Below are 72,089 nucleotides of genomic sequence, written 5' to 3' on the forward strand. Positions count from 1 at the left end.
TCAAATTTTCAAATTGGAAGAATAACCATCAACTAGGATTTCATAGAATAGATTTTCATACAACCATATAAATGAACAACGATTTAACTAATGTCCAAATACAAAACGAAAGTTTTGTAAAATTTTTAGCACAAAAGTTTTTCATTGAGAGAAACAACCAATACCGAACAGAACGACCACCAAACCCACCTAGAAATAAGGATTTCATGCAATTGGTTCATGTTAAAAACAATAAATTTATTTGTGTCTAACTTTGAACACTAATTGCTTGAATTACCACCAACTTTTTGATGCGAGAGCAAACATTTGTGATGAATGCACCCGGTTACTCAGCTGGTCACAGATTCAAGTAGTTATTACCACTACTCATGGTCATTTGGCTTGAATTGTCACTAACCTTTTGATGCGAGGAAAAATATTTGTGATGAACACATCCGGTTAATCAGCTAGTCAAAAATTCAAGTGACTAAAGGAGAAGATTATTTGTGCCTTTTTTTATTTCTCTCTGGATTTTTTATGCATGAACCGTATAATTCTAGACATACAGATCTAGATGGGTTATAGTGAGGTTCTTCTTAGGAATTGAAATTCACTTAAAAGCAAGAGAAAATCATATTTTTGTTGCTGACAAGTCATGTTTAGGATATATGATTAAAAATGATTGTTCTTTGTGTGAAAGGATGAAAGACCAGTTATGATTCCAAGAAAATATTTATAAATTGTAATTTGATTTTTGAGATATCACTTTTGAATTGTTTTTGAAGTAATAGAAATAGTTATGAAGAAGGTTGGAGTAAGAATCACTGAAAGTGTCAAGGTATATGATTTGGGCACAATTAAAGATGTAGGGTAGTGTCAAACTATGGCTAACCTAAAATCTGAAGGTGCAACATGTACCTAAACTCATACCTAAGCTCCCCACACTTAAATGACACATTGTCCCCTATGTGATGTAATGCATGCGGTAAATAAGTGAGAAAATAGATAGAATGAAAATGTAATAAAAAATAAGAGAGAAAAAAAAGGAAAAAATGAAAAGAAATAGGACAGAATACTCCCCTAGAGGTTCATTTAGTGCTAGGTTGCTTGGTTGGTCACCCTGTTTGGGCGGGTAGCTTGATCATTGCATCAACCTTTGCAGGCAATTCTTGAGTTGATTGCTAGAGAAGGGTCATACGGTCACCCAACTTACAGAATTGGGGGAGGGCGCAGTCCATGAATTCTTGGAGTTCGAGTTATGGAGGAGGGTTAATTAGAGGATCTCATGGCTTTTTTTTTTTTTTTGCTAGATATGCATTGGTCTTTTGCTACAGGTGGGCCTGTAGGTGGAAAGCAGAGGATGCCATCTTTGAGCAGCAACAAACCCATCGCATTGAGAGAACCTAAGTCCGGGGTGTTTGCAGGCAGGTGATATGCAAGTCATTATCTGTGGTGTCAAAACTAGTGAGGCTAATAGCAAACTTGGTGATAACCTAAGGTTAGTGCTCACTGGAAGGTGATGACATTTAAGAACTGTGTGGCCATCCAGAAGCCTAAGTTCACCCGTCTCGTGTGCACCATGCACCATAGGAAATAGAGCTCCGTTTTGGATAGAATGCTCGGTGCGTCCTTGCGGCATGAAAAGGAATAGGCTAGAAAGAGATGGATGCCCTTCATGCTTGGTGCCTGTAAATAGAGATTTTTGGATTTTCTGGGATCGTAGGTGTCTGGTAAGTTCTCATAAAACCCCTCATAAACCGAGGCTAGGTTGAAATGCTCATCAAAATCACAAAAGGGGTGTTTGAGAAAATGGTCAGAGAATCCCAAGGAGTTTTAGAACTGAGTGAGCGAAAAGTTGAAGCGTTGCCCCATCAGTTGGAAGGAGACCACATTGGGTGTTATCTGTGGCATCCTAAATACTAATTAAAATATAAGGGTACGAGATATAAAAACAGATACGAGTGCATTTAAGATAATTATATGTAGTAAAATAAAATATTATAATCCCTTATAAAATAATAATAGAGATCTAAATGTTACAATATTGAGGTGAAATAAAATTAAATACAAGCCTCGACATAAGTTGGACTCATCAGAGTATAAAACGAAATATGCACTCGAAACGGTTCATGGATCCACGGGATCCTCAAAGGCTTCAATAGGTAGGTCAATGATCAATTCCTCACTATCGTCCTTATCTGAGGGGGGAGGTCATGGAAAAAGGTGACTTCCACATACTCAATAAGGAAAATAGTATTTAAATAACATAATTAAAATTTTAAAAGCAATTAAACTCAAAAATGGTACCTTATTTACTTACTATCATAATTTGTGTCAGAGGTCCATTTCAATAATTCTGAAAATAGTTTACTTTATTTAAAGAAAACACTAATATCAAGTCAATCATGTCATATTCAAATAAAATTATATCAATCATATTATTCATGTCAATCATGTTAATCATGTCATGATTAAATAGAGAAAATCAAACAAATCGTGTCATGCTTTTGTCTTATTTTATTCTTCATGCAAAATCGTTCTGACTTTTATCTACTGAGGACAATACGGATTCTCGACTACCCATGTGGAATGACTAATTCATTTCATATCATTTCAGTAATTTACAGCTTGTGACTCTACAGCACATCTATGGCTTGCCAAACTATGACACAATCTATGACCACGGTCGTGCCAACCATAGTGTTACTATATGTAAACTATAGTCATAGTCGTACGTCGCCAAATATGACCCCTACAATCACATCGCGCCACTCTCGTCAGAAGGTACGTCGTCATACATAGGGAGCTCTCGTCTCACATCTTTTCAAACTAGATATAGGAGAAGCAAAACCCCTCAGAGGTAAAAAGTCTAACAAATTATGTCATTTAAATACCATGCATGCTAACATCAACAACTATTTATCATGTTTATGATATAATATTAAATTATAACAATAATTAAGCAAGTTGTAACCCTTTAGTGAATATTCCATTAATTAGTTCTAGAAATGCCCCTTAAAATGTAAAGATAAATATTAAATTCCTTACCGAAAGTTACAATTTTTCATACATCCTTCTTTTTCTATTCCTTCCTCTTCTCACTCTAGCTCTCTCTTTCTCTCTCTAGAATTTCTTGATGAATAGAAGAATGAAGAAATGGTGGAAAAAGGGTCCTTATTCATAGAAAATAGGGACCGTTAGATTTTCGATAAGTGGTGAAATCCTGTGAGGAGAGAGGGAGGGAAAAAAGTGACTTAATGTGACATGACAATTGAAAGACACGATTGATGGATGGTTGATGCGAAGATAACAATGTAATGACATTACAAAAAATGAAAACACATCAGACGAGGGACGGGCACACCCTTAAACGATAATGGCATGCCATCTGTATAGCAGCACACGCCCCCTAAGGGGCGATGTACACCGCCCAAGGGGCAGCACGCCCTGCCTGAGGGTAGTGTGTGCAGCCCAAGCCTGCCATGTGTGCAAGTCGGCTTCGTGCAGGCGCGCGCACAGAGCACGCAGAGCCACGCGTCTATCTGCGCTCGATGTGATGCGCACAGATTGCATGCCTCACGCCTATCTGCAAGCGATGTACGTGCGCATACTACGCGCCTCACGCCCCACGTAGATGGGACGTGCGCACTAGCACACATCCTGTGTTGGTCGTGTGCATGCACGTGCGCGGCTCGCTGGGCCTGCACGGACATGAAAATTTTCTCGCAGATTTTTCCATCGCTTTCCTTCTCCACCTTTCCTGAAATTTTTAAAATTAATAAAACAATTAAAATAAATAAACATTTATTTAATTTAATAAATAACAAATATGTTAGTTTACAAAAATATGAAAATTAATTTAAATGTGATTTTATGCAAAAATCAAAACATAAAAATTCAAGAGTTAATGGTCTTAGAGCCCGAATAATTAGAGGTTTTACACAACAATTAAGTGTAAAGATTTTTAGGGTGTTGCATTCCTCCCCACCTTTAAAAAATTTTGTCCTTCAAATTTGTTACAAATAAATGAGGAAACTTCTCTCAGATTTCACTTCTCAGCTCCCACGTCACCTCTTTCGGAGTGTGATGTTGCCACTGCACCTTCACCATTGGGATCCTCTTGTTGAGCAGAACTTCATCGATCTAATCAAGGATTTTTGCAGAAAACTCCTCGTAAGTCATGTCGGCTTGGACTTGCATCTCTTGGTGAGGAATAATGTGATAACATGGAGACATTAAAAACATCATTCGGACCCGCAAACTCTGGAGGTAGAGCGAGACAGTACGCCATGGGTTGATACGTCCCACGATAAAAAAGGTTCTCATATATCGAGAGCTTTCCCTTCTTATCAAACTGCATTTTACCCTTGTAAAGGAAGATCTTATGGAAAACATGGTCGTCAACAGCAAATTCCAGTGGCCTTCTACGGTTGTCAGTATATCTCTTATGACGGCTCTGAGCGATGGTGAGGTTCTAGTGAATAATGGCATCTTTCTTAGTGATCTCCTTAATGTAGTTCGGTCTTAACTAACGTTGGTTTCTGACTTTATTCTAGTAAGTGGGGATATGATAGGGCATACTATACAAGGCTTCATATGGAGCCATGTTGATGTTAGAATGAGAATTGTTATTATAAGAAAATTCACAGAAAGTGCACAACATATCCTTAATCATTTGGATAGTACGTTAAGACTGACCATCGGTTTGAGGGTGATAGGCAGTACTAAAATACAATCTCAAACCAAAGGCTCCCTAATATCCCAAAAATGGGAGGTGAATCGGGGGTCTCTATCTGAAACAATAAAAGAGGGAACGATGTGGAGTCGGATAATCTCCTCGACATAGAGACTAGCTAACACGTTGGTAAAATCTGTTGTTCTGATAGGCAGGAAATGGGCGATCTTGGCCAACCTGTCAAGAATGACCCATATTGCGTTACGACCAAAACAGATTCTAGGTAAACGGGTGACAAAGTCCATGGTCACATGCTCTCACTTCTATTCTAGAATAGGGAGGCCTTGTAACAAATTGTCGAGTCTCTGGTGTTCAACCTTAATTCATTGACAAGTAACACATCGGGAGACATAATCAACAATGTCTTGCTTCATTCGAGACCACCAGTATTGGTGCCTCAAATCTCGATATATTTTAGTCCTTCGAGTGTGAATGGATAACTTAGAGGCATTGGTAGCCTTGAAAACATCTGTTCTGAATATGGTAGGGACCGAAATACGATCCCAGATTCGACACAAACCATCATCGATGAACCTGAAATTAAGAAATTCATCAGAAGTAAACTTACCTAGATTATGGACTAAGTTTCTCAAATATTTATAAAAAGATCAAACAAGGCCAAAATCTGGGCAAGGTAGGCACCATTGCTATAGTGAGTAAGGCACAATACCTGCATTACATCAACTACCTTCCAACTAGAGGCCATCATCTGGACTAATAAAGCGGACTCCTTTCGGCTTAAAGTGTCACCAACCACATTACCTTTACTAGGGTGGTAGAGGATCTTGTAGTTATAATCTTTTAGGAGATCCATCCACCGCTCTACCTCATGTTCAGTTCTTTCTGAGAAAATATATATTTCAAACTTTTATGGTCAGTGTAAATTTTAAACATCTGACCATACAGATAATGGTGACATATCTTCATGATAAATACAATGGTAGCCAACTGTAGGTCGTGCATGGGCTAGTTACGCTAATGGGCTTTCAGCTGTTTGGATCCATAAGTGACTATTTGACCATGCTGCATTAAGACACATCCCAAACATATATGAGATGGATCATAGAAAACCTGAAATCACTCAGTATTGTCGAAAAAGATCAACACTGGGGCAGAGGTGAGACGAAACTTCAACTCAGCAAAACTTTCTTCACATTCATCATCCCATATAAATGTTATATCTTTCCTGGTGAGGTGGGTCAATAGAGTTGCAATATTGGAGAATTCATCAATCAATCGTCAATAGTAACTGACCAAACTAAAAAAACTACCTCAACGATGTTTGTTGGTCGGCTCTAATTAATCACAATTTCAACCTTGGAAAGATCAACAAATATTTGCTAAATTTTGCATACAAGTAATTTCAGTGGAGGGTCCCCAACACTTAGGATAAATGGTTCGCATGTTCTTCAGGGCTCATCTGAGTACACCAAGATGTCATCAATGAATACGATAATGTATTGATCTAGTGCATGCTGGAAAATCCTATTCATAAGATCCATGAAAGTAGTAGAGGCATTAGTCAATCCAAATGGCATAACTTTGAACCCGTACTGACCGTATCAGCATCGAAAGGTTATCTTGGGGATATCTTCTTCCTTTACTCTCAACTAATAGTACCTTGATTTGAGATCAATCTTTGAGAAAACCTTAGCACCTTACAATTAATCAAAAAGATCATTAATACGGGGTAAATAATACTTAATTTTTTTCGTCAATCGATTGAGCTCTCTGCAGTCAATACACAATCAGAGGGAACTGTCTTCTTCTTTACAAATAACATTAGGGCACCCTAAGGAGAATGGCTGGGGCAAATGAATCTTTGCCTAAGAAGTTCGGAGAGTTAGCGCTCAAGTTTGGCGAGTTTGGGGTGACTCATGCGATAAACAGGCTTTAAGATTGGTTGAGTTCCTAGAAGTAGATCTATGGACAATTCTATCTCCTGTAGGGGAGGTAGACCAGGTAGTTCCTTCAGAAAGACATCCCAAATGTTACAAACCATACAGATTGTAAATACTATGGGATCGACATTTATATTCTTGTTTATTCAAAGAAAATAGCAAACAAACTCATACATAAAATTTTATTTCATTTTTTTATGAATGAAGAGTAATAATTTTACTTTCATAGTTAATAATTGCTCTATATTTCTCTAACCAATCAATACTTAAGATGATATCAAATTCTAAAAAATTTAAGAGTATAAGATCTACTAACAATTCTACTCCTAAGACTTTTATTTTATAATTTTTATACACACGGTGACTTCTAATAGACCTCTAGAGGGAGTCTCTACTGCTAATACCTCATTCAAAAATTCAGGCTTAATATCTAGCTTATAAGAAAAAAAATAAAAAATAAAAAAGATGGTAGTACCTGTATTAATCAGAGCTCAAGTTGTGGTGTCATGGACAGAAAACATACCCTAAATGATGATAGGAGTAGTGAGAGCACCTGACTCATTAAGATGGTAAATACGCCCCTGGGCTACTGCTCTGACTATGTCCTCGGTCACTGGGGACAGTCTTTTACGAAGTGAAAGTGTTTCCACACTTGTAGCAGGCGTTGTTTAAATACCAACAAGGTTGATAACTACGAAAGCATCAACTATGCTGACATGGCTGGGTAGGTCAGGCAGAGTGTCCAATAGGTGGAGGCAAAGTAGGAGGGGCAACTCGGGGTCTCTTATCGGGATGGCTACTAACTGGTCAGGCAATCTTCTTCTTGGTTGTTGGGGTTGGTGCTGCTATTGTTTGCTATGAACTCAGACAATACATTGGTGTCGGGTCGAGATAAGATCTTCAACCAATTGAGCATGTTCTAACACCTCAGCATAAGAGCTAGGTCTCAACATCGTGACCTGGTCGTAAATATCAGCATAAAGGCCCTTTAAAAAATTTTTGGTCTTACGACTCTCAAGAGTGACCATTACAGGGGCAAACCTAGATAGTTAGATAAATCAAGCTACATATTGGGCAACCATTATATTTTTCTGGTGAAGGTCCTGAAATTCCTCTTCTTTCTTTTCTCGAACATAAATAGGGAAGAAATTTTCAAAGAAAGCATCCATGAAAACCTCCTAAGTGGTAGGGGTAGGTAAAACATCTTTCTTAAACTACCACTAGTGTTTACTTCTCTGGTTAGCATGAAGGATGCTAAGGGTACCTTTTATAGTTCTATCAAGTATAAGATAGAGAAATGTTTCTATATTTGTAGGATCCAAGCTTCTGCAGCTAAGAGGTTAGGCCTCCTTCGAAGTAAGGTGGGTTTAGTCTCCTAAACTTGGCTATGTTGTGGAAAATAGATCTCTCAGTTAGGCGATAGTCAAAGGCAAGAGGGTGTTGATAGTGGTTTGCTTGGTTTTGGCCTATAACTACGTTTAGACCCTGAATGGCTCAGAAAAACTCAATAAATTCGGCCCTAGTCAAAGTATAATAGGCCTTAGGTCTCTCAGTTCTTTCTATAGAAGGTCTCCTTCACGTCATTCTTACAAAAGAAAAGGAAGACACGAGTTGGTGGCCCAGTTTTCAAGAAAGGTAATATCCTAAGTATCTAGAGTGTTCTTTTAAACTATAGCCTCAATTGTAAGGGATTATTCTGCGTAACTACTCTGATACTATTTCTGATATCTCAAATACTAATTAAAATATAAGGATACCAGATACAGAAGCAGATACGAGTGAATTTAAGATAATTGTATGCAACAGAATAAAATATTACAATCCCTTACAAAATAATAATAGAGTTCCAACTCTTACAATATTGAGGCGAAATAAAATTAAATACAAGCCTCTATATAAGTTGAACTCATCAGAGTGCGGAACAAAACATGCACTCAAAACGGTACACAGATCCACGAGATCCGCAAAGGCTTCAATAAGTAGATCAACGATATGTTCCTCACTATCGTCCTCATCTAGGGGGAGTCATGGAAATAGGTGAGTTCTACATACTCAATAAAGAAAATAGTATTTAAATAAGAATACAAAAATTTTAAAAGTAATTAAACTAAAAAAGAATATCTTATTTACTTACCATCGAAATTCATGTCGAATGTTCATTTTAATAATTATGAAAATAGTTTACTTTATTTAAAAAAATGTCAATATCAAGTCAATCATGTCAAATCATGTCATATTTAAATCAAATCATATCAATCATATCATTTATGTAAGTCATGTCAATCATGTCATGATTAAATAGAGAAAATCAAAGACATCATGTCATGTTTTTGTTTTATTTTATTCTTCGCACAAAGTTGTTCCGACTTCCATTTACTAAGGGCAATACCGATTCTCAACTACCAGTGTAGAATGAGCAATTCATTTTATATCATTTTAGCAATTTGTGGCTTCCTAAACTACAACATATTTACAGCTTGCCAAACCATATCACGGTCTATGATCACAACCGTACCAACCACAGTGGTCCAATATGTAAACTATAGTCACAGTCGTACGTTGTCAAAGATGACCCAACAATCACATTGCATAACCACTCTCGTCATTGGGTACGATGTCATCCACAAGGAGTGGTCCTCTCATGTACTTTCAGACTAGATGGGAGAGAAATAGAATCCCTCATACATAAAAAGCCTAACGAATCATATCATTTAAATACCATGCATGCCAATATAAAATACTATTTCTCATGTTTACAATACAATATCATGCCTTATTACTGTGACATTCCAAATGCTAATTAAAACATAAGGGTACCAGATATAGAAACAGATTATGAGTGCATAATAATTAAGTATATGCAGCGGAGCAATTTATTACAAATCTCTTACAAAATATATAAGTTCCCAATTGCACATATAATTGAGACTAGAAGCGGCAACAAAATACAAAGTATTAAAATACAAAAAGGGCCGCTTCTATAATTATGTAAAAGGACTCATCAGAATAGGGGACAAGTCAAGCACTCATAAAAGTTTATGGATCCACGAAATCCTCAAAAACTTTAAGGGATAGGTCAGTGATCAGTTCTTCACTATCTTCCTCATCTAGACGGGACATGAAAAGGGGTGACTTTCATATACTCAGTAAGAAAAATATTATTTAAATAATATCATAAGATTTTGAAGTAAATTTAAAGTATCATCATTCTTTACAATCAAGAGTCATGTCAGAGTCCTTTATTAAATTATTAAAATAATTTTTTTGTTAAAGAAATTATTGAACCCATCATATCAGTCATATTATGTCAATCAAATATATCATGCTAAAAATAGAGAAAATAAAACAAATCACGATATGTATTGTTTTTCGTGTCATTAGTCAGGAAGTCATTCCGACTTTCATCTACAAAGAGTAATACAGATTTCTAACTACCCATGTGAAATGACTAATTCATTTAATTTATAACAGCAATTTACGGCTTACAAAACCAACAGCACACTTACAGCTTGCTAAGCCATGACACAATTTATGACCACGGCCGTACCAACTACAGTGGTCCTACATGTTAACTATGGCCATGACTGTACTTCGCCAAAGGTGACACCTACATAAGATTTTAAAGGTAATTTAAAGTATCATCATTTCTTACCATCAAAAATCATGTCAGGATCATTCATTAAATTATGAAACTAATTTATTTTATTAAAGAAATCATTGAACCCATCATATCATAGTCATATCATATCAATTAAATATATTCATTCTGAAAATAGAGAAAATCAAACAAATCATGATATGCACTGTTTTTCGTGTCATTCTTTGCAAATTTGTTCTGACTTCCATCTACTGAGGGTAATACGGATTCCTGACTACCCATGTGGAATGATCAATTCATTTCATTTATAACAGTAATTTATGGCTTGCCAAATCATGACACAATCTATTACCATGGTCGTGCCAATCACAGTGATCATACATATTAACTATCGCCATAGCCATACTTTACCAAAGGTGATTCCTACACTCTCGTCAGATGGTACACTGTCATCCATAGGGAGTAGTCCTCTCACGTCTTTTCATACCAGAATGGGCGAGAAACAAAAACCCTTCATAAATAAAAAACATCACAAAATAATTTATGAATTATGCATGCCAATAGGAATACATATTTCTCATGCCTATATATCATTTCATGTTTAATCATTTTTCCACCGTCAATTACATCACATATCAACATTTATTTCAAGCATTAAATTATTTAAATTTCACATACAAATTAATAAGTTCATATATGATCATAAAACATGCATTATCACGTAAAATTTATTTCGTTTAGACATAAACCATGAAATCAAAAATTTGAAGTTCATTAATTTTATTATAGAAATGCTCCTTATGATATTTAAAGTAAATACTAAATTTCTTACCAAAACCTCAATGCTCCTACGCCTTTTCTTCTTCTTCTCTTCTCTCTCTTTCTCTAGATCACTCTCTCTCTCTCTCTAAAAATAGAAGTGATGAGGAAATGGTGAAGGAGGGGTCCCTATTTATAAAAAATGGAGACCGTTGAATTTGAACCAAGTGGCAAAATCTGGTGAGGAAAAAGAAAGTCAATAGAAAAGATGAGATGTAATAACTGACAGATGTGACCGATGGATGGATGACACAACGTGACAGCGATGCAAAAATTAGAGGCACACCACCCAAACAATGGCGGCATGTCAGCCAAGCAATGGCGGTCTACCGCTCAAGTCAGCGGCAGCTTGCCACCCAAAGAGGCAACAAATAACACCCAAGGAAGCGGCGCACACTGCCCAAGGCAACGCTCGTCGCCCAAGCTAGCCGCTCGTTGCAAGCTTAGCCTGTTGTGCGCACCGACCTAACTTGCCATAAGCGCAGGCCCCACAGTGTGCAGGCCTACTGTGCGAACAGTGCACGCACAGGGCACACGGACCCGCACCCGTCTACGCACAATGGGACTAGCACGCAGACCACGCCTCGCGCCCCGTGCGGATGGGACCATGTCCTACACTGGCTGCATGGGCATGATCCTTCCTACGGAATTTTTCACTATTTTCTCTATTTTTCCTTAAATTTATTTAAATAAAAAATATAATATGATTTTTCTTACGACAAAATAAAATAATAAGTTTTAAGAATTATTTAATCAAATAAAATACAAAATTTAAAATATAAAATACGATATTCATACAAAACTTTAAAATTACGAAATATTAAGGAGTTTAAACGACCTCAGGGCCCGAATAAATAGGATATCACATTAGAAATTAAGCACAAAAGTTTTCGGGGTGTTACAATTACTTTATCATATCACATGTTCACTTTAATTATTTATTTATATGCATAATATAAACATGAATTAACATATAACATATGCATAAGTAATATTAAATATAACAACAATTAAGCATACAACAACCGTTTAGCATTCCATTAATTAATTCTAAAAATGCTCCTTAGAATGTAGATATAAATATCAAATTCCTTTTCAAAACTTGAAGTTTTTCCTAGGTCCTTTTTTTATTCCTTCCTCTTCTCACTCTAGCACTCTCTCTCTAGAATTTCTTAGTGAATGGAAGAATGAAGTTAGAGTGGTGAAAAAATGGTGGAAAAAAGGTCCATATTTATAGAAAATAAGGACTGTTGGATTTTCACCAAGTGGCAAAATCCTGTGAAGAGAGAGGGAGGGGAAAAAGTGACTTGATGTTATGCGACAACTAATGGACGTGACTGATGGATGGCCGAAACTACGATGGTGACGCTGTAACGGCCCTAGAGATTTAAATGAAATATATGTATTAAAAATCTCAAATGCGGAAGCGTAATAAAAATTTTGATTAACATCCCTTACACAATAACTAAAACGTACTCAAAACATGAAAGAACAAACTAACTAAAAGAGATACTCGAAATAAGAAATATAAATATAACTATGGAGTCTTTAGGCGTCCCCTTCGCCGTCTTCCTGCAGAACGGGCTCGGCAACATCTTTCTGATCTGAAATGGTTAAATAAGGAATGAGCTACATCAGCCCAGTAAAGACATCACACTATCTCACCGGCACAGAAGTAAAGGTGAGTAGAAAACAAAAATGACCAATGGAGCATAATTTATAACAAACTCGTTTATTAATATAAAAACCTTTACTGTCCACTTACCTCGGTGAGATCCATGAAAACAACATATGAAAACAATAACCTTATAATATCATGAAATCATACACACTTTATAACATAACACATATCATACCTTTACATTTCAATTATCAAAAACAGATTTCATCTTTTATCAGCCTACTAGTATCCCTGGGGATCCACAGGGAGTCCCTGCTACACGTGAATCATTAACATTTACAACCTGATCCCAGGGCCGTCCCCATACCCCGTCCAGTATGGGCGCCAAAAACCATGAACCTCAATACCCCGTCCGGTATGAGGGTAAAACGGGCCGTCCCCATACCCCGTCCGATATGGGCGTCAAAACACATAAGGTCTCCATACCCCGTCCGATATGAGAGACCACGTTCCCGGTAGGATTTCCTACAAACCCGGTCCGTCCACCATCTCCCATGATATCTAGTCAGACTGTCTACATTATCCACTCATCAATTCACATAACTTTTTTGCCTTTTTTCTTGATCTCAATCATTCAATCATACACAACATGTAAACCAGTAATTGACACCAAACAAGACAACACAGTATCGGGTTCACCATAATACAAACCATAATAAAAGAAACTATAGTTCATGCATACAAGACCATAACATAATTACATCAAACATCATACTGCATTTAATACTGAAAATTAGATCAAACCATAACAGACCAACACTGTATCAGACTCGGGCTCCATTGGCAACCTTAATCAATTATACATCTATAAATTCACAAAGTACAGTTTAATTATTTATTTATCTTTAATACCGTGATAGGAAACAGGGTGAGGGGTCCTTACATGTTTTGATGTCTGAATTCGACTCTACAGTATGCATACAGGCTGTCCCTAGTTTCCCTGAATTTTTTCCAGAAAACTGAAACGCACTACTAGTACCTGCACGTGTCCCAAAAAATCCAAAATCAGACCAAGGGCCCCTTTCGGCCAATATCAAAATTCCGGCACGGCGGCGTGCTCCGGCGACAGCGCCACCGCTTGCGGCAGCGATTCGCCTCGGGTTGGTCGTTTTCGGCCGTTTTTGGCTGAATTCGGCCACACTTGCATCGATCCCTGCGATAAAACAACCCTAGGGCCCTCGATGGGCCAAAAAATTACGAAAAACCGAAACTTATCGGCAGCGGTGCTCTCGGGTGCGGCGGCTCCTCCGACGTGAGTTGCGTTTTGATGTTTGGCTCCGATCAACCTGTAGAGAAAAGAACGGTGATCACAGTAGTATAAAATTTGCATCGAACGGAGGCAGGGAAGGGCATCATCGGAGGCAAAAACAGAGGGGGGCGCGGCGGCGCCGCTGGACTTCGGCTGGGTTTTCCGGCTGTTTGGCCAGTGGTTTGGCTTCGGTTTGGCCATAGGCGGACTCAGCATCGAAAAACGAGCCAGTGCGAGAAAATTTACCTCGATTGGTGGTCGAAAACTTCCCCGGTGCGGCGGCGGGTGGCGACGGCCGGCTTCTCTGGCGTCTGGTTCTTCTTCTACGGCGAGGCACTGGCGGCTAGGGTTTTGTGGTCAGGTGTGGGTGGGGTTATTTATACCCTTTGCCTTTTAATCTCAACCGTCCATCAAGATTAAATATGGACCGTCCGATCGCGATTTAATTGGGATTACATCTGGGCTGTCCATCGCGATGCAATCTGGGCCGTCCGTGCCTGATTGGATATGAGTTGTCCGTACACGTGAATCTGGACCGTCCGTGCGCACGTTTGATCTGGGTCGTCCGTGCGCACGGGAACGGATCTGGGCCGTCCGATCGCACGCACGCGGATCGCCCACGTGGCCCGTCCCCTGGTCAGCGTTTCCTTGCCACGCGGCGTGTCCTGATTGGCCGGGGCTGCTGACCGGGCCGCTGACGTGGCTGCTGACGTGGTACAACTTTTTTAAATTGCGTTTTGACCCCCCAGTTTTTGATTTTTTTTTTCAAAAACACCTTCAGAATCCAAATTTTCACCCTTTTTTTCCAAAATTAATTTAAATTAAATTCAAATAATATTTTTACCCAATTTTATCATTATTATTATTTTTATTTTCATTAAATTAAATTAAATTAAATCAAATTAAATTAATTAAAAATCTAAAAAATTCAAATAATTAAAAATAAAAATAGTAAGATAAAAATTAAATTACTTGGGTGTTACAGACGCGATGGTGTTTTCTGTTATGTGAACTCACCTAACAAGTGCACTAGTTCAAACACGTACTATAGTGATAAACGGATATCGTCCCACGAATGTGTACCCTGTGGATGATGTTGTACCTTCTGACGAAAGTGGTGACACAAATTATCTGTTAGGGGTCACCTTTGCCAAAGTACTGTCGTGGTTATAGACTATTTAATAGAACCATTGTGGTTAGTACGACTGTGGTCATAAATCGCGTCATAGTTTGGCAAGTCAAAAATGTGTTGTTGGTAAATTGTCGTCATATATTTGATCTGGTCATTCCACATGGGTAGTCGAAAATCCATATCTGCCCTCAGTAGATAGAAGTTGGAACGACTTCGCAAAGTATGACACGAAAATCTGAGCATCTTATGATTTATTTGATTTTTTCTATTATCAGCATGATTGAATTGATTATTATGACTATGACATGATGATCTGATGTTTTAAATAAATAAATAAATTATTTTCATAAATTTAAAAAAGACCTTGACTCACCCCTTGATGGTAAGTGTTGATGACATAATTATTCACTTTTAAAATTTTATGATGTTATTTAAATAATATTTTTCTTATTGAGTATATAGAATTCGCCCTTTTCATGCCCTCCCTAGATCAGGAAGATAATGATGAACCGATTGCTGACCTACCCCTTGAAGTCTATAAGGATCCCATGAATCCACAAACCTTGAGTGTATAACTTATTTTGTACCCTGATGAGTCCATTCACATAGTAAAAGAAGAGGTCTTCTTTGTATTTTGTTATTTTGTATTTTGTTGTCACTTCTGGTCTCAGTTATATATGTGTAATTAGAACTCATATATTTTGGTAAGGGATTTGTAATAACTTATTCCGCTGCATGTAATTATCTATCATGCACTCGTAATCTACTTCTGTATCTAGCACTCTTGTGCCTTAATTACCATTTAGGATGTCACAGATAGTATCAAAGTAGTTACACGAACCAAATCCCTTACAACTGATGCTGTAGGTAGAAAGCCCTTTTGGATAACTAGGAAAATGAGTCATCTTTCCAAAAATTAGACCACCAACTCATAAGAATGATTCGAGGAAGACCTTCTGTAGAACGTATCGAAAGACCCAAGGCTCAAGATTATCCGACCAAGGTCGAGTTTACTGAAATCTTCTAAACTATCCAAGGACTGACCGTAGCCGTAGGATAGAACTAAGCCAACCCTTGCCAACATCCTGCCTTAGAATACCGACTAGCCAAAAGGTCTATCTCTCACAACATAGCAGAGTTTAGAAAGCTTAACCTACCACACTTTAAAGGTGGCCCTGACCCTTTAGTAGCGGAAGCCTGGATCTTGTAGACAGAGAAACTTTTCTCTGTCCTAGACCTAACCTTATGCTGACCGGTGAAGCAGAACACTTGTGGCGACTCAAAAATGAAGTCCTACCTACCCCTACCCTTGAGAAGTTTTCATGGATACGTTCTCTGATAACTTTTTTCCAACCTATGTCCGAGAGAAAAAGGAGGAAGAATTTTAGGATCTCCACTAAAAAAATTTAATGGTTGCCCAATATGCAGCCCGATTTGTCCAGCTGTCTAAGTTTGTCCCTCTAATGGTCACCTTCAAAAGTCATAAGATTAGGAAGTTTCTAAAGGGACTTTGTGCCGATATCTACGATCGGATTGCGATGCTAAGACACAGCTCGTATGCCGAGGTGCTAAAATATGCCTAGTTAGTCGAAGACCTTATCTCGGTCAGGCACCAACACATTGCTCAAGTCTGTACCCAACAACAACAACACCAACCCCAACAACCCAAAAGAAGATTACCCGACCTAGTAAGTAGCCACCCTGATAAACGACTCTGAGTTGCCCCTCTCCCTACTCTACCTCCACCTACTGGACAACCTGCTCGACCTTCTCAACCATGCCAGTATTGTGGTCAGTTGTATGGTGATCTACCCTATCGACGTATTAATCATGCGTGCTATCGGTGCAAAGCACCCAATACCTTATAAAGGACTGTCCTCAGTGGCTGAAGGACGTGGCTAGACCTGTAGCCCAGGGTCATGTGTATTACCTTAATGAGCCCGATGCCCTCGTCAATCTTGTCCTTATTTAGGGTATGCTTTCTATCCATGACACTTCTGCCAGAGATCTGATTGATACAGGTGCTACCCACTCTTTTATCTCGTGCATTTACTTGTAAATTAGATATTAGGCCTGAACTTTTAAGAGAAATACTAGTTGTATAAACTCTCTCTAGGGGATTATTAGAGGCTCACTATGTATATAAAAATTATAAAATAAAAGCTTCAGAAATAAAAATATTTGTAGATCTAATACTCTTAGATTTCTCAGTATTCGGCATTATTCTAGGAATAGATTGATTAGAGAAATATAGGGCGATTATTACTTATGAGAGTAAAGTTGTAACCTTGGATTCCTGAAAATAAAATAAAAATCTACTTTTGTTATTATCTAACTATTGAATAAATAGGAATATGGATGTTGATCCGACTGTGTATTTCATTCCTACTGTTTATAACTTTTCAGAAGTCTTTCTAGAAGAACTACCCAGTCTACCTCTACCACGGGAGATAGAATTTTCTATCGACCTACTTCTTGGAACTCAACGAATCTCAAAACTTACCTATCGCATGAGTTGTTCTGAGCTCATAGAACTGAAAAATTAGCTTTTTGAACTTCTTGGTCAAAAATTCATCTGCCCTAGTCATTCCTCTTAGGACGCTCTGGTGCTATTTGTGAAGAAGAATGATGGCTCCCTCATATTATGCATAGACTACAGAGAACTCAACCGGGTAATAATAAAACAGAAATATCCTCTACCTCGTATCAACGATCTTTACGATTAGTTATAAGGAGTCGTGGTCTTCTCCAATATCGACCTCAGATCGGGGTACTACCAATTGAGAGTAAAAAAAATATTTTGAAGACCGTTTTTCGGTGTCGATACGGCCTATACAAGTTTAAAATTATGTTGTTTGGGTTAACTAATTCCCATGCTTCCTTCATAGATCTTATAAACAGGATTTTCTGGCATGCACTGGATCAATGTGTCATCATATTCATTGATGATATCCTAGTGTACTCTAAGAGCCCAGAAAAATATGCAGTCCACCTATCTCAGGTACAATAGGCACTTCATCAAAATCACTTGTTTGTTAAGCTCAGCAAATGCTCCTTTTGGTTGGATCGAGTCTCTTCCTTGGCCATGTAATTTTGAAAGGAGTTTTTATGGATTCGGCCAAGGTTGAAACAATGATCAATTAGAACCCGCCCACAAACATACTTGAGGTACATAGTTTCCTAGTCTTGGCAAGTTACTATCGATGATTAATCGATGGATTTTCTAAGATTATTGCTATGTTGACCTGTCTCACTAGGAATGGCGTACTTTTTATTTGGGATTATGAATCTAGTGAAAGCTTTATGGAATTAAAGCATCATGTTACCTCTGCTCCAATGTTGATCTTCTCCAACAATACTAGAAGATTTCAGGTTTACTGCAATGCATATCACATCAGTTTAGGATGCATTTTAATGTAGAATTGTAGAGTGATCACTTATGAATCCAAACAGTTGAAGCCCCATGAGTGTAACTACCCTAGTTACGACCTAAACTTTATGGCCATGATCTTTACCTTGAAGATATGGCAACATTACCTATTTGGTAAGACCTTTGAAATTTACACTGACCACAAAAGTTTAAAATATGTTTTTTTCACAGAGGGAGTTGAACATGAGACAGAGTGTTGGACGGACCTCTTGAATGACTATGACTGCAAAATCATCTACCATCTCAGTAGAGAAAATATAGTCGTAGATGCGCTGAGCCAGAAGGAGTCCGTTGTGTTTGCCCAAACCATGGCCTCCAGTTGGAAACTAGTTGATGCTATGCAGGCAATCCGCCTCAACCACTATGGCAATGGTGCCTATCTCGCTCATATCCATGTTTTGCCTGATCTTTCTATGAAGATTTGGGAAGCTCAGTCTACGAACCAGGAAATTACAAAAAATTTGAGTAAGTTCACTTCTGACGTGTTTCCTGATTTCAGGCTTACCGATGATGGGTTGTGCAGATTCTGGGACCGTATTTAGGTCTCTGTCTCTATAGGATGGATGTTCTTAAGGTTGCCCATGTCTCTTAAACTGTCCATCCACCCCGGGAGTACAAAGATATACCGGGACCTAAAGCATCAATATTAGTGACTGGGAACGAAAAAGGACATTGTCGACTATGTCTCCCGATGCCTTACTTACTGATGAGTTAAGGCAAAACACCAGAGAACCGACAGTTTGTTACAGGGCCTTTCGATTACAAAATAGAAGTGGGAGCATGTAACCATGGATTTTGTCACCGGTCTACCCAAGACATATTCTGGCCGTAATGCTATTTGGGTCATCATTAACAGACTAACCAAAACTGCCCACTTCTTACCCATCAGAACCACTGACTCCACCAGCAGATTAGCCCACCTGTATGTCTATAAAATTGTTCGACTACATGGTGTTCTCCCATATATTGTATTCGATCGAGATCCTTGATTCACCTCCCAATTTTGGGATAGTTTCTAAGAAGTGCTTAGGTCTGAATTATACTTTAGCACTGTTTATCATCTCCATACTGATAGTCAGTCTGAATGCACTATCCAAACATTAGAAGATATGTTGTATGCTTGCATCCTCGACTTAGCTGATAACTGGCATGAGTATCTTCCCCTGTATGAATTTACTTATAATAAAAGTTATCATTCCAACATTGGCATGTCTCCTTATGAAGTGTTGTGCAATAAGCCATGCCGTTCTCCCACTTATTGGAGCGAAGTCAGAAATCAGCGTCGTTTGGGACCTAACTTCATCAAGGAGACTATCGAGAAGGTTGCTATCATCCATAGGAATTTGGCCACCGCCCAAAGTTGGTAGAAGAGTTATACTGATAATCGTAAAAGACCCTTAGAATTCACCATTAGTGACCAAGTCTTCCTCAAACATTTTTCCTATAAGAAAAAATGTGATTCAGGAAAAGAGGAAAGTTGAGCCTCCATTATGTGGGATCTTTTCAAATTGTGGAGCGTATTGGACCCGTGGCGCATCGCCTTACTCTGCCCCGGGAGTTTGTAGGTCTACATGATGTTTTTCATGTCTCTATACTTAAAAGGTACCACCCTAACCTTTCTTATATCATTCCTCATGATGAGACGCAAGTACAAGCTGATATGATGTACGAGGAACTCCTTGCGAAAAGTCTTAGTTGGACCGACAAGGTTTTACACAACAAAAGGATCCCCATGGTGAAGGTGCAATGGCAGCACCACACTCGGGAAGAGGCAACGTGGAAGTTGGAGAGTGACATCAGAGAGAAGTTCCCAAACTTATTCATGAAAAATTTGGGGGACCAAATTTTCTAAGGTAGGAGGAATGTAATACCTACAAACCTTCGCCACCTTAAGTAGTGTGCGTCGCCTTAGGCAGTGTGCACCGCGGGTTAGGCGGTGTGCCATCACTGTCTTGGGTGATGTGCTACTGTCAGTTGGGAAGCGTGCCTCTATTTTTCGCACCGCTACCGCTTCGCATCACATCACTCATTTCCCATTTACTTCCTCTCTCTTCACCAGATTTTACCACTTGGCGTAAATTTAATGGACCCAATTTTTTATAAATAGGGACCATTCCCTTCCCATTTCCTCATCACTTCCATTTCATTCTTCCATCCTCCAAGAGCTCAGAAAAAAAGAGAGTGATCTAGAGAGAGAATGAGAGGAGAAGAAGAAGAAATGTGTATAAAAAACTTTAAGGTTTCGGTAAGGAATTTAGTACTTTTAAACATTTTAAAAAGTATTTCTAGAGTCAAAATCATGAAGCTTGAAATTATGATTTGTATGATTATGATTAAATGTCTTGATAAAGCATGTTATATGATCCTATATGCACTTGATGATTTGCATGTAATTTTAAATGATATAATTTTTGTGATCAATTTCTAAAATACGAAAAAGGAGATTAAGTATGAAATAGTATGAAAAATATGAATCTATATTGACATGCATAATACGTCAAGTGTTTTGTTAGGTTTTTTTATCTCTGAAGGATTTCTATTCCCTCTTCCCTATCTGGTCTGGAAAGACGTAAAAAAACTGCTTTATATGGATGATGACGTATCCTCTGATGAGAGTGGTGACATAAATTATCTGTTAAGGGTCACTTTTGACAAAGTACTGTCATGGCTATAGACTATCTGATAGGACCACTGTAGTTAGTATGGTCATAAATCATGTTATAGTTTAGCAAGCCGAAAATGTGTTGTTGGCAAATTGTTGTTATATATCTGATCTGGTCATTCCACATGAATAGTTGAAAATCTGTATCTGCCCTCAGTATATAGAAGTCGAAACGACTTCGCGATGCATGATACGAAAATATGAGTATCTCATAATTTATTTGATTTTCTCTATTATCAGCATGATTAAATTGATTGTTACGACTATGACATGATGGATCTGATGTTTTAAATAAATAAATAAATTATTTTTTAAATTAAGAAATGTCCCTGACGTCCCTAATGGTAAGTGTTGATGACATAATTATTCATTTTTAAAATCTTATGATATTATTTAAATATTATTTTCTTTACTAAGTATATGAAACTCATCTTTTCCATGCCCCCTCCCCCAGATGAGGAAGATAGTGAGGAACCGATCGCTAATCTATCCCTTGAAGTCTTTGAGGATCTCGTGGATCTACAAACTTTGAGTGCATGACTTGTTCCGCACTCTGATGAGTCCATTCGAATAGTAAAAGAAGTGATTTTTTTTGTATTTTGTTGTCACTTCTGGCCTCAATTATATATGTATAATTGGAACTCATATATTTTTATAAGGAATTTGTAATAATTTGCTCTACTGCATACAATTATCTATCATGCACTCATAATTTGTTTCTCTATTTGGTACCCTTATGTCTTACTTAGCATTTAGGATGTCACACAATCTCAATATGTTTCATCTGATAATGTTGAACTTGATTTTGACCAATACTTTGGCTACTTAATTATCACAAAATAATGATAGCCTTTCTTCTTTAAATAGTTTTAATTCCTTCATTAGTTTTTGCAAATATAATAATTCACATACCCCTTAGGTAATGCTCTATATTCTGTTTTAGTACTAGAATAGATAACTACACTCTATTTCTTACTTTTTCATGTAATTAAGTTGCCTCCAACGAGTGTATAGTAACCAGTAGCTGATTTTCTATCATCTGGAGATCCAGCCCAATCAATATCTGTAAATACTTCTATCTTAAGATGATCATTTCTGGATAATAGTAGACATTTTTCTGTTACAGGTTTTAGATATCATAATATTCAAAAGACTGCATATAAATGAGTCTCGTGAGGATCATGAATGTAGTGACTCACCAAGCAAACTGCATATGTTATATCCAGTCTTGTATGTGAGAAATAATGAGTCTTCTAACCAATCTCTGATATTTTCCCATATCAATTGATGTACCACTACTTGTTTGTAGTTTGTGATTACTATCAATAGAGGAATCTGCTGGCTTGTAACCTAACATATCAGTCTCTTCTAACAAGTTTAGGATATACTTTCTTTGATAAATGAAGATTCCTTTATTAGATCTAGGAACCTCAATTTTCAGGAAGTACTGCAATTTTTCTAAATCTTTAATTTCAAACTCTCGATGAAGAAATTTTTTTAATTGAGCCATCTCCTTTATATTATTTCCAGTCACCACAATATCATCTATATAAACAATGAGAAGAGTGATCCTACTACTCTCACAATACTTGATGAACAGGGTATGATCAGCATTACATTGTTGAAATCTAATAAAGATCATAACTCTTCTAAACCTTTCAAACCATGCTCTTGGATACTATTTTAATTCATATAAGGCATTTTTTAATTTACAAACCTTTTCTTGTGGTTTTTCATCTTCAAATCTAGGTGAAATTTCCATGTATACCTCCTCCTCTACGTTCCCATGGAGGAAAGTATTTTTGCATCAAAATGGTGTAAGTCCAAATCAAAGTTAACAGCATAAGACAATATTATTTTTATTGTGTTTATCTTTACAAGAGGTGCAAAAGTCTCTTAATAGTCAACTCTATAAGTCTTAGTAAACCTTTTAGCTACTAATCTAGCTCTATACCTTTCAATCGACCTATTTGCTTTGTGTTTTACAGTGAACACTCATTTGCAACCAACCATCTTCTATCCTTGTGGATGTGAAATAAGCTCTCATATTTCATTCCTTATTAATGCTTTCATTTCTTCAGTCATCACTTCCTTTTATTTGAGATCTCCTAAAATTTTCCTTCAATTCTGTGGAATAGACACAAAGGAAATGACAAGACAAAAGCTCTATAGAAAGGAGATAAAGAGCTATAGGAAATAAAGTTAGATATAGGATGCTTAATGCAAATCTTTATTCCTTTTCTAAGAATAAGGGATTTATTAGATAAATCACAATGTAAGATAACTCACAAATATCTTCAGGAACTGAAGAAGATTCTTGATCTGGAATAAACTGCATGATATTTTTTTCTATCTTATCTCTCCTTGAATACCTCTTCTAAGAGTAACGAGTTTATCAGATAAATCACAAGATAAAGATAACTCACCAGTGTCTTCAGGAACTGAAGAATATTCTTGACTTGGGATAGACTGCATGATGGTTTTTTCTATTTTATCTCTCCTTAAATACCTCTTCAAGTTCGGTTTATTCAAGTGTCCATTATTTTCTTCTTAAATAAAATTTTCTAACATAGAACTCTCCCCCTGAATATGATTGTCAAGAGTTACCGAACCGAACATCACCTCTTCCTTCTCACTCTCCCCTTGAAGAAGTGTTGGGTTGGAGCTGAAGTAGGGTTCAAATTCTCTAAAAGTAACATCCATAATCACAAAGTATTTTCTAAACGATGGATGATAACACTTGTAACTATTTTGGGTAGGAGAATATATAATAAATATGCATTTGAGAGCTGTAGGTTCTAACTTACTCACATTTCTAGCATTGACAAAACAAATACATCCAAACACTTTTAGGGGAACAGTATGGGAATTGTTTCATTGCAAAACCTCCAAAATACTTATAAAATTGAGGACTCGTAAAAGCATTCTATTAATAAGATAGGTTACTGAGAGAACTACATTTCCTGCAATAACTTTTAGGTAAATTCATGATGAATATTAGTAACCAAGTTACCTCGAATATGTGTATGTTTTTCTTTTTAGTAACCTCATTTTATTCACTAGTGTAGACACAACTTATCTGGTGAATTATCCCCCATGACTCTAAATGGGTATGGAACCTACTATCTATATATTCTATACCATTATTAGTTCTCAAAATCTTAACTTTAACGTCAAACAGTGTATATATTATTTTATGAAATAATTGAAAGCATGAAAATACATTATTTTTTGCTTTCAACAAGTAAATTCATATTAATCTAATACAACAGTCAATAAAAGTAAACCATCGGTGACCAGATAAAGAGGTATCATGAATAGATTCCCGCACATCAGAGTGAATAATCATAAAAGAATTAGAATTTCTATTATTACTCAAATAGTAAGAACTCCTTTTATGTTTAGCAAATTCACACTCATCACAAAATAAAGAATCCATCGAAGTTATGTTAAATAAATTAAGATATAATTTTTGTAAAACAAAAAAAGAAGGTAGTCCCAACCGTCGAGGTCATTTTAATATTTCTAAATTTACTTCCTTATTCTCAATGGTGGCTTGATTCCTAATTAGGTTCTGACTTCTTTTTAAGACATATAAGTCATCCTGCAGTCTACTATAGTCAATCATCTTTCCTATTCAAAGATCCTAAAAGATATAATAATCAGAAAAAAAAATTCAATTTTACAATTTAGATCTCCAATAATAATACTAGTAGATAAAAGGTTATTAGGAAAACTAGGCATATATAAAACAGAAGATAGTATAATATTTGACATACAATTAATAGACTCTATTCCGGAATAAGAGTGTATGATCCATCTATTATACGAACAAGAAAAAATAGGAAAGACATTCTTTGAAACAGTCTATCATGTATCTGTTAACTCCAGAGTTTATAATCCAAATATCAGTAGCAGGAATAAGAGGAAAAGAATGAATACATGATTTTGTTATATCTGATGCACCAATAGTTGATGAAGAGTTAAGTTGAGACATAATACACTTCAGGTTTCAAATCTCTTCGATTGAAAAAGTTCCAACTGTTAGTATTTTAGGTGCTTTTCTTGTCCCAACTAAGTTTATTTGAGCTCTCATAGGTCCACCTTTCCTTCCCCCACAACCTCTAGTTGGTCGTCTTTGTAATTTTTAGTAAGTTTCCTTAGTATGTCTCGATTTGTCACAATAATCATAACTCTTTCGATCTTTGAATTAATCAGACTGAACAATTAACTCAGCTTTCTCAACTAGTACTACATAAAGCATGATATTTCTTCTGCTTTCTTCTTAGTGAACATAAGAAAAAGTTTGTTCTAATAAGAAATGATTTGTGATGATGGGTTATCAAAACTAGGATAAATTATTTTTTTTGCTTCTGACATTTTTGACTACTAAAAACACAAAAAATAATAACCAATAATGAATCTCACATGGATAGAATAAACCTCCTAACCAACGGAGACGAAAAGCACTGTGAGACTAGAGAAGATCACCGGAGACAAGTATGTCCAGCGAGACAGGAGAACCAGAGTTGGATCCGAGATAGACAAGTCTGGACAGAGGCAGATGCGTCCCGCGAGAGGAGAAATCGTGATTGGATTCTGACAAAATCAGGTAAACTTGCTGGTGCAGGGCGAGACACAGTCGCACTGCTGGAAAAAAATCAAAGATCGCGCGCAGCCGCGTGAAGAGAACCTGTTGGTGCAACAGATCACACGGGTGAAGCATATCAATCAATCTATCAACAGATCACACTGCAAAAAACAGTGTGCAGACCTGTGCATGAAATCAAAGGCCTAAGTCGAGCAACCCGTGCACGAAATCGGGTAAAAGAAGGGGCACGAAAAAGCACCTGATCTCGACAAGAGAAAAATCACAGCGATTTCAAGTCGATCAGGTCGGGGAAGGGCTGGGATTTTGAGCAACAGCCAGAGGAACATAAAACATTGTGAACTAGACGGCCGTGCGCAAAGGAGCAGCGCAAATTACCGTACGCGAACAGAGAATGGAGAATAGTGGGTCGGGTAGGCCGAAGAACAAGTAGGGCGGCAAGCCGGTGGTGAGACTATGACTCTGTTTAGGTGGATGGTAAGAATATTCTAGGGGTTGAAAGGAATCTTAAAATTAAAATCTTAATATATCTTTATCTCTGATACATGAAAAATTTAAAAAAAAATATTTACTTTGTTCTTTATTATAATTTTTTATGTTAGGAATGACATATATATATACAAAATTTTTATATACAAATAATAAAATTATCCTTAGAGTAAGCATTGTAAATAGTTATAAGAAATTAATAGTAAGAGGTATATAAGAAAAAATATTCTAACTATTTAGCCAACAAAATATTCATGTTAACAATCTCTCTTATTTCTTTCTCCTATTTTTAATAAAATATTATATTGAAATAATTTATCTTTATAAATTTTTCTAATATGGACCAAATCCTCTTCTAGCTAATGAACACTAAGGGAGAAGGAAGGTTTAGGGGCATTGTATAAGGAGAAAAACATCAATGACTTTATTTTTTCTAAGTCTTTTGCTTTTATAATGATAGAAAACCCAATGATACTATGCATTGAAAAAAGTAGAATAGACTCGTTTAAAACCCAATTAAATTTGAATAGACTTGCTTAAAACCCAAGTAAATTTGAACTGACTCGCTTAATTCTGTTCTAGTTTTTAACCAAAATCATAACCAATGTAGGTCAATTTGAAACATGTTTTTTCTTTTTTTTTTTCATCACACTAAAGTAGAAAACATTTAGATTTGAAGTAAAATTTATTTAATTTTGACTCATTTGTATATATATATATATATATAATGTTATATGTATTTTGATTTTAACTAAAAATATATAATATATATCTCAAATGGGGTGAGATAAGTTGATTTTAACTCAAAACTTATACAGAATGAATTAGATGCCACAACTATGAACTCATTTTGAGTCTCGGGTAGGTTTGAGTTTTATTAATTCACAATTGGGTAGGATTTAGGGTTCGAGAAATTTGTCCCAAACTTGGCCTATTGCCCCTATTCTTGTTATTTTAGTAAAATTTTGGCAATGGACATAAAAAATTTTATGTTTGCAAAAATTCAAAATTCACCTCCCTCATTCAAATACCTAGTCTAGATTGTGAGGTAAAAATGATATATGCTAATATCAAGATGACACATTGCATCAAGAAATATTGTGCCTCATTTCTGGGGCTATAGAATGGATGGTGCAACCGCATAACCTTAATTATTTGTGTTTCTTCATATGATATACACAATAAGATAGAATCATCAACTCTATAAGAAAAACGTAATATCATTTGACTTAAATTCTCTTGTATCAATTGTGTATATTTAAATTCTATAATATCCCAAAAAAATGAAAGTAAGTGTGTGAATAGTGTAAACTATAAATAGTTTAATGAAAGTAAGTGCATAAATGACCATAGGATGAATTAAGGTCATGATATAAGAAAAAGTGGCAGTATATTGTGAATGACTTCAATCAGGTGTTTTTTTCTTTAGATGGGTGTGTAACAAGACCTTAAACTAAGTCGTCAACTTTATAACGAGAAAATAATATCATGAGTTAAATATTTTTAACTCAATTGTATTTGTTCGAATTCTATAATATCACCTGAAAAGAAAATAAGTTACAAATTTTATCCATGAGCATGAAGTAAATAGTATAATGATAGTACAATGGATAGGTGATTTAGGAGGGAAGAAATTTCATGCAGATCGGAGGATTTACTTTAGCCAAGGCAAGAATTGAAGCAGGGAGAACCCACAGTCCCTCTCCACAAATCAACCCGGAAGCCACAGCTGGGACCATCAGCTCAGCCTTATTTGCATTAAGTTTTTGCCATATAAAAACAATCAACGTCCCCAAGCACATGTCAATCGCAAAGTAGGCTCCAACAAGAAACGGCACTGCCATGGCCATTGGCAGTGGCATCCACTTTCCTATTTTAGCTGTTCCGAAATCTCTCACGACATTTACACCGACTGCAAATGCAAAGAAACCATAACAAAGTTGCAAGCAATGTTGAGGTAAGGCTGAGAATCCTTCAACACCTAAAATAGCCATGTTTCTGTAGATTAAGGCATAAGGAGCTTTGAAATCTCCATAAGGATTACCCACATCAAATGCCTTGTAAAACAGAAAGAAACTAAGTGGAGCTGTTATGCACCCTATTGCCGTCCCAATAGCTTGGCTTACAAACATTGCTCTAGGAGATGTTAGAGTTAAATGAGCTGTTTTGAAATCTTGCATCAGAATGCAAGAAACAGATACAACAGATTTTATCAAACCACACCCAGCAAGTCCTGCTACCACTCCATGTTCTTTTGCAGACAATGCTGCTAACACAAACAGCGCTACTTTCCCATAATTATAAGCCATGTTAATGTCAGTGAGACCAGCTCCATAAGCGTTGCAGAATGCTAGAGATGGTGCAAGCATGTAAGCCACCACAACATAGTACCATTTGAGGGGAGGGAACATGATTGGGATGACAATTATTGATATGGTGGCTAAAGTGATGTATCCCACCAAACCTACCCACATGGGTATGCTTTCTCTGATGAAAATTTGATCTTGTTTTGGATTTTCTTTTGGCTCATAGCTTTCTCTTGCTGAAAAACGTTAAAAACACCTGTCACTTACATTGTGATGCTTGAAATTATGTATCCAATCATGTATTTCTAACCTGTATTAAGCTTCTTGCTCTTCAATCTGTGAAGAATGCTGAAGCCAGTCACAAACATTATCTTGAGGAAAGTGTAAAGTCCATCTCCTAAGAGGAGAGCAACAGATAGAAAGACCTATATAAAAGTAAGATACTGGTGGAGTAAGCATTAAAAGTAGCAGCTACTCGCTGTACACATAAATTCTGTTTTCTGTTGAGATTAATTTAATTAACCTTATAACCATATAAACTCTTCATGTTAGTTTCTTCCAAATTCTCAGGAAACCAATCTCCTTTAAGCAGATTGATAAGTGGCCACAATAGTCCATATGAGAGTACAGCTCCAAGAAGAAGAGACAGATTCACTATATGGGGACAGATCATTCCTGTTCCAATGAAGGTCAGGCTAAAATCAAAGTAGAATCTGCAAAAAAAAAAAAAAAAAAAAAAAAAAAGCACGTCAATTAATGTCAATCTGTTTAATTCATGCCTAATGATGTAATATAGGACTGCAAACACTTACGTCTGTTTCAAGGCTTGCAACCCAAAAGTGGGAAAGTGCGAAAATCCGCAGTCTTCTTTCCCTGAGAAAAACCACTGAAAAAATCCCCAGAAGAAACTGATAGAAAAGTACTTAATGAATCCGTGCACTTGTTTCCTGTGACAATCAACACTCATAGATTAAGTTTATGGATCCATTCTTATAAGTTGTAAGTTATGAATATAAGCAGGATAAGTATTACTTGGCCATCTCATCGCCTCGGGTATGGAAGCCATTGATGAGAACTGCAGTAGCCAAGCCGCTTGGATAAGTCAACTTAAGGTCAATTATCATGACCTGTAGAATCAAATTATGAATATGAAGTTAATAAAAAAGATATGTTCTCTTGGACCGAAAATTAATTGTAAAGATGATGTTAGAAAATCATACCTTTCTGAGTGGAATTAGTACAAAGAGCCCAATAAAGCAGACTAAAAAAAGGAAGGCAGTCATCCAACCAAATCCAGGCTCCTTTACATCACCTGCTGAGTTTCCTTCAGTATTCACCCCTGATAATTCGTATGTCTTCCTGTTTAAACCCAGAAGATAAGAAGCAAATCCACCTGCAACCCATCAAACTAAATAATTTATAAATTCTATAAACCAAATAAAAATTTATAAAACAAGAAGAAGAAATTTAAGGATGCCAAAACCTCCAACAGCTATGCTATAACATGCAACAGCACAGGTTTGTATCATGGTATTCTCTTGCCTACTGAAAGGTCTTGTTACAAAACCAGCTTTTTGAAGAAGTTTTGTCCATGTCCTGATAAACACAAAGGCGAGAAGTGCAGCAGAAACGTTGAGATGAGGGACTATACCAGTTGTGAGGTTTAATTTCATTACTATGATACTGAATATACTTCCAATCACAATGCTCACAAAAACTCCTCTTAACGTTATTTGTCTTGTCCATGGTTCTTGAACTCTCCTCGACACCAATTCGCTATTTTGTTCTTCATCTTCTTCTCGTTCCTTCTCTCTTTGAATCTCTTTCTTTTCTTTTATTTCCTCCATTTCCTTATTAACGGTTCTCACTGGATTTCTCTCTGAAATGAAAATTTTATTAGTTAATTCTTAATTACAAGTAGCAAGAATTATACAAGATGATGAAGGGGCAGGAAATAATGAAGAGTTAAGGAATCAATCTCTTGAATTTGTAAGAAGATGAAATGGGTTCATGCGTAATTCTCACCTTGGTTTCTTCAAATATTTCTGCCCTCGTAGCTAAGGTTAATACATTTATTTTCTCCTTTCCTGATCAAAATCTTTTCACTGAATAATACATCACCCCATGCAGGACCTACTTACAAAAAGAGTGTACTTGGTTTGGTCAATAGTCAAGCCAGTAGTATCTTCTTATCTTCTCTAACAGAACAGAACACAAGTAGAAATCATGGCCATTTTTTCATATTCTGTTGAAATCTAACCCTTAATTATTTGGTGTATTCTAAAATAAAATCATGTATAGTTCACTATCTTGAAGTTTCATAATTAAATGATTGATTCATTTGTTATGTTGATTACATAAAAAGCCTTATATAATTGTAAAAGAGACATCTTAAAGAAAAGACTAAGAAGATTTATCACTTTCTTCCTTAATTCTAACAAATTATGTATCTCTATAAGATATTTGAAGTTCATTCATAAATTAAACTTAAATTACATTAAAAAAAAAAAAAAGATCAATGAAAACAATGTTAAAATCATATAAGATTTGTTTTGATAACTAAAACAGTACACTTATTAGTTAAACCTTAAGATAATAAATTATCTAAAAGCAAATCATAGAATTTTTATTTTGAAATAAGTAAAAACTCTTTGTGAAAATGATGGGATGATGGTAAAGAGGATGCACGTAAATCTCTTATTGCTGCTCATCATTGAGGAAAACATTTTTCAGTGCATCTGAAAAAGGGACAATTGTTTGACAATATAATAATGTGCTACCATCGAGTTACAATGAGTAAAAGTTTCTTCAACAGTCAATGCTATATTTCTAAAGAATTCCTTTAGTTACTACTAAACATGCTTTGAAACATTCAATAAATACATCAAGACGAGTTTTGATTTTTGGATGAAAAACTATCTCATCATAGGTTAAGCACCTCTAAATTATCCTCGGTATTTTCAAAATGGCCCAAGTACTAAGGCAACTCAAAAGAAAGATAAATTAAATTTTAATTCTTTTATGCAACTATCTAATAATATTAGATTACCAAGTATGTAAATATCAAAAAAGAGAGTGTTGAATTTATGTTGGTTCAGCCAACACTCGTGCTTCCTACTTCTTCCTCAATCCAACTATTTTTCTTAAACTCTTACATAAATTAGTTACTTAGTGTTTAATATTTTCCAACAGCTTTTTCCAAACCCCTCTCTATAACAAAACCCAAGAGAAATAAAAGAAATTTAAGATTCACTCTATTAATAGAGTCATTTACAATTGAGAGTTCATTTAAAAATACAATTGCAGCACATTGTATTTTTAAATATTAAAGCGTAAGACTACATTCTCCATTTATTTTTTGAATATATTTTCATCATGACATATTGTTGAATAGAAAATTAAAATAAAATATCTTTGATTTTTTATTTATCTTTTAAGTCATATTTATTTTTCTTTTAGAACTTATTCTAATAAAACATTAAATTTTCTTATCCGTCAAAATTAATCTAAATAGTTCAACAATTTCATGCATGTATTGATGTTTTTGGTAGAACTTGAATCTTTTTAAGGCATATCATTCTTTTGTCTTAAGGTTTTAATTGAAGCATATTTCCATATTTTGAAATACCAAACATGGTATTGGATGTTAAGTAATGATATCTAGCGAACAGTCAAATTCTCCTTGATATTTTATCTTTGTGTCTCTTTAATAAGCCTTGGTTTTCTTTTTTTTTTTTTTTTATATCAAAAACAAAATAAGAATATATATATATATATATATATATATATATCTACATGTACAAAATAAATATCCAAATCAATGAACAACCACCTAGACTAAGTGAGAACAACAAAAAAAAATATCTTATTTTTATTATTCCACATAATTATTTTGAGATAAATATACGAGAGATCTCCCTTCAATAAATATATTTATTATAAATTTTAGTACGACCAATTAGAGAAAAAATTTTTTTTATATTATTTAGATGGTTAAGAATTTGGTTTAAAAATTTATTGTTTTCTGCTCAGAAAATTTGAGTGATATGTTTATGAAACTTATATTTGTGTTAGTGCGTATATAAATTAATTAAGCATTTGTTTAGTTGGACCTCTGGCTCTAGTTTTCCAATTAAAAAGACAAAGCTTGGTAAAATATTGAAAGTGGAAAGTGTTTTCATGTACAAGGAGTTAATTCTTTTAATGTGAAATTAAAAGTTTGAAAAATATATTTTTTAAAAATAAAATCATTCATATGAGGTTAATATATTAATTTATTATCAAATGTATTTATTATATCTATTAAGTTTTATTTAAAATTAAACAATAATATATATTATTATAATAACTAAATGTCTAACCTTTGGAAAATTATTTTGAAAGGTTTGGAACTCCTGTCTTTTTTCTCTGTACCATTGACGTACGATACAATTGAATATTAAAATTTTAATTTTCTTCAAAAGTTGTGTGGATAACACAAGTTGTTGTTTCAGACCACAAAAATTTATTGCAATTAATTTATAAATCAAAGTAGGACTCCGATATCAAATATTATTAACCCACGTATCTTATAAATACATATTATTTTTTTTTTTATTTGTGGATTTGGTTATTGATAGTTTTAGATTCGAAGCAATAATTGTGATGTCGCATCTTGGCCATGTGTTCTCCACGGGATCAAATTGAATTCAAGAACTCAGATATTTTACTAACACAATTAATCATTAAAAAATATTAATATTAAAATAATAAAAATTAGTACATAAATTATTTTAAAACAATAAAAATAATAATTGTGATGTCAGATATTTTAGTTTATTTATTTATTTAACTAACATAATTTAATCCTTGAAGAATATTATGTTACTTTAATTAAAAATTCTTTAATCAATTACTTCTTCTAATCTTATTTTGATTAAATATTTAATTTTTGAGAAAATTTTAGATATAAAAATAAAATAAAATTATAATATATAATTATTTATTTAAAATTTTAATTTTTAACTATCTATTAATAACTGTTTTTACTAGTATATATGTATATATTTAATTCATTTAGTTCCGTGGAGAACACACGGCCATGTTTAATTTTAAAAAATGATAAAATTATTTTATTAAACTAGAATTAATTTATGTAAAATTTTAAGATTTTTTTTTCAGTTGATTAAAATTAAAATTATATTATTATATTATTATAACGTCTCCGCTTCTCTACCGAGAAGAAATGCTATCACACTTATAAAATTCACTAATATGCAGCAATATAATAAAAAAATATATATATTTCATACACCTCTTGCATTTCGTAATATTACATACTGACATGGGGCGATAATTTATAATATTTACTTGCAATAAATTATTCTAATTTAATTTTCCTTACAATGTACAATTCAATCAGATTGGTATTTAATCTCCAAAAGCTAGAAGGCCTTTCTTTAATGTCTCCTGAGATTACTTCTTATCTTTCTTGAATCTTGGTGTAAATTAGAGTAAGTTTTACTCACCCAATAAGACTGAGACAATATTTTATGATAGAGACATGCACGCATATATTCACACAAGTGGAGGAAAACATATGCAACTTTATTTAAGAAAATACCAACCTAAAAAACATCATACCAAAGGAAAAATGTAACATCCCTGGAAATTCAAAATGAAATGTATATTAAAAATATCAAACGTGGAAGCGAAGTCAAAAATTCGATTAACATCCGTTACACTAAAACCAAAAAACGTGCTCACAATATAAAAGATTAAACTAGCTAAAGGAGAAACTTGAAAGTAAAAGCTACGAATATGACTATGGAGTCTTTAGGCGTCCCCTTCGTCGTCCTCCTGCGGAACCGGCTCGGGAACAATGTCTTCCTGATCTGAAATGATTAAATAAGGAATGAGCTACACTAGCCCAGTAAAGACATCACGATATCTCATCGTCACGGAGGTAAAGGTGGGTAGAAAACACAAAAAGACCAATGGAGCATAATTTACAACAAATCCTTTTATCAATAATAAAACATTTACCATTCACTTACCTCGGTGAAATTTATTAAAACAATATACGAAAGCAATAACATCATCATCATCATGAAATCATATATGAACTGTATAACATAATACCTATCACACTCTTCGTAATTCAATCGTTACACAACATATTTTCCTAATTCACCAGCCCACTAGTATCTATGGGGATCCATAGGGGTCCCGCTACCCGTTAATCCTTAACACTCGAAATCATATTCTAGGGCCGTCCCCATACCCCGTCCGGTATGGGCGCCAAAACATAGACTTCATTACCCCGTCCGGTATGAGGGTGAAACGGGTCGTCCCCATACCCCGTCCGGTATGGGCGCCAAAACACATAAGATCTCCATACCCCGTTCGGTATGGGAGACCACAATCCCGGTAGGGTTCCCTACGGACCCGGTCCGTCCACCATCTCCCAGGATAACTAGTCAGGTTGAACACATTATACAATTTCCATTCACATAATCTTTCATTCTCCTTTTCCTTCAGTCAGCATTATCGATACACATACAAACAAGCAAAACGATAATTTATGTCAAACAGACAACATACAGTATTAATATCCCAGTCATTCAATCCATAATCAATAAAACAGTAAAATATGCACACGAAACTATAAAATGAAAACATCAAATCTCATACTGCATTCAAAACTGTAAAACAGGCCAAATAACAGTTAACCGACAAACACACTAGACTCGAGCTCCATTAGCGACCTTAAGCAATTTCACACATTTGTTGATTCATGAAATACCGTTTTATCATTTATTGAACTTTAAAACCGTGATAGGAAATAGGGTGAGAGGTCCTTACACGTTTTCGGGTCTGAACACGGCTTCACAGTGCGCTTGCAGGCTGTCCCTAATTTTTCCTGAATTTTTTCTGGGGAACTGAAACGCACTACTGGTACCTGCACGTGTTCCAAAAAATCCCAAATTAGGCCCAGGGCCCCTTTCGGCCAATATCGCAACTCCGGCACGGCGGCTCCGCCGTGCTCCGGCGGTGGTTCGCCTCGGGTTGGCCGTTTTCGGCCGTTTCCGGCCGAATTCGGCCACACTCGCATTGGTTCCTGCGATAAAACAGCCCTACAGCCCTCGGGGGGGGCGAAAATTTACGAAAAACTGAAGCTTACCAGCGGTGGTGCTCTCGGGTGCCGCGGCTCTCCGGTGAAGTTCGTGTTTTGGTGATTCGGCTCTGATCAACCTGTAAAGAAAAGAATGGTGATCACGGTGGTATAAAAATTGCATTAAACGGAGGCTGGGAAGGGCCTCATCGGAGGCAAAAACCGAGGAGGGGCGCGGCAGCGCCGCTTGCTTTTGGCCGTGTTTTTCGGCCGTTTGGCCGGGATTTTGGCTCTGATTTGGCCACTGGGGAAATCAGCGTGGAAAAACGAGTCGGGGGTATGAAATTTACCTCGATTGGCGGTTGGAAATCCCTCCGGTGCGGCGGCGGGTGGCGGCGGCCGGCTTCTGATTCGTCTTCTCCGGCGAGGGCAGGCGGCTAGGGTTTGGGGTCTGGTGTGGGGGTCTTATTTATACCCTTTTGCCTTTTGATCTCAGCTGTCCATTTTGATTTAATCTGGGCCGTCCGTTTTTGATTAAATCTGGGCCGTCCGTGCGCGAGATTGATCTCGGCCGTCCGATCGCGCGCACGCGGATTGCCAACGTGGCCCGTCCCCGGTCGACGTGGTTTTGCCATGTGGCAGGTCCTGGTTGGCCAGGACTGCTGACTGGGTCTGCGACGTGGCTGCTGACGTGGCGCGCGCGTTTTTTTTTTTTTTTCCTCAATTTTCCGGGCGCTACAAAAAACTTGTCCTAATTTTATTCACTCTCTTCTTAAAGCTTATTCACATTATTATTTTCGTATCTGATCACCATTCTTATACAATTACATTTTTCACTTATAGCACGTTCTTGTACACATCGGATTCACATACTTCACCAAAGCAAATTCTTACACATAGGATCCAAATCAGATTTCATATCGAATTTGGTACTCACATCGAATTCACTTTCACCTTCACATTTTACTATGTATCTTTATTCCTACTCTTACTCTTATTAAAGTTTTCATCGCGTGATGTCATTTATGTCGATAACTAAGAGAGGCAAAAATGATTCCCTCACTACTTGGATATGCAGACAAATACATATATCTAATTGGTCACAGTAGTATATTCGCTAGGTGACATGAAATCACACCACACACAAACCTATTTGCATCTAGATTAGGTTTCGTATCATCTATCTATGAGTGAGGTTCACCATGAATTCCGTCGAATTTCAACCATACACACACATTTTCCTCCTTGATACACGACTAAACGAATTGGGTGTCTTATATATCACTCACAATTTTCTTTCTTTCTTCCTAAAGTTTTATTACTTTTCTATCTATCTCCATTTATTTACCACATAAACAATAAACACTTCTAACTTTTATCTTAATTCCCTACTTAATTATTTTGGTTTAACTTTACTTCTCTAAATCTTATTTATTTATTTCCATTACAAAATTTTATTCATTCTTTTTTCATAAAATTACCATTCTTTTTGCATTATATTGCCAACCATATTTCTATATCTCCTTAATTTCAACTTACCTTAATTTAATATGAAATCCTTTATTTTACCTTATCATGGCTATCTCCATCTCTTTGTAGTAGTCTTCTACACTCTTGTTCCCTTGTATAAGACCTTGCAATTTTTTATGTAAGTCCCTATAGTAGTGAGTAAGAACAAAGCGCCTTCTCATGATAACCTTCATTTCGGCCCAAGTGAAAATAGGTCTCTCTCCATTTCTCCTTTTACTTGTGATGAGTTGATCCCACCACACAATGGCATACTCTCCAAACTCCACGGCCACATGCTTTATCTTTTCCTCCTCCAAATAATTGTGGCACTAAAAAATAAGCTCCACCTTGCTCTCTCATTCAAGATAAGCATTCGAATCATTCTTGCTTAGAAACGATGAGATTTTCATTTTGAAGCTCCCAATGTTTTTATCAACATCGTTTCGACCCCTACCATAATTTCAACATTCATTGACCAAAGTAGCTTGGTCATCAAATTCTTCTTCCACTTCCTCATCAAAAGGTGGTTTTGGAAGTCTTCTTGCTCCTGGATTGGTTTGGGAAGCTTCCCCTGTCATGGAATTTAAATCACGTTGTTGTTTCTCTAGTTTCTCATTCATGTTGCCAATAGCTAGTTGAATCCTCTCAAATTGTTGTTGCATTGCTTTGAGGATGAATTCTTGATCTTTTGATGCCCTTTCACTCCCTTGTGGCTCCATCTACAAATCTGAAATTTTAATGACAAACAAAATAGATTGCAACCTCACAAATCAGTCCCTCACGTGTTTACTCTCGTAGTATGGGCACTCATGTTTCACTCAATTTTGGCTTTTACCCTCTTTTGAGCTCACACTGTAACGGCCCCGGAAATATTAAAAAGAAATAAGTATTTAAATATATCGAATGCGGAAGCGAGATCAAAATTTTAGTTAACATCCCTTACACGAAAAACCAAAAAACGTACTTAAAATATAAAAGATTAAACTAACTAAGAAAGAAACTCGAAAATAAAACTATGCGTATGACTACAGAGTCTCTAGGCATCCCCTTCGTCGTCCTCCTGCGGAACGGGCTCGGGAACCATGTCTTCCTGATCTGAAATGGTTAATTAAGGAGTGAGCTACACTAGCCCAGTAAGAACATCACGATATCTCACCGTCACGGAGATAAAGGTGGGTAGAAAAACACAAAAAAGACCAATGGAGCATAATTTACAACAAACTCGTTTATTAACATGAAAACCTTTACCATCCACTTACCTTGGTGGAATTTATGAAAACTATATAAGAAAAACAATAACATTATCATAATCATTGAATAATATAAGCTGTAAAACATAACACTTATCACGCCTCTTGTAATTCAATCATTGTACAACATATCTTTTTCTCATTTACCAGCCTACTAGTATCCGTGGGGGTCCATAGGGGTTCCGCTACCCGTTAACCTTTAACATTCATAATCAGTTTCCAGGGCCGTCCCCATACCCCGTCCGGTATGGGCGCCAAAACCATGAACCTCAATACCCCGTCCGGTATGAGGGTGAAACGGGCCGTCCCCATACCCCGTCCGGTATGGGCGCTAAAACCATAAACCTCAATACCCCGTCCGGTATGAGGGTGAAACGGGCCGTCCCCATACCCCGTCCGGTATGGGCGCCAAAACCATAAGATCTCCATACTCCGTCCGGCATGTGAGACCACAATCCCGGTAGGGTTCCCTACGGACCCGGTCCGTCCACCATCTCCCAAGATATCTAGTCAGGCTGACCCCCATAATACAATTATCAGTCTACACAACCTTTCATTTTCCTTTTCCTCAATCAGCATCATCAATTCACATACAAACAAGCAAACAGTAATTCATGCCGAACATACAACATACAGTATCAGTTTTTCAGTCATTCAACCCATGATTAATAAAAACGTAGTAAATGCGCACAAATCTGTAAAATAAACACATCAAACCTCATTTTGCATTTAAAGCTGTAAACAGGCCAAATAACAGTAAATCACCAATCACACTAGACTCGGGCTCCATTAGCCACCTTAAGCAATTTCACACATTCGTTAATTCAAGAAATACCGTTTTATCATTTTGAACTTTAATACCGTGATAGGAAATAGGGTGAGGGGTCCTTACTTGTTTTCGGGATCCGAATACGATTCACAGTGCGCCTGCAGGCCGTCCCTAATTTTCCCTGAATTTTTCCCGGGAAACTGAAACACACTAACCGTACCTGCACGTGTTCCAAAAAAAATCCAAATTAGGCCCAGGGCCTCTTTCGGCCCAAATCGCAACTCCGGCAAGGCGGCTCCGCCGTGCTCCGGCGACGGCGCCGCCGCTGGCGGCGGCGAGTCGCCTTGGGTTGGCTGTTTTCGGCCGAATTCGGCCACATTCGCATTGGTCCTTGTCAGAAAACAACCTTAGGGCCCTCGGGGGGCCAAAAAATCACGGAAAAACGGAGCTTACCGGCGGCGGCGCTCTCGGGTGCGGCGGCTCTCCGGCGAGGTTCGTGTTTTGGTGATTCGGCTCCGGTCAACCTGTAGAGAAAAGAATGGTGATCACGGTGATATAAAAATTGCATCGAACGGAGGCCGGGAAGGGCCTCGTCGGAGGCAAAAACCGAGAGGGGGCCCGGCGGCGCCGCTGGGCTTCGGCCGCGTATTCCGGCCGTTTGGCCGGGATTTCGGCTTCGATTTGGCCATAGGAGGAATCAGTGGGGAAAAACGAGTCGGGGGTATGAAATTTACCTCGATCGGCGGTCGGAAATTTCCCCGGTGCGGCGGCGAGTGGCGGCGGGTGGCGGCGGTCGGCCTCTGGTTCGTCTTCTCCGGCGAGCGGCTGGCGGCTAGGGTTTGTGGTCTGGTGTGGGGGTTCTATTTATAACCCCTTGCCTTTTGATCACAGCCGTTCATTTTGTTTTAATCTGGGCCGTTCGTTTTTGATTGAATCTGGGCCGTCCGTGCGATTGAATCTGGGCCGTCCGATCGCGTGATTGATCTGGGCCGTCGGATCGCACCCACGCGGATCGCCAACGTGGCTCCTTTTGGAGTGACGCGGTCTTGCCACGTGGCAGGCCCTGGTTGGCCGGGACTGCTGACCGGGCCTGCTGACGTGGCTCCTTTTTTTTTTTTTTTTTTTTTTTTTTTCCTCCTTTCCGGGTGCTACACACACTCTCTTGTTTTTTACCGCTCAAGCAATCTTTTATAACTTTATACAAAAGGACCAATTCAAACAACAATTAGTTATCACTATGTACTCAATTTTAATTAGAGATAACAAAGAATTTCTAAAGAAACAAGATATACGAATTCAACTCTAGAAGCAAACTAGAACAATCTAAACAATAAAGAGCACACACTTGATATAGAAATAAGTGTATGATAATTTTTATGTTAATTAGGCAACAACAATGAATCAATATTATTATCTCAAGATGTAATAAGAAGCAAATGAGCAGAAATATTAAATGAAAACTAAAGTTACAAGAAAAAAAATGGTGAATCTGAAATTTAATGCATGAAACTTGTAATTCTCTAATATAACCACAAATTATCACCCAAAACACTCAAATTAAGTGAAACAAACAGTTTTGGATGAAAATAAACTAAATTGAGGTGAATTGTTTCCAAACAGCCCCAAAAATTACACAAACAATCTCAACCAAACAAACAGCCTTGAAATGAGTTTCTTTTTTAAATTTTAAATGTATTTGAATGTTATACGAGATAAATAAAAGAGAAATAACAGCAGTTGTTTCAATTACATAAGGTAGAATTAGTTGAAGTGTGTTTTGCACAATTAAGCAAATTAGGCTAATCTGATTTTTTTTTTGCTGAATGCAAATTTATCTCTTTTTTTTTTCAAGAAATAATGAAAATAAGAATAGAGTAATTCACTTGGTGAACCTTCTGATACCAAATAATGCGAAACCTCAAGACCCTTGCTTGAACCTTAGAACTCTTCAACCGGTCTAGAACAGAATTTAGATCACAAGTAAAAAGAAATCAAATTTATTCAATCACCCAAATGGTAGAAATTAAATGAAACCCAAGAAAGATAAATGATATCCCTTGAACCCAATCCAAACAAGCACCAAGAACAATTGAAATAGCAAAATCAAAATTAAAATACAAGTGATAACAATTGTATTCCAAATCAACACCTTGTGTATAAAGTGAAAAGAAAGCCAAAACGCTCTTAACTCAATTCTGAAATATTTGATTACAACTCTTGATTTCTACAAAAAAGAGTTCCTTTGGTATTTATAGCCAAAGAAATCAATGATAAGTTACAATACAATAACTACAATTGTAACTCCTACAATAACTAGGCTAATTATGTGATAATTACAATTGTAACTTCAACAATAACTAGGCTAATTATAGGTATGTAATTGTTATGTAACTTCTTGTAACTCCAATCTTCTTAACCAACACCACTAATTATTTGTGGCACCATATAGCTATGGGCTCATTCTTGTAATAACACTAAAACAAGACTTAAACCCAAAATGAGTTACACTTGACTATATGGGCTTAATTAACTCAAACTAAAATAGTTAAAACAACTCAACTAATCCAGCCCATACACAAGGCTTATTCACTCATTACCAATAAGACTCAAATAAGCCCAAATTATCCCAAATCATTTAAACCCAATTAAAGTTACGAATTTGGGCTGTTAAAAAAACTCAAATATGAACTTTTCACAATTGGCCAGTCCATCATCCACATATTTTTGAGTGAAAACTTGGAGCAACTCTTTAACCTTATTTGTCTTTGATCTTGTTACTAGTCTGCTGAAACTTTTCAGGGTTGGAACTCTATTTGTGTTTACATCATTTGAAATTTGTTCCAAGTCACCTTTTGATGCTCTTTGAGTATCTTGAGTGTTTTTAGTCTTGTTTGCATTATATAAATTCATCAAAATAATTATTGATCTTGATTTGGTCTTCATACACCTCTTTTGGTGATAAAGGTGTAAGAATATGATTCAAGCCATCCAAACTTAAAGAATAATGATTCTTGAGACTGTCATGATGGATCTTTCTATCGAATTGTTATGATTGCCCAAGTTATATATGACTTGCATGCATGGGTACATCACAACATACCTCATCCTTGTACTTACCGATAGAGAAAGGTGCCTTGACTTATTTGGTAATCTTGACTTCTCTGTACTCATTCAACTAATGTAATTTATAAGGGCTAGACTGTTTGGTATAAGATAACCCTAACGTGTTCATAAGTAGAGTGTTGGCCACATTGACACAATTACCTCCATCAATTATCATCTGCACACCTTTTCATTAATAATACATATAGTATGAACGATATTCTCTCTCCGATCATTGTCCTCGTTCTTAGCTTCCATGTTCAAGGCTCTCAAGACAATATATGTAACGACCCTGAAAACTCAAAAGGAAATATATATAATAATCTGAGTACAGAAGCAAAATAAAAGATTAAGGTTAATATCCCTTACATAATAACTTAAAAGTATTAAATAATATCATGAAATAAGTTCTCTCAAAGAAATACGAGAAATAGAAAAAATAAAGAAAACTATAAGGTATCTAGCATCTATTCACCGTTTTCTTGTGGATCGGGCTCAGGAACCAGGTCCTCTTGATCTGAAATGGTTAAATAAGGAATGAGCTATATTAGCCCAGTAAGGACATCACACTATTCACCGTCACAGCAGCAAAGGTTAGTAGAAAATCAAAAATAACCAATGGAGTACAGATTTTAAACAAATTCATTTATCAATAATCAAACCATTTACCGTTCACTTACTGCAGTGAGATTTATAAAAACAACCTATGGAAATAATAATATTATAAAGATCATGAATTCATATATAATTTATAACATAGCACATATTATACTTTTATATTCAAATAATCAAATAAGAATTGCCCCTTTTTATAAGCCTACTAGTATCAATGGGGATCCATAGGGGTCCCCGCTACACATGAACCATTCCCCTTAACAAACTTAATTCTAGGGTCGTCCCCATACCCCGTTTGGTATGAGCGCCAAAATAATAACCTCAATACCCCGTCCGGTATGAGGATGAAGCGGGCCGTACCCATACCCTGTCCAGTATGGGCACCAAAACATTAAAGTCTCCATACCCGGTCCAGTATGAGACAACGTTCACGTTAGGGTTCCCTATGAACCAGTTCCGTCCACCATCTCACAAGATATCTAGTGAGGCTATCATCTTATCCATTTATCAAATCACACCCCTTTCCTATTTTTTCTTAGTCTCCGTTACCAATTCAAACATGAATACTTAAATAAGTAACGTGCATCCAACAAAGCAAGCATATCTTAGATTCCCAAAATCAAACAGTAGTAAAATAAGCAGTGATTCATGTATTCAAAATCATAGAATAAATAAACCAAATAGCATAATGCATTTAAACTATAAAATAAATCAAACGAGAATTGACGGAGAAATATGTCCGGTTCGGGCTCCATTAGCAACCGTAATTAATTATGCATATCTATTTAATTTGTACAAAATATAGTATTATTATTTATTCAGACTTCAATTCCATGATAGGAAATAGGGTGATGGGTCCTTACCAGATTTGACACCGAAAACTAGATTTTCACTGCGCCTACGGGCGGTTCCTAGGTTCCCTGATTTTTTTTTTTCAGAAACTGAAACGCGCTTATGGTACCTACACGTGTCCCAAATAACCCAAAAATCAGACCCAGGGCCTACTCGGCCAATTTTGAAATTTCGACATGGCAGCAATCCGCCTCGGGTTGGCTGTTTTCGGCTGTTTTCAGCCGAATTCAGCCAAATTTGCATCGGTTCCTGTGAGAAAATACCCTTAGGCCCCTTGATGGGCCAAAAAAATATAGAAAACTGAAACTTACTGATGGCGGGGCTCTCTAGTATGACGGCTCCTCTGGCTCACTTTGCAGTTTGGTGTTTTGCTCCGGTCAACCTATAAAGGAGGAAACGGTGATCACAAAGGTAGAAAAATCAGGTCGAATAGGAATCAGGAAGGGCCTCATCAGAGGTAAAAATCGAGACACCTCGCGGCGGCGCCGCTGGACTTCGGCGGCATTTTCCGGCCAATTAGCCGGTGCTTTCGCTCCGATTTGGCCATAGGTGGGTTTAAAATCGAATTATGAGCAAATAGTAGAATTTTTACCTTGTTTGGCAACTGAAAATTGCTCCGATACGACAGCAGGTGGCAACGGTCGGCTCCCTGGCGGTTGGGCTATCTTCACCGGCGAGGGGCTCTGGCAGCTAGAGTTAGGGTTTGGGTGTGGATGAGATTATTTATAACCATCCGCTTTTGATTTGAGCCATCCATTGCATTTAATCTGGACCGTCCGATCGCGATTAAATAGGAAATAAATCTGAGCAGTTCATCACGATTTAATTTGGGCCGTCCGTGCACGATTCAATCTAGGTCGTCCGTGCGCGCAGGAACGGATCTCAGCCGTTCTATCGCACGCACGCGGATTGCCCACGTGGCTCCCTTCCCCGTGGCCTCCCGCGTCAACATCTCTGCCACGCGGCGTGTCCTGGTTGGCCGGGGCTGCTGTCCGGGCAGCTAACGTGGCACAATTTTTTTAAATTGTATTTTGACCCTCGATTTTTAATTTTTCTTTCAAAAATACCCCCAGAACCCAAATTTTCACGTATTTTTTCTAAAATTATTTTTAATAAATCCCTAAATAATTTTTACCCCTTTTAATTATTATTATTATTATTATTTCCATTAAAATAATTTCAACTAAATTAAATTCAATATATTATTACATAAATAATTATTATTTTCATATAATAATTAAAATAATAAAAATAAAATAAAAAGAAAGGGTTGGGGTGTTACAATATAAACATCACCCTGCATTGGGTTTAAAATGTTATACTCTCTTCACAATCTTCTAGTGATGACATATTATCATCATCATTATCGTACTCATTCATACTCTCTACCTCACCATTGTCCCACATTAATATGACTTTCTTGTTGGGACATTGCGAGGCAATATGTCCAATCCCAAAACACCTAAAACATTTAACATAACTATGTTTTTGGTTAGTATAAGTTATTTTATAATTACCTCTATGGTAAGTGGAGATTAACTTGTCTTTTTTTTTCTTTAAAACTTTTTCTCTCATCTTTCATTGGCCATTTAGAGCTGAACTGAGAGGTGGAATTGCATATTCCTCAAGAAGACACATTTTACTTTAGTTATCTCTCAATCATCATAACCACATGAACCACCTCTTCCAGGTCTAGGTGGTGCTACAACTCAATAATAATGGCAATCTCCATGTTCAGGTTGCTTAAGAATCGAGCTACAGTGGCTTCGGGATTCTCATAGATATTGGCCACGATCATTAATATCTCTATCTTCTTGTAGTAATCTTTAATGGACATGGATCTTTAGGTCAGATGTTGTAACTTCTGGTGCATCTCCATGTTATAGTAAGAGGGTACAAATTTTTTTCTCATGATAGACTTTGTCTCCCTCCAAGTTAAAACTGGTTGATCTCCATCACCTCGTCTAACGGTGGACAGCTGATCCCACTATACTAAAGCATAATCAGTGAACTCTATAATTTCTAGTTTTACCTTCTTTTCTTCACTAGAATTGTGGCAGTCGAAGATGAGTTCTACCTTCTATTTGGATTCGAAATAGGTCTCAGCATCATTCCAACATATGAATGGTGGTATCTGCATCTTGATTGAGTTGATGTTACTATCTCTTCAATCCTTTCTTCATTCATTATCATCACAAGATTCAACATTTTCTTATAAGGGTCAGTGTCTAACTTGGAGTGGATTATTGTTCCTCCTTCTTTTAACCATTATCGTTTTTAGATTCTCAATAGCAAGAGTGAGCTCTGTGAACATGGTTTCCATCCACATCTCCATATTTGCTGGCCTACGGGTCTCACTTGGTTGAGACATAGTGATACCTGCAAGAAACGTTTAGTGGAAAAATATTCTCCCTCACCTTTCACTCATGTTTACCGCACAGTCTTTCACACTCAATCTTCTTGTCTCAAGTTGCGTCAAAACTGAGTCCCTTTAAATCAAGATATACAGGGTTATCTTTAACACTCTACAAAGAATCCTAAAGGGATCGTGTTTCTAGAACTTTAGAGTTAAGCATGCATATGAAGAAAATGTGCAACTTATATTAATGTTGCAGGTGTTACAATTACTATATTTTAAATTTATTTAAAATATATAAAATATTTCAAAAAATAAGATATCATGTAATAAATCTTGGTTTTAATATATATATATATATAATTAATAGTAATATTTGACTATCTTCCAACTCTACTCGAAGTCGACTAAAGCGAACTCACCATGACTTGACTTTTCTCCTGAGCAAAAACAACATAGAGGAAAAATTCAAAGCAGTACTCAGTTCTTCTTCAAAAATATGAAAAAAAAAATCAAAATGAAAAATGAAAAACTAAATCCCAAATTGGTTTTCTCCCAAGTAAAGCTTCAGATAAAATACTTTTCATATTGAGAAAGCATGCCAACAAGTTAACCCAATGAGAAAATCCTCCTTGTCTACACTCTATGCTAGTACATCGAAGATAGACTCAACAGGGGGGCTGAGATTAGAGGGGTTACCGAGTGAGTCAAACTCGTAAGTGAATTCAGAAGAAAAGTTAAACGATTTATCCCTAACTTAATATAGAGCCCCTCCTTGTCCATGAGTTTATTTTTATTTTTCTCGTCAAATAGAAACTGCAAAGGAAGAGTTTATTTTTATTATTCTCTTCAAATAAAAATTGTAAAATAAGTAAAATCTCCAAATCCTCCAGCAATTAATCAATCAACCATTGATGGATGAGTTAGTTAAGAAACTGCCTTGTGTTTTCATTCTTCATGTTTTTCATTTTTTTTTCTTTTCTTGAATAATCTTCATTATTTTAATTTTTAATTTTCTAACTTTTAATTTTTGTTAAAAATAAGTAATAAATTAAATTATTTTTACAAATCATATATCACATGACATCAAATATATAAATTTACTTAATCAGAAACAGTCACTTGTCTAACTTATTTTCATGTAGCAACATATTTAAAAAAAAAAAATAGAGGGACCAAAAGAGCGAAAAATTAATATGTAAACAAATTCAAATATTTAAGTGGCATAAAGACCAACTTAGTATTTAGGTACTTTTTTTGTATCAAAAATAATTTAAAATTATTTTTTATACTTTAGATGTCACATAATATTTAATAAAAAAGAAAGTACAAAATCAAATAGCTGTCAGGTATAAAGTTGTGACAAATTTATTAATAATGTTAATAGAGCTAATAAAGAGAGACTAATATACCTAATTCTTAAAAATACAAGAACAAAAATTAGATAAAGATAGCATAAGAATAAAATCAAAGAAAATAAAATAGTTTACTGACCAAAAAAAGTAATTAAGTCAATGACATATATGAGATCGATGTCAATGAAAACTAATAGAAAGGGATTAACATTCATTCACAATGTTTAAAAGTATGAGGATTAAAAAAAAAAAAAAAAGAAAAATTTAGTACGAGAATCAAATTAAATAAAATGAAATAATACTTGCACTAAAAAATGTTTGAGCCAATAATAAGGTACCACATGAAATTTTCGATATATACATATATTATATCTTGGAGATATGATTTGCTTCGGAACCAACGAAAAGTTTTAAAAGGTACAAGAATTACAAAATAGAATTTTTGTACAGAAAAAGACAGAAACATGGCATGTGATTTATAAATGCTTGGAATGTGAATTTAGACCAAACATTTCCAATTCCAATGCAAAATTTTTTGTCTTTTAAAAACTGTGGGTAGTACATATGTCATGACGCCCACAAGCTTTCTTTGGACAGACTTCATGTGGAATTTGACTAATCATATCTCCTTTTATTCATTTTTATTATTCCTTTCACACATACACACACACGCGTTATTGGTTCCCACTCCCTATCTTATTTCTCCGGCAAAAAAAATATATATATATATATATTTGAAGTAATAAAACTAAATGATTAAATTCATGACAAACAATTATATAATTTAATTTTAATTTTAGTTATAATAATAATAATAATATATAATAAGATATAAAAATTAAATTAACAATATTGAAATAGTTATCTATTTAGAATTTTTAAATATAGAAATAGAATTTAGTTTATAATTGACTACAATATATATATATATATATATATATATATATATAAAATTATCTTTTTATATTTTTGGTTGATTACGAATTTGAAATTTCACACTAGATAAATGTTAATTTATTTATTTATTTCTGAGACATCATTCATCATTCAGATCTTACACTAAAAAAACAAAAAAATGGTAGTTATTTTATATTTTTATTTCTATAAAATTTAAGTGTATGTAAAAAATTTACAAATTCTTTATTATTAATAACGGGATTAGTGAAAAAAAAAAAAAAAACAACCAACATGTTATAAGTAGTAAGAAAAAAATAGGACATGAGTTATGGAGTTAAAAATAATAATAATAATAATTAAAAAAAAAAAAAAGTCTAGCTCTAGAGTCAAGCAAAGCATCAATGTAGATATGAGATTAACTAAAAATTTCTCATAGTATGCTATAGGAACTACAACATAATTTAGCCAAATTTTGTGGAGTAATGGCATTAATTTGGTTTTTTGCTTCTTTAAATAACATACATTATGATGACATTATTGATAATTGAAGTTAGAAAAACTAATCTATTGCATAAACAAGCTAATATGCAAGAGGTAGACATAACATTCCTTTATAACAAGTGATCGACACTGCATAAAAGCCAGTCAACATTGACTAATAGATTGATAAGATTATAAACCTATAAGTTTGAGTTGATTTATGACCATCATTTGACCGATCAACTAGGTGAAGCTATTAATTTATGTCACTTTTAATTGATTAGCTTTTAGGAAATCTACAACATTAATGACTTTGCTTTTTATTTTATGACAATCCTTTAGCAAACACATACACTAAACATATCTAGCAAAAGCTGAAAAAATATTGGTTATGGTATACGTTTTAACAAATAAATGGAACTAATAATTATGAAACTGACTGCATTATCCTATGTAAACTTTATATACACATGCAAATGAATATTTTTTGTTAAATTTATAAATATAAGGAATACAACCACATAGATATTAGACTAAAAATTATTTCTTCATTATAAAAAATTGTTTAGTTAATTATTGCTTCCTTTGTTCCATCTTATTCCCAGTAACGAGTGGGCTTCTCACTAGAAAATAATTCTGCTCAAATTCATGGGACTATTTGGACTGCTTTTTTTACATAATATTGTTTCTCACCTCCTTATCATCTACCTAGGTGGGATTATAGTTGATCAGCTTTTTCATCATCCTTATTATCCATGTCCCCTCATATTTAAAATTATAGTGGACTTATTCCTCATCTTTTGTTATTGCTTTCATCTTCCTCTTCATCCTCACTATCAATTTTACCAGTCTTTTCTTCTCATTATCACTATCACTAGCATCAGTGTTCATTTCATTGTTTTCATCCCTGTTTTGTCTTCTTTCTATTTTTTCTTGGAATGGGACACCTTTACTATTGTAGCCTTCACAAGGATTATGTAGACTGTAAGGCTTCAAGTTTAAAATAAAGTTGAAGATATTCAATTTTTAAATCATATTGAATTTGCTATAAGGATATTTAGAGTATTCATTTGCAGGTTAATGGTTATAACTAGGAGGTCCTTTATCATTCGAAGCATCTTCATTGTTGTCATAAGAAATTTGAAGTTTTTACTGATATTGTACCATAACATACACCCAAAGGACTTTATATAATTAATTTAAGTAACACAACATGTTTAATGAATGATCTAATTAGAGTTATGTGCATTGTTTGTCTAACAAACTCTAGGATGCTTACAATTCCCCTCCAATATCCAATGATGGAATGTATATATATATATATATATATTGATGGGAGTTTGATGTTAGAGGATAAGAATGAGGAATGGAACTTTAGGTTAGACATGATGAAGTTACCTACAATATTCTTGTTTTAGAGTGACTCTTGCTACTTCTCAAACTACATTTCATAAGTTGTCCTACATATTGTCTTTACATAGAACAATACCTATGTTTTAAACAGTGTGTTAGTATATCTTTCTCGTCTCGGTTGGCAATGAGTCTGCTTCAAGATGGTAGTTTAGAATATTTAACTTATTCTCACTAAGTACTTATAATCTACCATGATGATGGTTTTATCACTTTAATGTTCGTAACAACTCTAGTTTTATTAAACCACAACTCCATTATAACACTAGAGTCCCTTGGATTCATGGTTATTTCACAAACTTTTTATAGCAAAATTTATTTGTTTGCTCACATTATCACTCAAATAGGGCTTGCATGAATCGATGTTCTTAATAGGCACTTCTCATTTGGTAAATAAATTTCTAAAGACCTTGTTATATTTATCTTATCCTTTATTAGGTTTGATAGCTCACAATACATGGTCACACACTCTAGTGAATTTTCATGGCTATCTAAAGATTTTATATTGTCCTACAATGAAATATGACAGCAAGAAATGCCATTCGTGCTAAAAATATCATGATGCTCAATATGAATAGTTGAGTTTTGGTTCCAAGTATGAGAAAGTTAATCAATTATTTTATATATGGATAAGTATAAAATAAAATATATTACAACTTACTTATAAACCCATTGACTTGTTCGACTAAATCAATGATAATACACATTGAAGTATAATATGAGTATATATTTAAGACAATATGACATGATGTGTTATTAGCATAAAATAAAGTTGTTTTACTTTAATATGGATACTTATTAAAATAAGGGGAGAATATATAAGTGCTTGATGACATGAAGGCTAATTGACATATAATATGTTGATATGTTTTTTATATACATGTTATTCAATCTATACAATATATATTGTAAAATCGTTCTCTTGTTTCTCGTGCCGAACATGTAACACCCAAAATAATTTTTTCTATTTTATTTTTTTTGATTTAATTTAATTTAAATTAATTTTTGTGAATATAAAAATTTTAATAATGATAAAATTGAGTAAAAATATTATTTGGATTTAATTGAAATTGATTTTGGAAAAAAGGGGTGAAAATTTAGATTCTGGGGGTATTTTTGAAAAGAAATTCGGAAACCGGAGGTCAAAACGCAATTTAGAAAAATTGTGCCCCGTCAGCGCCACGTCAGCGGCCCAGTCAGCAGCCCTGGCCAACTAGGACCTGCCGTGTGGCAAGGCCACGCCGACCCGGGAACGGGCCACGTGGGTGATCCGCGTGCGCGCAATCGGACGGCCTAGATGCGTCCCCGCGCGCACGGACGGTCCAGATTTAATCCAAATTAAATCGCGATCGAACGGCCCATATTAAATCAAGATGGACGGCTGTGATTAAAAGGCAAAGGGTATAAATAAACCCCCCACACCTGACCACAAAAACCCTAGCCGCCAGCCCTCGCCGGAGAAGACGAACCAGACGTCGTAGGAGCCAGCCGCTGCCACCCGCCGCCGCACCGGGGAGATTTCCGATTGCCGATCGAGGTAAATTTCATACTCCCAGCTTGTTTTTCAATGCTGAGTTTCCCTGTGGCCAAATCGGAGCCAAACTCCCGGCCAAACGGCTAGAAAACACGGCCGAAACCCCGCGGCACCGCTGTGCCCCTCCTCGGTTTTTGCCTCCGATGAGGCCCTTCCCGGCCTCTGTTTGATACAATTTTTATATCACCGTGATCACCATTCTTTTCTCTACAGGTTGATCGGAGCCAAATCACCAAAACACGAACCACGCTGGAGAGCCGCCGCACCCGAGAGCACCGCCGCCGGTAAGCTTCGGTTTTTCGTAATTTTTTGGCCCCCCCGAGGGCCCTAGGGTTGTTTTATCGCAGGGACTGATGTAAGTGTGGCCGAATTCGGCCGAAAACGACCGAAAATGGCCAACCTGAGGTGAATCGCCGCCGTAAGTGGCCACGCTATCGCCAGAGCACGGCGGAGCCGCCGTGCCGGAATTGCGATATTGGCCGAAAGGGGCCCTAGGTCTGATTCTGAGATTTTTGGGACACGTGCACCTACCGGTAGCGTATTTCAGTTTTTTGGAAAAAATTCAGGAAATTTAGGGATAACCTGCAGGCGCTCGAAAAAGTCTATTTCGGGTCCCGAAAACAAGTAAGGATTCCTCACTCTATTTTCTATCACGGTATTAAAGTGCAATAAATGATAAAATAGTATTTCATGAATCAATAGCTGTGTGAAATTGTTTAAGGTTGCTAATGGAGCCCGAGTCTAGTGTATTTGTCGGTCAGTTGTTGTTTGTTCTATTTTACAGTTTTAAATGCAGTATGATGTCTGATGTTTTTATTTCATAGTTTCGTGTGCATGTATCACTGTTTCATTGATTATGGACTGAATGACTGAGAATCCGATGTTGTGTGTTGTCTTGTTGGCGTGAACTACCGGTTTGTATGTTTGTGTGTGACTTGATGATGGTGACTAAAGAAAAAGTGATAAAAGGTTATGTGAATTGGCAAACGAATAATGTGGACAGTCTGACTAGGTATCTTGGGAGATGGTGGACGGACCGGGTCCGTAGGGAACCCTACCGGAAACGTGGTCTCTCATACCGGACGGGGTATGGAGACCTTATGTGTTTTGGCGCCCATACCAGACGGGGTATGGGGACGGCCCGTTTCACCCTCATACCGGACGGGGTATGGGGACGGCCCTGGAATCAGGTTATAAATGTTAAGGGTTCACGGGTAGCGGGACCCCTATGGATCCCCATGGATACTAGTAGGCTGGTAAAGAGGAATTATGCTGTTTAAAGATTGAAATGCAAATGCGTGATAAATGTTGTATTATAAAGTCTATGTGATAACATGATGATGATAATGTGTTGCTTATGTATTGTTTTATGGATCTCACCCAGGTAAATGGAAAGTAAACGTTTTTATGAACAAATGGGTTTATTACAAATTATACTCCATTGGTCGTTTTTGTTTTCTACCCACCCTTACTCCTGTGGCAGTGAGGTAGAGTGATGTCTTTACTGGGCTAGTATAGCTCACTCCTTACTTAACCATTTCAGATCAGGAAGACGTGGTTCTCGAGCCCGTTCCGCAGGAAGACGGCGAAGGGGACGCCTAAAGATCCCATAATTATAATTGTAGTTCATACTTTCGAGCATTTATTTTAATTAGTTTATTCTCTCATTTGTTGAACACGTTTTGGTATTGCGTAAGGGATGTTAATTGCAATGTTTAATACGCTTCCGCAAATTCAGATTATTTATCTATATATATATATATGCCTTTCCAATATTAAATTTTTTCGGGGTTGTTACAGAACATCTTTTTCTTCTCTCGCTTCACCGAATTTTGCCACTTGACACGAATCTAACAGTTTTGAAATTCTCTAAATTTTTCTCCCCCCTCCCTTCCTCTCCACACTTCCATTCTTCTATTTTTTAAAGGCTTAGAGAGAGAGAGAGAGAGAGAGAGAGAGAAAGATAGTAGTCTAGTGAGAAAAGAGAAAGAAATGAGAACAGTAAGGGAAAAAATATCAAGGTTTCAGTAAAGAATCTAGTACTTCTTTCGACGTCTTAAGGAGTATTTTTAAATAAACTAATTTAATATGATTGTTAATTTGCCTGTTTTGTATGTCTCGGTATTTAGATGAGTCGAATTGTTCTTGTTTTCAAGCATACTATGTAAATTACAGACACTTGATGAATTTGCATGTAATAAATATAATATGTAATCGGTAGCAGTAAAAAGTATAAAAGAAAAAAAAAAGAAACTGGAATGAAGCCTGTATGGTCCGAAGTGTATCTGTATTGACATGCATATTGTATTAAGTGTCTCGTTAGGCTTTTTATTTAACACCTCAAGTGTTATTTTCATTTTTATTTTATTTTGTAATTATTTGAATTTGATTTTTATTTTTAATTAATTTAATTTGATTTTTATTTAATCTAATTTCATGAAAATAAAAATATTAATAATGATAAAATTTGGTAAAAATATAATTTGGATTTAATTGAAATTGATTTTTGGAAAAAGGGATGAAAATTTAGATTCTGGCAGTATTTTTGAAAAGAAAATCAGAAATTGGGGGTCAAAATACAATTTAAAAAAGTTGTGCCACGTCAGCACCACATCAGCAGCCACGTCAGCGGCCCGGTCAGCAGTCCCGGCCAACCAGGACGCGCCGCGTGGCAAGGAAACGCTGACCAGGGGATGGGCCAAGTGGGCGATCCGCGTGCGCGCGATTAGACGACCCAGATCAAACGTGCGCACGGACGGCCCAGATTCACGCGCACGGACGACCCAGATTCAATCAGGCACGGAGGCCCAGATTGCATCGCGATGGACGGTCCAGATTTAATCCCAATTAAATCGCGATCGAATAGTCCATATTTAATCTTGATGGACAGTTGAGATTAAAAGGAAAAGGGTATAAATAACCCCACCCACACTTGACCACAAAAATCCTAGCCGCCAGTGCCTCGCCGGAGAAGAAGAACCAGATGCCGGAGGAGCCGGCTGCCGAAACCCGACGCCGCACCGGGGAAGTTTTCGACCACCGATCGAGGTAAATTTTCTTCCCCTTGCTCGTTTTTCGATGCTAAGTCTGCCTATGGCCAAAGCAGAGCCAAACCACTGGCCAAACGGCCGGAAAACCCAGCCGAAGCCCAGCAGTGCCACCGCACCCCTCCTCGATTTTTGCCTCCGATGAGGCCATTCCCGGCCTTCGTTCGAAGCCATTTTTATACCATTGTGATCACCGTTCTTTTCTCTACAAGTTGATCGGAGCCAAACATTAAAACGCAACTCACGCCGGAGGAGCCGCCGCACCCGAGAGCACGGCCGGTGGTAAGTTTTGATTTTTCGTGATTTTTTGGCCCACCGAGGGCCCTAGGATTGTTTTATCGCAGGGACCGATGCAAGTGTGGCCGAATTCGGCCGAAAACGGCCAACCCGAGACGAATCGCCGCCGCAAGCAGCGGCGCCGTCACCGGAGCACGGCGGAGCCGCCGTGTTGGAATTGCGATATTGGCCGAAAGGGGCCCTAGGTCTGATTTGGGATTTTTTGGGACACATGCAGGTAGCGGTAGTGCGTTTTAGTTTTCTGGGAAAAAATTTAGGAAAATTAGGGACAGCCTGTAGGCGCACTGTAGAGCCGTATTTAGACCCCGAAACAAGTAAGGATCTCTCACCCTATTTCCTATCACGGTATTAAAGCTAAATAAATAATTAAATTGTACTTTGTGACTTTATAGATGTATAATTGATTAAAGTTGCCAATAGAGCCCGAGTCTGATACAGTGTTGGTCTGTTATTGTTTGATCTAATTTCCAGTATTAAATGCAGCATGATGTTTGATGTAATTATGTTATGGTCTCGTATGCATGAACTATGGTTTCTTTTATTATGGTTTGTATTATGGTGAGCCGGGTACTGTATTGTCTTATTTGGTGTCAATTACTGGTTTACATGTTGTGTATGATTGGATGATTGAGATTAAGGAAAAAGGCAAAAAGGTTATGTGAATTGATAATTAGAAAGTGTGGACAGCCTGACTAAATATCCTGGGAGATGGTGGACGGACCGGGTCCGTAGGGAACCCTACCGGGAACGTGGTCTCTCATACCGAACGGGGTATGGAGACCTTATGTATTTGGCGCCCATACCGGACGGGGTATGGGGACGGCCCGTTTCACCCTCATACCGGACGGGGTATTGAGGTTCATAGTGTTGGCGCCCATGCCGGACGGGGTATTGGAACGGCCCTGGAATCAGGTTGTAGATGTTAATGGTTCACGTGTAGCGGGAACCCCCTATGGATCACCAGGGATACTAGTAGGCTGGTAAAAGAGGAAATCTGTTTTCTGATGATTGAAATGTAAAGGTATGATATGTGTTATGTCATAAAGTGTGTATGATTTCATGATATTATAAGGTTATTGTTTTCATATGTTGTTTTCATGGATCTCACCGAGGTAAGTGGACAGTAAAAGTTTTTATATTAATAAACGAGTTCGTTATAAATTATTCTCCATTGATCATTTTTATTTTCTACCAACCTTTACTTCCGTGGCGGTGAGATAGTGTGATGTCTTTACTGGGCTGGTATAGCTCATTCCTTATTTAAACCATTTCAGATCAGGAAGACATTGTTCCCGAGCCCGTTCCACAGGAAGACGGCGAAGGGGACGCCTAAAGACTCCATAACTATATTTATAGTTCTTATTTCGAGTATCTCTTTTAGTTAGTTTGTTCTTTCATGTTTTGAGTACCTTTTGGTTATTGTGTAAGGGATGTTAATCAAAATTTTTATTACACTTCTGCATTTGACATTTTTAATACATATATTTCATTTAAATTTCCGGGGCCGTTACAGTTGGTATCAAAGCCAAGTTTTCAAGGCATGAATGATTGCGGCAAGCTCCAAGTCATGGGTGGGATAGTTCTTCTCATGATTCTTTAACTGTCTGGACCCGTATGCTATAACCTTTCCATGCTGCATCAGGACACAACCCAGGCCCAGATAAGAGGCATCACTATAAACTGTATATCCTCATGATCCACTCGGTAAGGCTAGCACGGGTGCAGTGGTCAGCTGCTTCTTTAATTATGAAAAACTTCTTTCGCAGTCTTCATTCCACTCAAACTTGGCATTCTTCTTTGTGAGTCAGGTTAGAGGAGCTGCTAGACTGGAGAATCCTTCAACGAACCTGCGGTAATAACCTGCCATTCCCAGGAAGCTACGGATTTCCTTAACTGATGTCAGCTTCTCCCAGCCAAGTACCGCTTCAACCTTTTCAGGATTCACTGATACCCCTTCCTTCGATACGATGTGTCCTAGGAAGGCGGTCTGGTCAAGGCAGAATCTACACTTACTCAACTTCGAATATAACCTCTTGTTTCTGAGGACCTGCAAAACTTGGGCTAGATGGTGAGTATGTTCTTCTCTACTTTTTGAGTATACTAAGATATTATCGATGAACACGATGACAAATTGATCCAAGAACTCTCTAAAGACCCTGTTCATCAAATCCATAAAGATTGTCGGGGCATTGGTTAGCCCGAATGGCATGACCAGGAACTCATAGTGTCCGTACCTGGTTCAGAAGGCCGTCTTGGGGATGTCTTCTGTTCTTATCTTCACCTGATGGTAACCTGATGGTAGGTCTATTTTAAAGAAGACCTGTGCACCCTACAGCTGATCAAAGAGGTCATCAATCCGGGGAATGGGATACTTGTTTTTGATCGTGACCTTGTTCAATCCTCTGTAATCAATGCACAGTCTCAACATTCCATCTCATTTCCTTGCAAAAGTGACTCCAGCACCCCAAGGGAACACACTGTGTCTAATAAAACTACTGTCTTGCAATTAAGTGTCTTGTTAGGCTTTTTATCTCTAAGAGATATTTATTCCCCTTGCCCTTAGGGGTATCTGTTTCTCCCTCCCCTATCTGGTCTAAAAAGACGTAAGAGGACCACTCTTTGTGGATGATGACGAACCCTCTTACGAGAGTGGTGTTGTACTATCTGTAGGGGTCATCTGTTGCTAAGTAATGTCGTGACTGTAGATATCTGTTAGAGCCACTATGGCTGGTACGGCCGTGGTCAGATGATACCATGGTTTAGCTAGCTAGAAATGGGCCTGAGCAAATTACGGTATCTGTATCTGATTTGGTCATTCCACTTGGATAGTTAAAAATCTGTATCTGCCCTCAGAGATGAAAGTTGTAATGACTTCGCAAAGAATGACATGAAAATCTAAGCATTTCATTATTTATTTAGTTTTCTCTATTATCTGTCATGATGTAGGTTTGATGTTCTGTATTAACGTATCATTTTCTTAACAAATAAATGATTTTTCATAATGTGAGATAGGTAAATGAGGAATTTAAAAGGTAAGATAAAATAATTAACTTTTGAAATCTTACGATATAATTTTTTACATGCTCCCACCCCCCTCCCCCGATATGAGAAAGAAAGTGAAGAACCATACTGACCTACCCTTGGAAGTCTATAAGGATCCTGTGGATCCACAAGTCTGAGTGCATAACCGTTCCTCCACTCTAATGAGTTCAGTAGAATAGTGAAAGAAGTGACCCCTTATGTTTTGTATTTCTTTAGCCACTTATGGCATCAGTATATATATGTATTGTAACTCATATATATTTGTAAGGGATTTGTAATAATTTTATTCTGCTGCATAAATTTTATCATGCACTCGTTATTCTGAATCTGTATCTGATACCTATTTGCCTTAATTAGTACTTGGGATGTCATATACATATATATGTATATCAATACTCGATGACAAGTTGCTTGCTTAAAAACGATATTCTAAACTCGGTGGCTACACCACCCAAGAGTTTTGATAGAGTGGCTCCATGGCAAATGAAATATGATATAACTAGTTTATTAGGAGAATAGAGCATGTACTTGAATAGCTAATTATGGTTCATGCTTCAATGGGTGTACATAGTCTGTCCAATATCTCGATGAACACTTCTCAGGCTTGCATAGAACAATATATTGTGTTGCCTTAAACGGGCTTACCATAATTTTGCTTCTCTTCTACTTTTGGAACTGTGGCTATTTATGTGTGTGAGAGAGAGAGAGGAATGATAAAAATTCTTGCAAGTTTTAAATAAAGAGTGGAAAAATCATTTTTAGAGGGTAAAATAGGTTTAAATGTGTTGGAAGGTGGATGATGGAGATAATGGAACATAATAGTTTTAAGTTTTCACTATAAGAATTTTGGTAGAATATTTTTCTAAAAAATATAGCTAAAAGGAAAATAACAATTAGTTGTGGTAAAATAGGCTCGACTAGCATTGTAAATGGTCAACAAAAATCACTACAAACATCTACTGCTTATATGTAATCTTTAGATTTTTAATTCTAACAATATTTTGTACTCTTAAAATCAAAATTTTGGAAACATTCAAACTAAATTAAGTGATATATGTTTTAATATGTAATTAAGCTTAAGGAATTTTGGAAATTTAAATTCTTCTATTGTAAAAATATAAATTTAGTGAATTAAGGGCTAAAAATATAAATTTTTAGAATTTTAGAACCTTTTTCTTTAAATTAAAAATAAAAAATAGGAACCATAATGAAAGAAATTGTCATTTTGGGGGGGTCAAATCATAATTCCCTAAAATTGGTACACATCAAGTTGACATTTATAGGCCATCCAATCCAAGCATGACATATGGAAGCCACATAGGCGTGCTATAGAGAAATGGATCACATGGACAGTTAGGATGGTGACACGTCTACTGAAGATTTCCATCAAATAGCTAGGATCTGATCGCTTAAAGTAGAGAGTCACACTTTGGGTAGCTGAGATATTTCGTGATAGAGATCAGACAACTCACGATCGGATAAGGGAAAAGCAGTCATATGCATGATCAATGGCCATGATCTTCCTGATTAGAGATTGAACTATCTTTAATAAACGTGTAAAAAATTAGAGACAGGAAAATAATGGCTTAAATTTCGTACGAGCGAGATTAGATGGTCAGAATTCAAAGCATGAGTGATTTAACAAAATTTCCCCAAATTAAAAACTAATCGAATAGACGAGGTGCATCGTATGTTGATGAACAACCTAGATCCTTCCTATTCCCCAACCCCCAAAATTCGACCTTTTTCTTCTTTTTCCTAGAGAAGAAGAACAGCTTCGTCGTGTGAGCTCAAATCCAAAAGAGAGAGAGAGGTCAAAAAAAGTGAGAGAGTGACCACCACGGGTGGAAAACCAATTTCGATCTCTAAGAAATTCAAAATTTTCATCTTGTTTTGGATAACCCGAACACTTTTGGTAAGTGATCAAACCGAACATTTATTAACATTTTCCTTTATCATTTTCATTCGATTTAAGTTAGATTATATGCCCTAAAAATAGTTTACATGTAGTAGAACACCTAGGAAGAGTGATTTAACCAAGAAATTACTAGTTTAGTTGGCAAAAGTTTCACAAAAGTCTTTGGTTTATCACTGACCTGAGAGATCAGAGTCATTTTGGCAAGTCTTGAAACGATTTTGGAGCCAAATTTAGAGCTTCAAACACAATCCTTTCACATAAGGAGTTTGTAAGTATATCTAGTAGTGAATCTTAAGCCTCTTATGCATGTTTTTAGATCGATTTCTAACCACATTTTCATAGGTTTTGAAAAGGTTTAATAGAGGTTGATAATCTGGCTTGAAAACTAGTTCTAGTTGCCTATCTAGGCGGTTGACCTAGAAAATAGAAAAACTTTAAATTTTTAGATTTTCATTCATGAATATTTGCTATTTGATTGTTGAATGAGTAATTACATGTTTTAAATATTGGATTTTTTCTGACATGTGGGTTTAATGCGGGCCTTGGTATGCATATAAGGCTATCAATTTAATATATATGTTTAAAAGTTATCAAATACAGTTAAATAGTATTGGGTCATAATGCATCGGGATTAAGTATGGGCTTGTAATATACAGATATCATTTTTGTAATATTCTTCTTTTATGATAGGTGAAATGGGAATTGCAAACATTTATCGATATAAAAACCGGTTATAGTCCCTTAATCACAAGATCGCCATTTTATTTTTCTGAAATTTCGTCACTAGAAAAAACTAGCTTTTGATACATCATGTTGATTCGAAAGATTCTACCGCTGAACGCGAATAATTCTTTCGCGATGGATTCAGGTACACTTTCGCTTACATTTCTCATTGATTCAGTACAAGATTATGTGTTTAGATTTACAGATCTATTAATTTGAAAAGAATTTTTATTCTAACAATTAGTATCAGAACGACTCTGATATAGGATTTTTGGGATTCAAGTTTTATTTTTGTGATTTTGGACTTTGAGAAATATATATATATATATGTATATATATATAAGGATTAAAAATATATATTCAGGATCCAAATATATATATATATGGATTTCAAAAAAATTAAAGCAAAAAATATATATATGAGTTCAAGATGTATATATATGAAGCACAAAACAAAAAAGAAAAGTAGTGGCTGACTACTGCTGCATGAAAAAGAAAGCCCGGCGGTCACACAACCATTCGATAGTTGAAAAGGCTATCGAATTTTGTGTGCAACGGTTGGTTTTTCCAGCCGTTATTGTAGCACCTCAAAAGCCCCTTTGGGCGTAGGAAGAGGAAGGAGAGAGAAAAAAATAAATTTTTTTTTCGGCTTATTGGGTTTTCTTTTAAGTTTTTAATTTGAAATTATATGGGCATGGTCCACAAAAAGGAAAGAAAAGGAAGAAAAGAAGGAAAGAGAGAGGCCATTCAGGTGGGCTAAAGCCCAAACAAGTCTTGTTTGGGCTAACCTGGCTCGAACCTAACTCGATCCAAGATCCGATCGATCACTCGATTGACCAGTCAATGGTCAGTGTTGACTTTGACCCGTTAACAATCAACCTTTAACTCAAAAAAATAATTTTTTAAAGGTATTTTTTGTCATTTTATAGTTAATTTTCTTCATAATTCAGTTTAAATTTGATTTTAATTTTGAATTTTAACATTAGTATGTGCATATACGTATTGAAATAAATTAATTTATACAACATGTCATGAAGGTGATACCTCTTGTGGATAATTTAGTTATTTCATAATGTAAACAGTTATATGCGTATAATTTATGTGAATACTAATCGACCCAAAAAAATGTTAATATTTAACATTATTATATTATATTTTTGTGGTAATGAATATGTGACAGTTATTTAGTATAATATATTAACTTTAAATCGACTCAAATGAAGTTTTATTATTTGATATGTTTCTACAATCTATATTTAATTATTTATACAAGGTACCACTTACAAGTTAGTATTCTGTCCAAATATAGAGTGTTAATGGAGTGCTCGGTATCTTGAAATGGGATATAACTTTATTTAAAATTCATTAATAAAGTTTATGGTTTAATATTTTATGTGAGTATTAATTAATTTATTTATTTTTGTATGTTCTCTATTCAGCTTCCTTTTCTACTATTAATGTTAATTTCATTCCAATATTGAACGGTACAAATTTCAAGCACTCGAAGAATAGTGTTCGACTTGTGCTTGCAGTTATGGATCTCGATTAGGCATTACAAGTTGATCAATCTGATATAATTACTCCTGACAGTACCCATGAGAAAAAGAAAGAGTTTGAAAGATGAGATTAATCAAACCGTATGAGTATGTTGGTTATGGAACATGCTATTGCAGATGTTTTTCGGGATACTATGTCCGATGAAATCACAACAGCTAGAGATTTTCTTCATTCTCTATAACAACGTTTTGCCAGAAGTGATAAGGTCGAAGCATGTACACTTTTGTCGACTCTTGTTTTCATGAGGTATAAAGAAAATGGAAACATCAGATAACACATAATGGAGATGGGCATGCAAAGCTCAATTCACTAAGAGTGGAATTGTTAGAAGAAGTAATTGTATACGTTGTTTTGATTTCTCTTCCACTACAGTTCAATCATTTGAAGGTGACATAAAACTATTAGAAAAAATCCTAGAATATGCATGAGCTCATTTCACATTGTGTTCAAGATGAGGAAAGGCTCAAATCTTGGAGAACAGAGAGTGCTCATTTTGCAATGATCTTAAAGGATAAAAAGAACAAAAAAAAAAGAAAACAAGTAAATTTATTGTTGTTCTACTACAATAGAAGAAGCAACAAAAGGTTTAAAATGAAAATATTTTTTCTTCTATAAAGCCCCGGGACACCAGAAGAAGCAATGCGCTAACTATAATGCATGGTGCGCAAAGAAAGGTCTGTTTCTTAATTTTATTTATTATGGGGTTAACTTTACTTCTGTACCTATAGACACTTGGTAGATAGATTCTGATGCCACAACACACATCGATATGTCTATGAGGGTTGCCTCCATTACTGCAAACCAAGTGATAGTGTCAGATCCATTTATGTAAGTAATTACAAGCAAGTTGAGGTGGAAGTAATTGGCAAATTTAAAATTGTTGTTAAGGACTTAACTTTATTTGGATTTAGAAGAAACTTTTATTGTATCATCATTTAGATAGAATGTGATTTCTATTTCTCTATTGGATAAATTTAATTATTCATGTTTATTTAGAAATAGAAAATTTAGTCTTTTTCTTAATCAAATATGATTGGTTCTAATTTTTTATCAGCACATGATAATCTTTATTTGCTTGATATAATTGTTTCTTATAATGAATCCTTGCATGTTAGTATGAGAGGTGTAAAGAGAAAATTAACCAAAGAGGATTACACTTCATTGTGGCACAAAAGATTAGGTCACATCTCCCAAAAGAGAATTGAGAGACTTGTATCAGATGGAATTCTAAATCTTGTTGATTTTACAGATTTTGACATGTGTATATTGTATCAAGTGGAAACAAACAAAAATTAAGAGATTCGGTGCCAACAGGGCTATGAACATATTAGAACTCATTCATACAGATATTTATGGACTGTGCCCTATGATTTCATGGAATGGTCAACAATATTTTATAATGTTCATAAATGATTATTCTAGATATAGTTACCTATATCTCATTCATGAGAAGTCCTAATTCATAGATGTGTTCAGAAGTTTTAAAGTAGATGTTGAGAACCAACTCAACAAAAAGATTAAGTCTGTTAGATCCTACCATGGTGATGAATACTATGGTAGTATGATAGATCAGGTGAACAGTGTCTAGGATCATTTGCTCGATTCCCAAAGGAATGTGGTATCGTCCCATAGTACACCATACCAAGTTCTCATAGTATGAATGGTGTTGCTGAAAGGCAAAACAAAACACTTAAAGATGTGGTGAGGAGTATAGTCATTCTACCTTACATGAATCACTCTGGGGAGAAGCATTAAAGACTATAACATATTTACTCAATAGAGTTCTAACTAAAGTAACTACAAAGACCTCTTATGGGCTTTGGACAGGCAAAAAGCCTAGTTTGAGACATTTGCACATTTGGGAATGTCCAGCTAAGGCTAGGCCTTATAGGCCACAGTAAAAGAAATTAGATTCCATAACTATTACTTGCTATTTTGTTAGTTATTCTGAAAGATTCAGTGGTTACAAATTTTATGATTCCACTGTTAAGATAATTTTGGAGACGAAAAATGCCCAATTCTTTGAGAATGTTGAGTTTATGGTGGAAAAAAGAGTTTGAGACCATGTCTTTAAAGAGAAATGAGTTAATATTCTTATTTCCTCAGTTGCTCTTGAAAATGATCAGGATCACATTTTTATACCTAGCATTATTCAAGAAGCAAATCCAAATTAAGAGAATATCATAGTATCTCTCGTTCCTGTTTAGAAAACTATTCTTGAAGCACAACTTCACACCCTCAAGAACTTATGCCATTAAAGAGATCCACTAAAGAGAAAAGTGTAATTCCATATGATTATATGTATATCTTCAAAAATATGAGTTTGACAGTAGTACATTGGAAGATGATCCTATCAACTTTTGTCAAGCCATGAAATGTTCTAACTTTCAAAAGTTGATTGATGCAATAAATAAAGAGATAAAGTCCATGAAGGACAATAATATTTGGGATCTTGTCTCATTGCCTAAGGATGCGAAACTCATTGGTTATAAATGGATATTTAAGACCGAAAGGGATTCAAAATGTAATATGAAGAGGTACAAATCTCGTCTTATCGCTAAGGGCTTTACACAGAAAAAAATGCATTGATTATAAAGAGACTTTATCTTCAGTTTCATTGAAAAACTCTTTCAGGACTATAATGGCTTTAGGCACATTTTGATCTTGAGTTACATCAGATGGATATTAAGACAGGTTTCTCAATGGTGACATTGATGAAATAATTTATATGGTGCAACCAGAAAACTTTGTATTTAGAGATGTACAGAAAATTATTTGTAAACTAAAGAAATCCATCTATGAACTTAAGTTGGCTTCGTCAATTGTATCATAAATTTCATCAAATCGTCATCTCGTTTAGTTTTAAGATGAATTTAGTAGAAGATTGTGTATACCACAAGTTCAATGAGTAAGTATATTTTTTTGATTTTATATGTCAATGATATATTGATTGCTAGTACTAATATATAGGCTTATTGAATGAAACCAAGATATTTTTTATAAAGAAATTTGAGATGAAAAATCTTAGAGATGCTTCTTTTGTATTATGGATCCAGATACACCAGGATCGCTCTCGGGATATTCTTGAATTATCACAAAAGAGGTATATCAAAAAAATTCTTAAAAAGGTTTAACATGCTGGATTGTAAATCAGGTGACTCTCATGTGTCGAAAGGAGATAAGTTTACTCTAAGTCAATGCCTTAAGAATGACTTAGAGACTACAGAGATGTAAAAGATTCTTTATGTTTCACCTGTAGGGAGTTTTATGTATGCACAAGTTTGTATGCATCTGGATGTTGTGTACATTATTGAGTTATTAGGTAAATATTTAACCAATCCAGGTATGGATAATTAGAAAGCAGTCAAATGTGTCATGCGGTATCTACAGAGAATAAAAAGCTATATATTCGCATACAGGAGGTCAGATTAATTGGAGATCATTGGTTATTCTAGTTCTGATTTTACCAGATGTCAAAACAGCAGAAAATCTATATCATGCTATATCTATTTACTTGCTGGGGAGTTATTTCCTTAAAGAGTGCTAAGCAAACATATGTAACCTTTTCTACTATGGTAGTAGAGTTTTTAGCTTGTTATGAGGCATCCAATCATGGAATATGACTGCAAAATTTTGTCATTGGATTGTATATTGTTGATGGCATAGAAAGACTATTAAAGTTATTTTGTGACAATAAATCAGCAGTTATGTATTCCAACAATAATAGGAGTTTAATGAAGTCAAAACATATAGATATTAAGTTTCTCGTTGTTAAAGAAAGAATTCAGAGTAATCAGATATCGATAGAGCATATTGGAACAAACTCCATGATTATCGATCCACTCACTAAGGGATTACCACCTAAGATCTTTTATGAGCATACTGTTCATATGGGTATTGTGTCTTTAAATGATGTATAGGTTCAGTGGGAGTCATGTACCATAGTTGTATTTATTTTATAAAACATGTCATAAATTTTGTACTTTGGTTTTGGTTTATGTGTATATGGTTTCATTTCAGTTTTTTTATTTTTATTTATGGCTATTATCTCTAAGTTTTCTTACAATTAATCTCATTAAGGTTAAGGCAGAACCAGTTGAAAATAGACATACTAAGATCACATAGCATGTAATTTTCATGCTGCACATTCATGTTTGATCCATGTCGTTCGATTATACTGATATATAATTACTACCGATGGGTTTACCTACATTAGTTGTAGCGAATACCGTTTTGATCCTATGTCATTATGATCGATAGACGAGATTGTTTGGTGATATATTCAGGTATTGATAGTACAGTTTTGAGTACTTTTACGATTATTTAATGCATTGTTAAGATGTCACATAAAATTTAAGAAATTGTTGGATTTTTTCGTATATGTGGGCTTAATGTGGGTTTTCCCGAATTAGAGTTTATAGCATTATGTACTAGACGATATTTTATATTTTGTTTCGAACCTCATGTTACAATGTATCAAAGGATGAAAGTATATGTATACTATGATATTCATGTGTAATTTGGTTATTAACTCCATGAGTCAATTAGTATTGATAACTGTAGTTCCTCGGTAGAACTATGGGGTGTCACATTAATATTACTGATAATAATTAAATATTATTATATAGTTTTAGTAACATGAGATAGTTAATTGCAGTAAAATTGCTATTGCATATCAATAGTTCTTGATAACTTTTCCTAATCAATGAACATAATATCTCACATCTTTCACATGTCACATGGTTTATAATAGGACCTTATCCACTTCTCCATGCAATACATGGATAAGTCGTTAATATGATATCATAAATGGTCATGGAACATTTAACATAGTTGCATTAGGGTGGTAATTGGTATGGACCTATTAAGTGCCCATGGGCGTATACATAAATAGGCCTCTGAAAGTTGGCAAGGTCCCAAAAAAGTTGTCAAAATAATGTTTATAGACTTGCCTTACCATTAATGTCTTGTCATCTCATGATTCCTCAAATGCACTATGATTGACATATAGTAGTAGTATAAATACAACAGCCCATGATTACTCAAATGTAGTTAACCTTACTGGTTAGAATTTAAGATTTAACTGGACACAAATAAATACAACAACCCATGTTACTCAAAATAGAAGAACATTCTATTAGGTTGGCATGTGGTTGTTGATTTGATAATCAATCATTTTGATTACCAATATAATTAAGAAAAACTTAATTTACTAGTTATATCAAATTCATGTGACATATAGTAGTAGTATGTCACGATCCTTAAAAGACACTGAAATAGCTGCTTATTGAATATATTAGCATGAGATATCTAGATACATTCTAAATTTTTGAAGTGAAATTTAAAAAATAACCTTGGTGTTGAACATTGGGTATATTATGTGGAATTGAGCTTCCTTAAACCGACACCGTTCCAATTAAAATGGGAACTGGACACTGCCTCAATTCACTTGGGTTGCGCTTTCTTTTGGTGTTTTTAATTTTGAAATGTAGGTCAAGGCAGATCCATTCTTTTTTAAAGCCCAGACCTTTTCATTTTTCTCCTCTTCTTTCTCCTTTTCTTGAACATGATAAAATAAGATAAAAATAACAATTTATATTAACAGCAAAGCTATTATGAAGATAATAAATTACAATTATTATTTGCATTTTTTAATTTTTATATTGTAGTCGAAATTATTTAAATTTTAAAACTGATAAAATTAGGGTATGATATTTTTTAATTAGGCTTTTTGTAAAAGAAACAAATAAGTAACTACTAAAATTACCACAATCTTAACCAAAACTCCTTACCAATATCAAATAATAGAAAATGTTAGATTTTTTACTTCTCTTGCAAAACGTCAACTGATTTGACTTTTTTGCTCCACATCTTTCTCACAATCTATTAAGTTACAATTAATTTGAAAATTAATTGAGTTTGTATTGTACATCTCTATCGCAACCTACTCATACGAAATTAAATTTAATTTGAATTTTATCATGCATTTCATTCATTGTTTACATGCGAAATTGAAATTGATTTGATTTCTGCTATGCATCTCACTAATAACTTACTCAGATGTACTCACAACTTACTTATTGTAATTGGTTTGAGTTTTTAATGTGCATTTCGCTTACAACCTGCTCATAAAATGTATTTGAGTTTTTAATGTGCATCTTACTCACAGTCTATTCATACTATTGAAATTAATTTGAATTTTTACTATGCTCTCACTCATAACATACTTATGAAATTAAAATTTATTTGAGTTTTTACTGTGTATCTCACTTATAGTCTACTTATATGAAATTGGAAATGATTGGAGCTTTTATTGTGGATTTTACTCACTATCTACTCATGAAATTAAAGTTGATTTGAGTTTTTAGAGTGCCTCTCACTCACAGTTTAGTCATGATATTACAGTTATTTTGATTTAGGTCTTTATTGCGTACCCTACTCGCATCCTACTCATGAAATTGAAATCGATTTCAGTTTTTACGATGTATTTTACTCACAGCCTACTCATGAAATTTATAGTGGAGTGTTGTGCATCTCCTCATAATCTCTTATGTGAAAGTAAAATTTGAATGTCGTGCATCTCGTTCATAGTCTCCTTTATGAAAATAAAAGTAGATTTCCGTGCATCTTATCTCAACCTTCTCCACCAATATAAGAGTGAAATATTACGCATTCATTCACATCCTCTTCTATGACATCCCAAGTGCCAATTAAGGCAAATGAATGTCAGATACAGATTCACAATAATGAGTGCATTATATAATTTATATAACAAAGCAAAATCATTACAAATCTCTTACAAATATATATAAGTTCTAATACATACATATACTGAGGCCAAAAGTTGCTGCAAAATACAAAACAAATATAAGGATCACTTCTTTCATCAGAGTGCAGGAACAATTATGCACTCAAACTTGTGGATCCACGGGATCCTCATAAACTTCTAAGAGTAGGTCAACCTTCAGTTTCTCATTTTCTTCCTCATCTGGGGAGGGGGAGGGCATGGAAAGTGTAAGTTCCATATGCTCAGTAAGGAAAACAGTATTAAATTAATATCGTAAGATTTCAAATGTTAGTTATTTCATCTTATCATTTAACTTCCTCGTTTACCTACTTCACATTATGGAAAACTATTTCTTTGTTAAGAAAATAATATGTTAATATAGATAATCAAACATACATCATGCCAGATAATAAAAAAAATTAAATAAATCATAAAATGCTTAGTTTTTTGTGTCATGCTTCATAAATTCGTTACAACTTCTATCTCTAATGGCAGATACAGATTTCCAACTACCCAAGTGGAATGACCGTATCAAATACAGATACGGCAAGTTGCTCAGACCCATTTTCGGCTGGTCAAACCATGGTACGATCTATGACCACGGTCGTACTAGTCATAATGGTCCAAACAGATATCTATAGTCATGACATTACTTAGCCACATGTGACCCCTATAGATAAAGCGACACTACTCTCGTCAGAGGGTACACCGTCATCCACTGAGAGCGATCATCTTACGTCTTTTCAGAATAGATGGAGGAGGAGAAAATAGATACTCCTTAGAGATAAAAAGTCTAACGAAATACTTGATGCAATATGCATGTTAATACAGACACACTTCGGACCATACAAGCTTCATTCCACTTTTCTCTTTTTCTTTTCTTTTATACTTTTTATTGTTACCGATTACATATTATATTTATTGCATGCAAATTCATTAAATATCTGTAATTCACATGGCATCTTTGAAAACAAGAACAATTCGGCCTATTTGAACATAAAGGAATACAAAACAGACAAAATAACAATCATATTAATTTAATTTATTTAAAAATGCTCTTTAAGATTTCGAAAAAAATATTAAATTTCTTAACAAAACCTTGATGTTTTTTCCCCCACCATTCTCTTTTCTTTCTCTTCTTCTCTCACTAGACTATTATCTTTCTCTTTTTCTCTCTCTAAACCTTTAAAAATGGAAGAATGGAAACATGAAGAGAAAGGGAAGAGGAAGGCAATTTATATAATTTTAAAATCATTAGATTCACGCCAAGTGGTCAAATCCAATGAAGAGAGAGGAGAAAAAGAAGCTCGACATAAAAAAAGAGGGAGGAAGGCCTCCTTCACCAGCAGCCTCGAGGTGGTAGTGCTCCGGTCGGCGTGTTGCAGGCTAGCCTGCAGGCGCATAGGTCTCTTAGCACGTGCGCAGTGGTTAGCCTACGTGCGCGCAGAGCCTTGGCACGCTGGGTGCTGCGCACGTAGGCCTCAGGCGCACAGGGCCTATTCGTGCAGGCCTACTGCGTAGACAGCACGCGCACAGTGTGCGGTGCCTGTCCGTGCGCGTGATGACGCGCAGATGGCCTGCCTACACGCGACAAGACGCGCACGCATGTCTTGACCCCATGTCGTGCGTGTTGTGCGCACGTCCTGCGGCCATTGTGCTCGCATATGCACGCGCACAATGCCCAGCACCCACGGGGGCAACCGACCTTCTCGCGGGATTTTTCCTGCAGAAATTTTTTCCTGTTTCTTCGTTTTTTGATTTTTTTTCTAAATTTTCATGTTCAATTTAATTTAATTAAATTAAAATTAATTAAAATAAAATTTAACTAAAAATTAAATAAATAAAATCAATCAAAATTACGAATCACGATAAATATTAAACAACGTAAATTAATTAAGTTCAAAGCAGCCAAAAGCTCGAATAAATAGAGTTTCCAAATTATTTTAACACAGTGATGGGCGGGGTGTTACATCCCTCCAACCTTAAAAAATTTGGTCCCCAAATTTTTCTCGAATAAGTTTTGATACTTTTTCCTCATTTCGTCTTCTAACTCCCACGTTGCTTTTTTTAGAATATGATGTTGTCATCGTACCTTTATCATGGGAATTGTCTTGTTACGTAAGACCTTATCGGTCCACCGAGAATTTTTACAGAAACCTTCTCATAGGTCATATCGGCTTGTACCTGTACCTCATCACGAGGAATGACATGAGAAGAATCAGGGTGGTACCTCTAAAGTATTGAGACATGAAAGACATCATGCAGACCCATGAACTCTCGGTATAGGATAAGGCGGTATGCCACAGGCCCAATGTGCTTGATGATCGAAAAAGGTCCCACATAACGAGGGCTCAACTTAGAAGACCCTGAAGCAAGCCACTAGTTGATGTTCTACCATTATCTATTGACAAGTGAGGCATCGTGAGATGTAGTCAACTACATCCTTCTTTATTCTTGGCCATTAATATTGTTGTTTTAAGTCCCAGTATATTTTGGTACTCCCGAGATGAATGGATAACTTAGAACCATGGGTGGTCTTCAATACATTTGTACGTACAACAATGGGGATCCAAATTCAATTTCGGAATCTAAACAATCCGTCATTAGAGATCGTGAAATTAGGAGATTCGTCAGAAGTGAACTTACCCAGATTCTTGATGAGTTCTGAGTTCGTGGCCTATGCTTCCTATATTTTTATAAAGATATTCAGTATGGCTTGGATCTGAGTGAGATAGGTGTCCTTTTCGTAATAGCTAAGGCGAAGTGATTGTATAGTTTCCATTAGCTTCCAACTTGAGGCCATGGTTTGAGCCTGCATAGTAGACTCCTTTTGACTTAGGGCATCAACAACTACATTCTCTCTCACAGGGTGATAAATGATCTGACACTCATAATCCTTTAGGAGA

General features: G+C 35.8%; 1 protein-coding gene and 2 long non-coding RNA genes across 7 annotated transcripts; all 3 read right to left on the minus strand.

Annotated features, from left to right (window-relative positions):
• Positions 1-12,418: 12,418 nt before the first annotated feature.
• LOC110825597 (uncharacterized) lies at positions 12,419-26,301 on the minus strand. 2 transcript variants are annotated; one of them, XR_015818476.1, is made up of 3 exons: positions 25,961-26,301; positions 25,615-25,879; positions 12,419-12,636 (listed from the first exon to the last, which is right to left on the minus strand). It is a non-coding gene; the product is annotated as an uncharacterized LOC110825597 (long non-coding RNA). The 2 variants fall into 2 exon arrangements; XR_015818475.1 differs by having other exon boundaries at positions 26,037-26,296.
• A 1,431-nt stretch (positions 26,302-27,732) lies between these two features.
• On the minus strand, positions 27,733-30,793 carry YSL1 (YELLOW STRIPE like 1). Of its 3 annotated transcripts, none has more exons than XM_022056065.2 (8): positions 30,616-30,793; positions 30,074-30,469; positions 29,811-29,983; positions 29,623-29,717; positions 29,403-29,537; positions 29,114-29,303; positions 28,901-29,015; positions 27,733-28,826 (listed from the first exon to the last, which is right to left on the minus strand). In XM_022056065.2, the coding sequence occupies exons 2-8, from the start codon at positions 30,435-30,437 to the stop codon at positions 27,904-27,906; spliced, it is 1,995 nt and encodes a 664-aa protein (XP_021911757.1). In that variant the 5' UTR covers positions 30,438-30,469; positions 30,616-30,793; the 3' UTR covers positions 27,733-27,903. The 3 variants fall into 3 exon arrangements, with proteins under 3 accessions (XP_021911757.1, XP_088074120.1, XP_088074121.1); XM_088217994.1 differs by having other exon boundaries at positions 30,242-30,469; positions 30,616-30,788; XM_088217995.1 differs by lacking the exon at positions 30,616-30,793 and having other exon boundaries at positions 30,074-30,186; positions 30,303-30,443.
• A 7,269-nt stretch (positions 30,794-38,062) lies between these two features.
• LOC148266339 (uncharacterized) lies at positions 38,063-40,309 on the minus strand. 2 transcript variants are annotated; one of them, XR_015818478.1, is made up of 3 exons: positions 39,946-40,309; positions 39,665-39,735; positions 38,063-39,431 (listed from the first exon to the last, which is right to left on the minus strand). It is a non-coding gene; the product is annotated as an uncharacterized LOC148266339 (long non-coding RNA). The 2 variants fall into 2 exon arrangements; XR_015818477.1 differs by having other exon boundaries at positions 39,665-40,309.
• Positions 40,310-72,089: the final 31,780 nt, after the last annotated feature.

The sequence above is a fragment of the Carica papaya genome, chromosome 4 (assembly GCF_054855325.1).
Source record: "Carica papaya isolate Zhongbai chromosome 4, ASM5485532v1, whole genome shotgun sequence".
Taxonomy (NCBI): Eukaryota; Viridiplantae; Streptophyta; class Magnoliopsida; order Brassicales; family Caricaceae; genus Carica; species Carica papaya.

What these genes read in the sequence shown, in the direction of transcription:
- YSL1 (XM_022056065.2), bottom strand. Translation starts at nt 30,437, where the DNA reads ATGGAGGAAATAAAAGAAAAGAAAGAGATTCAAAGAGAGAAGGAACGA. An exon ending in TACTAATTCCACTCAGAAAG is followed by an intron (nt 29,718 to 29,810) that starts GTATGATTTTCT and finishes TTGATTCTACAG; the next exon opens with GTCATGATAATTGACCTTAA. An exon ending in AGAGTTTATATGGTTATAAG is followed by an intron (nt 29,016 to 29,113) that starts GTTAATTAAATT and finishes ACTTTTATATAG; the next exon opens with GTCTTTCTATCTGTTGCTCT.